General features: G+C 43.8%; 1 protein-coding gene, 1 long non-coding RNA gene and 3 other non-coding genes across 7 annotated transcripts; 3 read left to right on the forward strand and 2 right to left on the reverse strand.

Moving 5' to 3' along the window:
- Positions 1-38,148: 38,148 nt before the first annotated feature.
- pin1 (peptidylprolyl cis/trans isomerase, NIMA-interacting 1) lies at positions 38,149-49,633 on the reverse strand. 3 transcript variants are annotated; one of them, XM_031897865.1, is made up of 4 exons: positions 49,489-49,633; positions 43,158-43,358; positions 40,789-40,899; positions 38,149-39,930 (listed from the first exon to the last, which is right to left on the reverse strand). In XM_031897865.1, the coding sequence occupies exons 2-4, from the start codon at positions 43,333-43,335 to the stop codon at positions 39,821-39,823; spliced, it is 399 nt and encodes a 132-aa protein (XP_031753725.1). In that variant the 5' UTR covers positions 43,336-43,358; positions 49,489-49,633; the 3' UTR covers positions 38,149-39,820. The 3 variants fall into 3 exon arrangements, with proteins under 3 accessions (XP_031753725.1, XP_012808455.1, NP_001008110.1); XM_012953001.3 differs by lacking the exon at positions 49,489-49,633 and adding an exon at positions 46,178-46,280; NM_001008109.1 differs by lacking the exon at positions 49,489-49,633 and adding an exon at positions 46,214-46,320 and having other exon boundaries at positions 38,615-39,930.
- Positions 47,286-47,357, forward strand: trnae-cuc. The gene has a single exon. It is a non-coding gene; the product is annotated as a tRNA-Glu (tRNA).
- Positions 47,626-47,698, forward strand: trnak-cuu. The gene has a single exon. It is a non-coding gene; the product is annotated as a tRNA-Lys (tRNA).
- On the reverse strand, positions 49,356-49,427 carry trnah-gug. Its single transcript has one exon. It is a non-coding gene; the product is annotated as a tRNA-His (tRNA).
- A 78-nt stretch (positions 49,634-49,711) lies between the features above and the next one.
- Positions 49,712-54,474, forward strand: LOC116409815. The gene is made up of 3 exons (XR_004222089.1): positions 49,712-49,930; positions 50,290-50,373; positions 50,468-54,474. It is a non-coding gene; the product is annotated as an uncharacterized LOC116409815 (long non-coding RNA).
- The last annotated feature ends 4,273 nt before the right edge of the window (positions 54,475-58,747 follow it).

The raw sequence follows: 58,747 nt of genomic DNA on the forward strand, positions 1-58,747 counted from the left end.
TCGCAGTATGTATTTTTTCTTTTATAACACATTCAGGGTAGGGATTCGGCTTCTACTAATGAGCATATAAACAAAGCAGCTACGGCAGTTAGTAAAGGCTGTCAGGACAAATGTGCCAGATGCAATTGACCAGGGACATTATTGCTGTGGGTGTCAGATGGTACGACAAAAGCTTATGGCAAACATACTAATTGTTTGTCGGATACCAGGTCCCAGTTAGTTAAAGAATTAGGGGAATACCTGCCGGGTCCTACGTATAAATAGCAAATGCCACTGCGACTGTGCTGAATTTACATGGGCGCATATATGGAACACGCAAGGCAAACTGTGGGGTTTTTTTTAAATGTCATTATTCATTCTCATTCAATCCTCGGGGATCATTCTGCTCAGTAGCTTTGTTTTCACTCTACCCCACGGTGCCCTGATTTTTTACCCTACCCTTTCCCTACAGAGCCAAGGCTGCCATCAGAAATGATGGGGTCCCAACTACTTAGTTATCAAGGCCCTCCACCCTAGGAGTTATAACCCGCTGCTGATCTGGTGGTCCCTGGTGTTCAACAGGATAGTAGTGAACATCTGAAATTCTAGTGGATTCCTATTATACCTTATTGCAGGGATACCCAGCCTTTTTTTACCCACAAGTCACATTCAAATAAGAAAAGGTGGGAAAGCAACACAAGCATGCAAAATATTCTTGGGGTTGCCAGATTTGGGTTTGAGTTGGTTATTTGATAGCCAGTTTTCTGGATAAGGGATCTTTCCGTAATTTGGATCTCCATAACTTAAGTCTACTAAAAATCATTTCAATATTGAATAAACCCAATAGGGCTGTTCTGCCCCCAATAAGGGGTAATTATATCTTAGTTGGGATCAAGTACAGGTACTGTTTTATTATTACAGAGAAAAGGGAATCATTTAACCATGAAATAAACCCAATAGGGCTGTTCTGCCCCCAATAAGGGGTAATTATATCTTAGTTGGGATCAAGTACAGGTACTGTTTTATTATTACAGAGAAAAGGGAATCATTTAACCATTAAATAAACCCAATAGGACTGTTCTGCCCCCAATAAGGGGTAATTATATCTTAGTTGGGATCAAGTACAGGTAAAGTTTTATTATTACAGAGAAAAGGGAATCATTTAATCATTAAATAAACCCAATAGGGCTGTTCTGCCCCCAATAAGGGGTAATTATATCTTAGTTGGGATCAAGTACAGGTACTGTTTTATTATTACAGAGAAAAGGGAATCATTTAACCATTAAATAAACCCAATAGGGCTGTTCTGCCCCCAATAAGGGGTAATTATATCTAAGTTGGGATCAAGTACAGGTAAAGTTTTATTATTACAGAGAAAAGGGAATCATTTAACCATTAAATAAACCCAATAGGACTGTTCTGCCCCCAATAAGGGGTAATTATATCTTAGTTGGGATCAAGTACAGGTAATGTTTTATTATTACAGAGAAAAAGGAATCATTTAACCATGAAATAAACCCAATAGGGCTGTTCTGCCCCCAATAAGGGGTAATTATATCTTAGTTGGGATCAAGTACAGGTACTGTTTTATTATTACAGAGAAAAATAAAATTATTTTTAAAAATTAGAATTTTTTGCTTATAATGGAGTCTATGGGAGATGGCCTTTCCGGAATTTGGAACTTTCTGGATAACGGGTTTCCAGATAAGGCATCCCATACCTGTATTAAGTCTGGTTTTCCAGTTCTGGAGTGATGGTTGGCTTACACATGTATGAACATTGACAACGCTCAAATGTCGGTCTTAGCTATACTGATATGTTGAAATGTACGAGTATCATGGAATTGTGAGTTTGAGTCATCCCCCAGCGAATGAGCGCAGGGTTCCTCGTTCCTTTGTAAACACAAAAGCAAACACTGTTTCGCAGAAGGAATGACCTCAGTGTTCCAAAAGCTTCATAGGCTGCCATTAAAGGTTCCATTTGTATGCCACTTGTGGTACTGCTAAGTAGCTCATTCATCCATCCATATGACAAGCGGGTGACCTCTTTCAGAAAACCCTTTAATCTTTCACAAAGCCAATCAGAATCAGCTATATTAGAGAGCCTGCGGCAGGGCTGAAAGTATCGTACGCGGCTATTTTTATGAACGCCTTCAGACTGCTCATTCACGGTCAGATTTATGAGCTGCCAAATGCCCAGTCCGCACATTGATGGATTTTACACTTATTCCCATAGGAAGAGGTAACTAACGGCACACATAAATGTAAGTGCTTATGATGCCAGGATGAAAAAATGGTGTACTATGATTCGGGATGAACCCTTCATTGGGTCAGTTACAAATGATGCAACGAGTCCTATTACATATAAATAATTCTCAAGGTTGGTTATGTGGTCGATTCCTGGTGAAGACATGAATCAAAACTTTTTTGAGGCTTTTGCTTTTTGTTGTTTTGGGATGAATACCTTCCTGATGTGGCTTTCGCTTTCGCGTAAACACGAGGAAATGAATGTTTCACAGCAGGGACCAGCCTAATATTCTGTTTCACAGCTGTCTTTGTAGGGACCCATAGCGTTAATATGCCCCTATGGCTTTAAACCCTACAACTTCCTTAGTTTATGCTGTTACTGGGCAAAGACCCATGAATCAGTTTATAGTTTGCCTTATGCCTTATTGATTATTTGGGTTGACCACACCTCTTGCACTTTCATATAGTGTTTAGCAGGTAGGGGGGGTCTTCCTCTTTGGCTGCCTCTGTGTCTCAGGTAAAGTTCCACTGATCTTGGGATCAACAGGGACCCAGTAAAGCCATAATTTACCCTAGAGTCACCATCTACTCTAGTGAAGTTGGGGACAGGGACCCCGTGAATGAGAACCAGTTAGATAGTTACTATTGTGGAGCACTTTCTAGGAAAGTGAGATAGAGAGGGAAGGAAGCAAGAGCAGTTTCGGCTCCACCAAGGAAAGTAGCTGGAAGTATCCCTTCCATACAGGCACTGTTGGCTCAGCATAGGGCCACGGTTAAGACATAGGAGACAGGCAGAACCTAAACCCTGATCCACAGTCGGCTCTAGGACTCTTAAAGCTAGAGGTATTCAACTTGAGGTATCTATCCTGACTGCTTCCATAGGGGTGCCAAGTTGACCAGGTGCATTTACCCTGCCCAGTGACCTAAAAAGGTGGGATAAACCGGTGTGCATCCTCTCTTGTTGTTCTCAGAGTTTACTATCATTTTACATCTGTACTGTGAGTATATTGAGCTAACCCTGCATCTTTATTTGTCTCTGACAATAAACCCAGTTCTATTGTTTAACTGCAAGAACCTTCTGGCTTCCATTATTGCTAAATTGCACTGCACACAGCTACAGTGAGTTGAACACCCCTGGTTCCACTGGTTTTACAGCCAAATAGGGGTTACATCTTTATTACCAGTCTTCCTCTGTGGGGGTCAAAAAGGTTCTTTGGGAGTAGATATAGCACCGCCAAGATGGGGAAGGGCTGAAAGCTGGGCTGAAGTACTTTTTGAGCCTGGGTGACTACTGTATGCCTGTCCAATGTGTTCTGACAAGAGGGTAAAAAATGTTAATGGGTAACCTTGAACACCTCCTCTGTATTCCTACAGTACCATGCAACAAAAAGCAAAAGCACTCAGGGCTACAAGGGAAAAACCCTTTAAAAAATTTATTGCGGAGGTGCAAAGTTTCGGAGCAAACCTAGCCCCTTTATCAAGCATAGGGGCTAGGTTTGCTCCGAAACGTTGCACCTCCGCAATAAATTTTTTAAAGGGTTTTTCCCTTGTAGCCCTGAGTGCTTTTGCTTTTTGTTGCTTTGCAGTTTTGGGAGGGTGCCGATCCCTCTAGCAGTGTGCACCGGGCGTTCAATTTTGGAGAGCCAGGGTGTGCGGAAACGGTCTCTGTTGTGCTTTCCTACAGTACCATGCCAGATTCCAAACTGCATTCCAGGTCCAGTCTCAGTGCTAGCACAGCAGTCCATGAATAAAGGAACATTCTGCCCTCCATAGCGAGACCATGGGCTCTATAGTTATGCCACTGATTTCACCCAAATATGTTCCTTTGTGGCTTTCAGGCTGTACCCCCAGTCAAGGCTCTGAGACCCCTGAGGGGCCAGTCCCACAGTTTATTGACCTAAAGACTTAACATTTCTCACGCTCCCCAAATGACCCTTCGTCTTTTCCACCAAAGAAACGGGATCACATTCACGGACTCCTTACTCTCAGAGATTAATGCGTGGTGCACTTATCTTTACTCAAAGGTGTTGGGTGCCAGCGATCCTTAAATAAACAATGACTTTTTATTGATCAGTTTCCAAAGTAGAAGCAAGTGCCAATGAATATTTCAGTATTCAGTACCAGTGTAACTTATCTCTCTTTTTGAGGCAGTCGCTTCAGACTCCAACACTTCTCTCACACATTTTTGGAGAAATGTACTTTTTATTTCCCAAAATAGCCAATCCAAACTAGTCAACCCAACAATGCCTAACCAGCACCTTCTCTAATAAACCTGACCTGCTTTGCCTGTACATGGAATTTACTTGTAAATATGTGCACCAAACTATGCGTGTTTCTTAACATTGGGGGAAACAAGGTGGGAAATAATTCCGGCATTGCTACGTGCGCCATATGCCATAGGGGCAATCCTATTGGATCTGCTGAGCTGAATATTAAATTAGCCATGGCACATATGGGTTATGAATGGCTGCTTATTATCAGATTGACAGGGGGAACCATCCTTGACAAGGGGTCTCTTCAATTGACCCTTCGCCTTGAGGCACCCCACTGAACCCCCTTGTTACATACCTTAATGAAACACCAGGAGACAGAGGTGGAGAAAATAGCCACCGCATTTATTCACATTTTATCAAATAAATAGGACTTTGCCAGCCTAACCCAAGGCAATATTCTAAAGCCATAATGCCATAAGAGGTCGCTACTATACTCTGCCGTTCCTCGCTGAAGACTTGAATGAGTATTAGACTGCCTCTACCTACCGAGAGGATGGCCCCAAACTCTGCTACCAGCAGGAGCTGCATTACCAACCATGAGAGAAGTTCAGCAGCCCTGCTGCCGGTCCTGGATCTGCAGTGCCTCGATGATAGGAAATCCAAGCAGGCTGTCACTTAGCACAAGCAGTAGTAGCGTCTGTATCAATCAACCCACCGTGCAGTCACAGGAGAGAACCTCCTTTCTCCCTCTGCTAAAATGGCCTGTGCAGTACTCTGGCAAGGTCCTACTGCTGCTGTGACAAATAAAACTTAAAATACATTACCATATATCCAATGTTTTGATCCAGAGGAAGGCAAAAAACCCAACCTGAAGCCTGTGCCAATTATGCCTCAAGAGGGAAAAAATTCCTTCCTCACCCCCATTCCCTGGATCAAGCAATCGTAGTTAACATGAATTAAGTACAATACTGACTCTCAAGTTTATACCGTATAAAGATACAGAAAGCACAATATAACAATGCATTCAGGAAAACATCCACATTCAGTTATTAATAGATAATATGAGAACAAAAAGAAGAGAAACTCCTGACATTTTGCAAAATATGCAAAAGGGGGAGGGTGGGTGGGATGTTTCTACCTGCTCAGACAGCCCAAGGCCGCCCCCCCATTCACCCCATCCCCCCTCCCCCGCAGGCGAATGCGCAAACAAACATCTCTCCCTCCCCTGCGCCGCCACAAGGGCATTAAAACTCCCATACGGAGCAGTGGGGAGAAGTCCCCCTAAATTTGTGCCGCCCTAGGCCTCACCACAAATCCGGGCCTATGCTCAGAAGATAAGGAAGTGAGTGCTTCTTTTCCTGACATCACATCCCTCTCTTTCTCTGCCCCTCAGGCCAGCTTTCTCCTGCCTTAAAGGAACAGTAACACCAAAAAATGAAAATATATCAAAGAAATTAAACTATAGTGTACTTTTGCCCTGCACTGGTAAAAGTTGTGTGTTTGTTTCAGAAACACTACTACAATTTAGGGCTCTGGCACACGGGGAGATTAGTCGCCCGCGACAAATCTCCCTGTTCGCGGGCGACTAATCTCCCTGAATTGCCATCCCACCGGCGACAATGTAAGTCGGCGGTGGGATGGCATACGCTGCGCAGGCGATTTCGGCAAATCGCCTAAGTTGCCTCGCGAGGCATTTTCGGCGATTTGACGAAATCGCGCCGCCACGTTGGTGGGATGGCAACTGATGGCAACTCGGGGAGATTAGTCGCCCACGAACAGGGAGATTTGTCGCGGGCGACTAATCTCCCCATGTGCCAGAGCCCTTATAGAAATACTCTGGTGTGTAGCCATGGGGGCGGCCATTCAAAAGGAGAAAAGGCACAGGTTGTATAGCATATAACAGATAAACTCTGTAGAATACAATGGTGTCTTATCTGTTATCTGCTATGTAACCTGTGCCTTTTCTTCTTTTTCCAGCTTGAATGGCTGCCCCCATGGCTACACAGCAGCTTATTTATATAAAATTTAGTAATGTTCCTGGAGCAAACACCCCAGTTTTACCAGTGCAGGGCAACAGTAAATTATACTTGAATTACTTTAAAACACTTTCATTTTGTGGTGTTACTGTTCCTTTAACTCTTTCCTTCTCACCTAATCCCAGTTGCACCTGGTTCTGCCAATCTCTAAACATAAACCAGTGTAATCTGGCTGCTGGTTATTCGGATCCCTAGTCATGCAGCCCCTGCGCTTATATCTCCAGGGCTTTCCTTTCTGTAAGTGTCAGGGAGAAACTTAAACAAGGGGAATTCATGTTTTGAAATAATTAGCAACTCCAGTCATGCTTGGATTCAGAATTCTAGTAAGCAAATTAATCATTTTTTATCATATAAAGACTTATTGCAGCTTCCCACACCAGCAGACTAATTACAAGAAGGAAACATTAAATCAGCACTCGTAACAACTCATTTACAAAGTTTTAAAATTCATTAAATTACAAATAAAATAATATGCTGTTATGTTTCAGCTTTGCTTACATTTAACTAACAGTGCTGGGGGGAGATTCCAGGCTGACTTATTCCCATTTAACTTGCACAAAGTTACCAAAGCATTGCACAGTGGCACTTTTTTAATTGTGAAGATCACACAAAATGATTTCGGTTTATAAGACAAATAATATGAGGCAAAAGGAGCAGCACATGGTGTCCTCCATACAGTTACAACTAAGGTTGCAAAGTAACCCCTGCAGCTGTATGTATAGACTTAAGGGGATATGGAGGCTGCATTGGGGGCACCTGCAAGGGTTGTGGGGGCCACTTGGGGGGTGCGGGGGACCCAGGAGTGGCACTGACCAGCCCTATTTGTATGGCCCAAACCATGACTACTGTATCTATTACCTAATATTCCACCAGGTACCAAATAATATAACAAAAAACTTCAGCAATCTGGCTTTCCACTTTAAAGGGAAACTCTGGCTTTCCAACCAAGATTTGTTATAGAGCCCCACACAACACAGAATCCTCTAATACACCAATCACTGTAATCTGCCCCCCTTTAAAAGTCATGATCTAAAAATGGATAAAGACGCAAGTGAAAAAAATATATATAAAGAAATAATAGGGATGATAGGTGTATATTGTGCTGCACTCCCACTCTGGCAGCCAATGGCAGCAAGGTGCAGCCAGTACATTAACCGCTAAGTACACTGACAGAGCCACAATCATAATTCTCTCCTAGTTAATGGAAGTAGTCACTTTTGCACGTAAGCGGATAATTTAATTAACCTAACAAACCCAATGCCTTGGAGTTATCTTTCATTCCAATCTATTATTCACACCTCACACCAGTGTCCTCACTTAGTTATTTTACGGTATATTACGGGAAGACATTCATGTCTCATTATCTATTAATTTTCTAAACTCCAAAAATAATGATGCGCTCACTAATCCTCTCTTGTCTCTCCGGCCCTGACACCCCTTCCTCGCCCTGGGATAATGGATCCATCCCACACTCAGCTGCCTTTCCAATGTCTAACAGAGGCTTCTTGGCAAAGCAAAAATCTTTCACTTCCGATTTGCCAATGAGACCAAATGGTGTCAGAAATGTGAATTATACAAAATGCGACTTGGGGCAAAAAATGCACCGCTCTTGCACCACAAAGTTCACAAAACAATGTAGGGACCGCTCCTCCACTTGCTCCTCCACTACTCCTCTGGGTTGTATTAAGAACCTTGTACCTCAGGCTATCTTCTGCACATTTTGAGAAAGTGGGGCCATTCATTAAAAAACCACTATCATTATGTGACTTCTGTTGCATGGAACATATTTGTTTGCTCAAAGAGCAACATCATTTACCCCAACCAATTAAGTGCAAATGCTAAACAGTAACATTTTACTTCTAGTTGCTTTGAATAAGAACATGACAGTCCAACTGAAGGCTGGAGATTTGCAAGGGATTTGTATGGCCCCCAGAATGCACAAAATCTCCATAGACCCCTTCTACCCTGAAAACAACCTCCAACTTATCTTTAGTATGAAATCAGAGTCAAACTGGTCCTCCCAGTACCCACCAGAGAACCTAACATCTAGCTCCCCCATTCACAAGATATAAAATATACTGGTATATTAAAAACACAGCTTTATGGCAAAAACAAAAGTGATCCAGGGACAGACCAGTCCGACCCTGAATACAAGTGGGGAGAACAGACACAAACAAATGGCATAATACATCCACATCCAACTATAGATGAACCCAACATTCATTAGAGCAGTGATTCCCAACCAGTGACTCAGGAGTAACATGTTACTTACGAACCCCTTGGATGTTGCCCCAGTCGCCTCAAAGTAGGTGATTATTTTTGAATTTTTGTCTTGGGATCAAGTTTTGGTTTTTTAAAAAAACCAAACACAGCCTTCTGTAGGCTGCCAGTCCATATAGAGGCTACCATATAGCCAATCACAGCCCTTATTTGACACTTTTTTCATGCTTGTGTTGCTCTGCCCTGCATTAGAGAGTTGGACTCCATTGTGGCGCATCAGTAGAGTCGTTTGGATAGGAAAGTGCTAAACAGGGGTTAACATTTTTGCACACAGTTTTTCTTCTAACTAAGCCTGCCCACAAGATATCTAGCCTAGCAGATTTAGCATTTTTTACCAATTAATGCTCAGCCTGTGCCTTGAAATGTAAAGCAAAGTAACATAAGTTTTATCAGTGTATACAGTATATGTAAAGAATATGATTCACGTTCATATAGATTTTCAGAGGGCTCCCCATCATGCAGCTGGTTATAACTAAGCTGTACAGATCACTTGGGGTCCATTTCATATAAGTCTCTCTATTTCACACACTTCAAAGCTTTCTCCAGTCTTAAGGAAGATAGGAGGCGGTTTCCATGACAACCCCATTAGGATCACATCTTTTCCCTTTTCAAGGACCTGTTTCCTTTTTCACAGCTGAGTGAGGAGAAGAGCAATAGGGCTGTTTAAACATACAAAGACCTTTTCCACCGCCCCCCCCAAGCCACTTTGGAAAAGGGTCCGACAGAAAGGGGCCCTCACCATTAACACTTGAGCTGTTTTTGTATGGGGATTTAAGGTGGCCTGAAAAATGTCTCCATTTACCCTCAAGGGGAGATGGATTTCAGTTCCAACTCAGATCTGACATTTGAGACCCAGGGCACGCTCGGGCCTGAGGGGACTCATGGAAATTTCTGCCTGCGATTGAAGAGGTGGAGAACAAAGCAATGTCTCTGGGTCAGGCCTAAGGTGCTAAACTGCAAAGCATCAGTCAAGATAAAAATAACAAGGTCTTTAGTGGACAGGGAAGCCTGTTTATCAGTGGCACTGTATTCTGAAAATATTTAATTCTTGCTATTGAGCGATATTGCTTCTTGTAATGTACAGAGGTCTTAAAGTGAGAGCTATTTGCCATAGTGGCATCTACATTCATACAGATAAAGATAATCCACAACAATGATCCAAAATCTACCATGATTCATACAACGGTTAATGTGATGTCCCCTAAACTTATGGTGAGTTTTGTGAGTATAGTACTTTAGTAGTATAGCGATGTCCTATCTGCTTTCATGTGATGCCTCCCTGTGATCCATTAAATGCCCTTCCATAGGTTCCAGCAACTTCAAATCCTGACTGACACCAGCTGCTTTCTTTCCTTTCTTCCTGGGATGTAGCTTACAAAAAGGCTGACCTGCCAGAAGATTTGAGAAATTACTTTACAATTATCCCTGAATGTGGGGTAAGCGCAGGGATTGCGATTTGGACCACCCACATCTAAAACTCTTGAAAGGCCATCTGACAGCCCTATGAGGAAGTCAAGGAATGGAATCCAAGGTGTATCCACTGCCAATGGAATACCCTGAATACTACACAGGTGTCAGGGATTGTGAGCTCTTGCATGTCTTTCAGGTGGCCTCAATATCTCCATAATGCCCACCACCAGCTAACAGCCCTATGAGGAAGTCAAGGAATAGAATGGGAGGTGTATCCACTGCCAAAGGAATACCATGAATACTACACAGGTGTCAGGGATTGTGAGCTGGACCACCCATGTCTAATACTCTTGAGTGTCTTTCAGTTGGCCTCAACATCTCCATAATGCCTACCACCATCTGACAGCTCTATAAGGAAGTCAAGGAATGGAATGTGAGGTGTATCCACTGCCAAAGGAATACCCTGAATTTTACAAGGTGTCAGGGATTGTGAGCTGGACCACCCATGTCTAATACTCTTGAGTGTCCTTCAGTTGGCCTCAACATCTACATAATGCCCACAACCATCTGAAAGCCCCATGTGAAAGTCAAGGAATGGAATCCAAGGTGTATCCACTGCCAAAGGAATACCCTGAATACTATACAGGTGTCAGGGATTGTGAGCTGGACCACCCATGTCTAATACTTTTGAGGTTGGCCTCAACATCTACATAATGCCCACCACCATCTGACAGCCCTATGAGAAAGTCAAGGAATGGAATCCAAGGTGTATCCACTGCCAAAGGAATACCTTGAATACTACACAGGTGTCAGGGATTGTGAGCTCTTGCATGTCTTTCAGGTGGCCTCAATATCTCCATAATGCCCACCACCATCTAACAGCCCTATGAGGAAGTCAAGGAATAGAATGGGAGGTGTATCCACTGCCAAAGGAATACCCTGAATTTTACAAGGTGTCAGGGATTGTGAGCTGGACCACCCATGTCTAATACTCTTGAATGTCCTTCAGTTGCACTCAACATCTACATAATGCCCACCACCATCTGACAGCCCTATGAGAAAGTCAAGGAATGGAATCCAAGGTGTATTCACTGCCAAAGGAATACCTTGAATACTACACAGGTGTCAGGGATTGTGAGCTCTTGCATGTCTTTCAGGTGGCCTCAATATCTCCATAATGCCCACCACCATCTAACAGCCCTATGAGGAAGTCAAGGAATAGAATGGGAGGTGTATCCACTGCCAAAGGAATACCCTGAATTTTACAAGGTGTCAGGGATTGTGAGCTGGACCACCCATGTCTAATACTCTTGAATGTCCTTCAGTTGCACTCAACATCTACATAATGCCCACCACCATCTGACAGCCCTATGAGAAAGTCAAGGAATGGAATCCAAGGTGTATTCACTGCCAAAGGAATACCTTGAATACTACACAGGTGTCAGGGATTGTGAGCTCTTGCATGTCTTTCAGGTGGCCTCAATATCTCCATAATGCCCACCACCATCTAACAGCCCTATGAGGAAGTCAAGGAATAGAATGGGAGGTGTATCCACTGCCAAAGGAATACCATGAATACTACACAGGTGTCAGGGATTGTGAGCTTGACCACCCAGGTCTAATACTCTTGAGTGTCTTTCAGTTGGCCTCAAAATCTACATAATGCCCACCACCAGCTGACAGCTCTATAAGGAAGTCAAGGAATGGAATGTGAGGTGTATCCACTGCCAAAGGAATACCCTGAATTTTACAAGGTGTCAGGGATTGTGTGCTGGACCACCCATGTCTAATACTCTTGAAAGTCCTTCAGTTGCACTCAACATCTACATAATGCCCACCACCGTCTGACAGCCCTATAAGGAAGTCAAGGAATGGAATCCAAGGTGTATTCACTGCCAAAGGAATACCTTGAATACTACACAGGTGTCAGGGATTGTGAGCTGGACCACCCATGTCTAATACTCTTGAGTGTCCTTCAGTTGGCCTCAACATCTACATAATGCCCACAACCATCTGAAAGCCCCATGTGAAAGTCAAGGAATGGAATCCAAGGTGTATCCACTGCCAAAGGAATACCTTGAATACTACACAGGTGTCAGGGATTGTGAGCTGGACCACCCATGTCTAATACTCTTGAGTGTCCTTCAGTTGGCCTCAACATCTACATAATGCCCACAACCATCTGAAAGCCCCATGTGAAAGTCAAGGAATGGAATCCAAGGTGTATCCACTGCCAAAGGAATACCCTGAATACTATACAGGTGTCAGGGATTGTGAGCTGGACCACCCATGTCTAATACTTTTGAGGTTGGCCTCAACATCTACATAATGCCCACCACCATCTGACAGCCCTATGAGAAAGTCAAGGAATGGAATCCAAGGTGTATCCACTGCCAAAGGAATACCTTGAATACTACACAGGTGTCAGGGATTGTGAGCTGGACCACCCATGTCTAATACTCTTGAGTGTCCTTCAGTTGGCCTCAACATCTACATAATGCCCACCACCAGTAGAAAGTCCCTATGTGAAAGTCAAGGACTGGAACCCAGATTTTAAAAGTAATCTTATCCAAATAAGATATTATACATACATGTATACAATATGTTCCTGTGCATGGCCAGCTTTCGTTTGTGTCCAGTGAGATGGCTGAAAGCTCATTCCTTTTTTTAAAATGGGAAAGGCTACCAAGTAAGTAAGATTACCTGTTGAGTAGAAATGCGTAATAAAGAGTCATTTTGCAATCAGTGCGGCTGCCTTCTGTGCAGTGGATTAGACAGCGAGCTGCTAATGAATAATGGACAGCGTGAGATTATAATTTACACTGCTGGTATGAAAGAAAAATGTATTGACTGAACTGTAGGGCATCACTATACTTCACAAATGCATCACTGTAATGAGCCTGACAGCCTTCTCAATAAAAATAAATGACCTTAGTACTCTCAGCGGGGGAATTGTTTTACAGTTCTACATTTGTACTAGGCAAGTGTCTGAAACACCATATGTCGCTTAAAGTTTTTAGAATGGGGTGTTGACAGAAGGCGCCAAGGGAGCCGCAAGAAGGGAAGACCTGGTGCGAATGCCAGAGACGCAACTAAGCCAGTCCCATAGACAAAGAATCCTGGATACAGGTTCAGATCTCATCACACTGCAACCGTTTGTCAGTCTCGGGACTAATATAATTGTCTCCTCTCACATCTGGCATTGGCACTGATAAAAGAGAAGGAAAAGAGGGAATGAAAGGAACACAGAGTAGAAATAAGGACAGGGGGACAAAAAGGAGAGGAGTAATAAGAGAGAATTATTGGAGGGAGACATACAAACTAACTTTCAGTATGATGTAGACATTGATATTCTGAGACATCTGGTTATCTGAGATATCTGGTTGCTAGGGTCTTTTTTACCTAAGCAACTAGGCAGTGTTTTGAATGAGAGACTGGAATATGAATAAGAGAGACCTAAGTAGAAAGATGAGGAATAATCATAATATTGTAAGCTTACAGAGCAATAGTGACCCCTATTAGAAAGCTGGAAAGATGTAGAACTGGAAGGCAAATAATTTAAAAACAATAAGTAAAATAATGAAGACCAATTTCATAGCTGCTAGGAATAGGACATTCTATAACATACTAACAGTTAACTTAAAGGTGAACCTCCCTTTTATGAAGTTAAATAAGGGAACAGAGAGAGAATGAGTCTATGTACCCAGGGATGCACTGAATGGTACGTGCCAAGGTATAGGCTACTGGGCACAACTGCACAGAACTACATTCATGTAGCTATTATAACAAACAATAGCTAAGGAAAATTGATTTAGACCAGTTTCTTCTGCATTTTTTCCTGACCAACCTAGTTAATAGTTTTGGGTTGGTCATTTATGGGATAAGGTGCAATAATTTTAGTTGTTGGGAACAAGCCTATTGGCAAATATATATCCCACTGTTCAGGAGGTCTTCATCTCTTCCTCCACCACCATTGTTTACATATTCCCTTAAGGCAACCACACACGAGCCAGTCTTGTACACTCTCTAACCTAATGGCCCATGGACCAAATGGACAGAGAGCTTACAAGGTGACACGCAATATGGCTGCCTTTCTATTTTTTTAATTGTTGCAAAGTGCAAAGTGCATGGTGGATTGAACCAATGAACTGTGACCCACCATAGACCTACCGAAAATCATACAAAACGATCGATCGATCCTTTGGATGTTGCTCCCAGTGGCCTTCAAGCAGGCACTTATTTTTAAATTTCTGGCTTGGAGGCAAGTTTTGGTTGTATGAAAACCAGGTGTACTGCCAAACAGAGCCTCCCGTAGGCTGCCAGTCCATAGAGGGGCTACCAAATAGCCAATCACGGCCCTTATTTGTCACACCTAGGTGCTTGTGTTGCTCCCCAAATCTTTTTACACTGAATGTTGCTCATGGGAAAGAAAGATTGGGGACTCCTGGTTTTTATACTGCATTCCACATCAAGTCAGCCATCTAGTTTTGATGTTTTTACACTAATTTGAATTTGGCTAAATTTGGTGGCATTTTGCCTAATTACCGATAAGAGGCTCTAAAGGAATCCATGCCCCTTGACTATGCATCTTTTACATGTAGCACTCCAGATAAACACGTATATAGGCGTTAGCATCCCTTTAATAGTTTTTTGCCATGGTCGAGGTACCATGGTGAATTGTTTTTAATCTATGAAGTGCTTTTTGAATCCCCGGTCTATTTACAAGCTGACATTGAAGCCAATCCACTCAAAAGGTCACAGCTGTAGCCTTTCAGTTAACAGATTATCTCCCCTCCCCGAGTGACTTATTATCATTAGGACCAAGATCAAGAAACTCTAATTTCACTCTTTAAAGTGCAATAAAGCCCACAAATAGCAAAATATTGCAAGGTGCTTTTTGCCTTAGTGTGCTGGAATCAAGCACTCCCTGTGTTTGAACCCCCTGGATGTGATGATGTTACTAATGGACTGTGATCATGCACACATTAATAAATATGAAACTAAACACACAGATAAGGGGATTCTCTATGATATTATTAATATGGCAAGCTTTTTTGTTTTAATAATATTCTTGCAATTCCCCTTGTTGTTCCTTATAATCTACTGCCAACAAGGGTAAAGACTGGGATGCTCTTTTGATAGAACCTTTCAGAATAATACACATACTCCTATAGCTAATAAAAGGCACCAAGCCCAGGAGAAGTAATCCATAGCAACCAGTAAGATGTTTGCTTTTAAACAGGTGACCAGGAAATGCGTGCTGCTGATTGGTTCCTATGGTTTACTGCTTCTGGGAAAACTTAGTGCCTTTTATTACATAACCCCATAAGTCTTTAGAGTGCCTGAAGCCTGAAGAAGACCTTGTTCTCTAATGCTCTATAAGCAAAGGTATATGGAGGTCCAGGCTGGCATAACCCAATAGACAATATATGGTAGAACTGTGGGCCCCAAGGGTGGTATGGAGCAGTGGCTTCAGCCTGAAACCTGAATGTCATTTAGGATGAGATTAAGGAAAATGACAGTTTTCTCTTCTAGATACTCCTGGTTGACCAGTTTGAAAAACACTAAGGATGAGACATGGGGTGATCACTTACTTTCTTTTCTAGACATCCTTGCAACTGGCTGGATAGGTGATCCAGCATTTTTTATATATCTCTAACTTTGTTAAGAGCTAAAAGGGACCCTCAGTTAGTGAGGGAGTCAAAAGAGGCTTGAGTCAAAAATGAACAGATGTTTCAGCATATGTCACAGATACATAAGGAAATCCTAAACACAAGTGGAGAAGTTTACTTACAGAAAATGTAGAATGTTTTGAAAATGTTGTATAGAATTGTTGCCCCATGCGCACCATTTTGCCCTCCTGTGCTATCCTTCACTTACATTGGTTTCTCCTGCCCAGACTTTCCTTGGCCTTGGCTTTTAAATCCAGCTATGGCCTAATATGGGTCACCTATTGGATCTATATTGGAAATCCTACAAGGACCTTTTCTCCCCGGTGTTCTCTTACATATTTCCCCCAAGTCCTTCTCCTCTACATAATTATGTACCTTGTTTTTTCACTTTAGGGTTCTTTCTCTCTTTCCTTTCTTCTCCCTTCCCCACCTCTTAATTTTACCCACAGTCTTTTGACCAAAGGAGCAGAATGTGCATCCATTCTGTTTCTGGCTGTTTAGCTTCATGTTAACTTTAAGTATGTTATAGCATGGCCATTGCTAAGCAACTTTTCAATTGGTTACTATTTTTTTTTATAGTTTTTAAATTATTTTCTTCTTCTTCTGACTCTTCCCAACTTTCAGATGGTGTCACTGACCCCAGAAGACCATAAAGTATTGCTCTGTGAGGCTACAAGTGTTGTTATTATCATTGTTTATTGCTTATCATTCTAACATTCTATTGTATTCATAGTCTAGTCTCTCATTCAAACCAATGTCTGGTTACTAGGGCAATCTGAACCCTAGCAACCAGATAGCTTATGAAATTTCAAACTGGGGAGTTCTGAACAAAAAGTAAAATAAATCAGAAATAATATGGCAATCAATTGCAAAAAAAAATTGCTAGTCTACATGATAGTAAAAGTTAATTCAAAGTTGAACAGCCCCTTTTAAACTCTAAACCTTAAACAACCAGAGAGAAATACTGATCTTCAGTTCCAAACTCCATCTATAATTGCCATAGAAGGCACATTGACTACACGGGGATGTGTTCTATACAGTCACACCACCTCAGTGTATGTATGGATCATTTCCCTTAAGTGTCTGGGGTTGCACACTTAATAAAAACATCAGGTTTGTTGCACGTCTTCTTCTCACACTGAGTGCCAAATGCTATTAAGAATGGAGCCTCGGGTGGGAAGCTGCTGTGTAAATTACACAGTGTTTGAAGCTGGCTACTAGGATCACTGCAGGTGACAGCAGCATATTATTTGTGTCCTGAAATTGTCAGCTGAAAATATCAGATCAAGTCGCTTCTGGGAAGCACTGATTAAGACTGCCACATAGCAGTGTGCGAGGAAAGTGCAATGAATTCAAAGTACCCGCAACATTACGGCTTCCATATGGTTTCCCGGCTTTTTTTAACAAGCAATTGTCATCTGGTCATTTCAATTCTGCAAGTGACTGACCGGCCATTTAACCAATTAGACATGTTCCTATTGATTCTCTATAAACTAGGCACAGTCATCTTTTTTTTTTTTTTCTTTTATCCATTAAGCCATCAGTCTAGTTAGGCTATTGTTGAGGGAAGTTTTATTTGATTGATTTGCAAAGGAACAATCAGTCTTAGTTTCTTGATACACCTCATTAATGGAACAAAGAGGGAACAATTTCAGCTTTGAAAGTGGCCAGAATCATGTTTCAGACTCCTGGAGACTGGGCCAGCCAAATTAAATTGTTACACAGTAGATGAGGTTAAAAAAATATATATTTATTATAGGGATGCACCAAACCCAGTTTTTTGGATTTGGTTGAACCCCTGAATCCATTATAAGGGATTTGTCCAAATACCGAACCAAATCCAAATCTGAATTAGTATATGCTATTTCGGATTTGGAAGGCGCACGTGTCGAAAAGTGTTCCACTTCCGTGTTTATGCGCCGACATTTAACCCTTCCAAATTCGGTTTGTCCAGGACCGTGGATTCGGCCAAATCCAAACCCTGCTGAAAAAGGCCAAATCCTGGCCGAATACCGAACCGAAACCTGGATTTGGTGCATGCCTAATTTACTATTAAGGTCATCCTTTTACAGAAGTAAATGCTGCCTAATTTGTAGCTGAAGCTCTCTCTAATTGTCACAGATGAGGAGGATCGGCTGTATACAGGCCCAGATTTGTGGCAAGGCCAGAAAGGCCTAGGATGGCACAAACTAAGGGATGGCTAGCTGCCCAGCTGCACCTGAAATTTGCTCACACCAGAGCATTGTGGCCTAGGCACTGCATGTCCTGTCCCCTGTGCTCCAGGTGTAGGATCAAAGGATGCAATGCTAGGGGAGCGTGGTGGGAGGTGGAGGATGCCAGCCCCTGGGCAACCAGAAGAGAAATCCGGACCTATTCGTAGATAATGAACCACAAGCAGCCCACACTGACGCCAAGTTATACTGAAATGGATACAAACTGGTGGAGTGGAGCCAGACCGGTGAGGTCTAAATGTAGTACCAGGGATTAGGCAAAGGGAGGTCAGACAGGCTGAAGGTCAGAGCAACTGGATCGGGTGGAGGCTACATAAAGGGAACTAATTTGAAAGCAAACAAGGGATGAAATGCTTGGAACCCTTAAATAAACCCTTAAATAGGCCAAATTTCAGGTGTTCGGTGTCTTGTCCCACATTGCATTATAATGCACGCCATATTGCCATGACACATGTTTGTCTGTGACAGAGGGACAGCTGGAACTCTGAGGAAACCGAGCATGGGCCACCAGGTAAGTCTTCTTACACTGATTTGCCTCAAAAGGTGAAAAAAATCCTTACTGACTGCAAAAGGTGAATAGGACCAGTCCTTGTATCCACATTGTAAACAAACTATTGCTATTGCGAACGGCAACACTTTCTCAAACTCTTAGTATCTCCATTACAAACACTTTAGAGAGATATCACAGTTGGGCTGACCTGATAGGGAACTGAAGCCTGTCTTTGCTTGTTGACTGCAGGGTTGTGATTGGCTACCCCCCTTCTATTGTGCTTTTGGCAGGGAACGTTAGGACATGCCCACCTCTCATTTGAAACAGGGATCTCAGAGGATCTATAGGGAGCTCCAACCAAGGGGTACTTTTTACAGATAATATTAATTTTCAGACCAAGGTGGAAACCAGCACCAGATATTATTCATAACTGCCTACACAATTAGAGTTTTGTTTGTTTAGCCTATATGTCCTCTTTATAATAATTGGGTGATTGGTCTTTGCAAGTTAAGATATTTGTTCCTTATGACTGACTGAATAATTTACAACACTACTAAACCTATAGTGGTGTTAATACACACATACTTAAATTTGTTTTTAGCAGAAAAAAAATATTAACTCAAACTAGGTGACAGTAGGAAGTCCATAATAACTGGGGCTCTGTAAAACCGCATTGAGCAAAGGTGTATGCCACCTCAGAGGTTTGTGCATGCCATTATCCTTATAGTATCCCCTTTATAAGTGATATAATCAGCAACGTTATTTCATAGTGAAACAGTATGTTCCATATTGAATTCCACCATAGAAGAAACAATTCCAGAACATAAGGATAAGCAATGCGTATTGCAGCTGTGTTAGGTTCTATTCTACATTAAAAAGACAATGGAATAGAGAGAAGATGAGATTGCTTATTGTAAGCACAGATAGGAGACTGATTATTCACACCCGGCGTCTCCAATTTCCCAATAAAGTTAAGTCTCTTGCTGCGCATTTTTCTGCCCTCATTTTTTCTGCTCCTAGGTATCTATTAGATCGCACAGGCTGTTTATCAGATATTCTGTGCTCCATTAGTTACTCATCCGTGACCTCTATCTCTTTTTTCATTCCTGCCACACGCTTTCTGACTTCAGCTGCTTCTCATATTTAAATTCTCTTATCGGAGTTATACCAGCGGCACTCATTACAAGCACTCCTAATTTGCTGCTTCCAATAGTTTTCCCCAGGGATCGAGACATCCTTGGATTAGATTATGTCTCGGTCTGATAGGGATGGGAAATTTGTTTTGTCTGTGGGAGCTCATTCGCCACAGAGACAGGTAGATGTGCTGATGTATCATGGAGACAGGTAGATTTACTAATAAACCACAGAGAAAGGGGAATGTACCACATAGACTAGAACAGTGATCCCCAACCAGTGGCTCAGGGGCAACATATTGCTCCCCAACCCCTTGGATGTTGCTCTCAGTGCCCCCAAACCAGGGAGTTATTTTTGAATTCCTGACTTGGGGGCAAGTTTTGGTTGAATAAAAACAAGATTTCCTACCAAATAAAGCCCCTGTAAGCTGATAGTGTGCATATACTACCTAATAGCCAATCACAGCCCTTATTTGGCACATACATGAACTTTTATTATGCCTGTGTTGCTCTCCGAGTCTTTTTACATTTGACTCTGGCTCACGAGTAAAGGTGGCCATACACGGGCCGATTCTAGCTGCCGATATCGGTCCATTAGACCTCGCCAAGCGAGCAGATATTAACGTGTTTGGCCACCTTAAGAAAGGTTGGGGACCCCTGGACTAGAAGATATGTTGATGGACCATGCAGAAAGGAAGATTTTCTAATGGACCATGGAGACAGGAAGATTTGATGATAGACTATAGATACAAGGTAGATTTGCTTATGAGCCAAGGAGTAAGAGCAATGTAGTTGGGGACCCCTGGACTAGAAGATATGCTGATGGACCATGGAGACAGGAAGATTTGATGATAGACTATGGAGACAAGGTAGATTTGATGATAGACTATGGAGACAAGGTAGTTTTGCTGATGAGCCAAGGAGTTAGAGGAATGTAGTTGGGGACCCCTGGACTAGAAGATATGCTGATGGACCATGGAGACAGGAAGATTTGCTAATGGACCATGGAGACAGGAAGATTTGCTAATGGACCATGGAGACAGGAAGATTTGATGATAGACTATGGAGACAAGGTAGATTTGATGATAGACTATGGAGACAAGGTAGATTTGCTGATGAGCCAAGGAGTTAGAGGAATGTAGTTGGGGACCCCTGGACTAGAAGATATGCTGATGGACCATGGAGACAGGAAGATTTGCTAATGGACCATGGAGACAGGAAGATTTGCTAATGGACCATGGAGACAGGAAGATTTGCTAATGGACCATGGAGACAGGAAGATTTGATGATAGACTATGGAGACAAGGTAGATTTGATGATAGACTATGGAGACAAGGTAGATTTGCTGATGAGCCAAGGAGTTAGAGGAATGTAGTTGGGGACCCCTGGACTAGAAGATATGCTGATGGACCATGGAGACAGGAAGATTTGATGACAGACTATGGAGACAAGGTAGATTTGATGACAGACTATGGAGACAAGGTAGATTTGATGACAAACTATGGAGACAAGGTAGATTTGATGATAGACTATGGAGACAAGGTAGATTTGATGATAGACTGGAGACAAGGTAGATTTGATGATAGACTGGAGACAAGGTAGATTTGATGATAGACTATGGAGACAAGGTAGATTTGCTGATGAGCCAAGGAGTAAGAGGAATGTTTAGAAGTACCACAAACGTGTGTAGCTATGCTGATGTACCCCAGAGAAAAGTAGATTTGCTGATGTACCACAGACACATGTTGATCTGCTGATTAACGACGGAAAGAGGGGGGGGGTGTAAAGGCACCACAGAGACATGTAGATATGCAGATGTACCATGGATGCATGTACATATATTGATTTACCATAGATACATGTAGACTTGCTGATATACCATATATAAGTATAGATGTGCTTATGTACCACAAATACATGTAGCTATGCTGATTTACTAGAGATACATGTAGATTTGCTGATGTACAATAGCTACATATACAGAAGATATGCTGATGTACCATAGATAAATATAGATAAGCTGATGTACCATAGATACATGTAGATAGGTGGACTGGGCAGATGTCCATCATTTTGTGTCGCGGTGATGAGCAAACCCAAGTGTGGATGGAAACCTATATCTTGAGTAAGACCTTATCTAGACCACAGCCTGGGCCAGGTCACTTCAGACCTTGCACAGTAGTTGATCATTTGTTTAAATACAGAGTTGAACTATTTAGTGGCTGTGCCCCTACTTTGAAATGATATTTAGCTGTTCTCATGTGAGATTCCACAAAGCTCCTCTTTTTTAGGTTCCAGCAGGAGTAGTCTTGCTTGGGTACAGCTGTTTCTCTTTCAGCCTGCTCTGCGGAGCATCAAAATCCAGAGATTCTTCAGAGATTCACTGGCCCCAATGGTCAGTCGAGCTCTGGGTCTGCGTGATATCAGTTCCATCAACCAGCAGCAGGTAAAAACTACAACTGTTAACAGTAGTGGATTCTGGGTAATTATATAGTGATAGAAAAAAGAACATTTCCCTAAGTGTGCTGTTACCCAGAATTCCGTTCTGCAAACCTCTTGCTGCCTGCCATATAATTATGTGATTAGACATGGTTGTGCATCTGACTGAGATGATTTTCATCACTGTTCGGTATACTTGGATTTTTTAATCATTGTTAACAGTCGGAACGAAACATTTCCTTTTAAGCTTGATTATATTTTGCTTACAGTAATCTACTTTCACGCTGTTTAACCATTCTTGGGCAAACATAACAATAAAATGCATGGGTTAGAGATCCACTTTAATCAAGCATTTTAGGGTGAATAAGTATGAATGCCCTGTATTACTTGTGGGTGCTGGAGGGTCAATTCCAAACGACCAGGTCTACATGAGATGTACTTTTCTGTTATGGCTCTTTGAGCTCCTGTTTTAAGTAAGATCAATTAGCCAATTGGAAAACACCTTGTTGAATGATACAATGGCACAGTCACTGCTACTATAGGCACTGCTACTATAGGCACTGCTACTATAGGCACTGCTACTATAGGCACCATCTCTCCCTACTATACCTGCTATCCCACAGCCCCAGTCCCTTCCCAGAGGCTATTATCCCCCCACTGCTACTATAGGCACCATCTCTCCCTACTATACCTGCTATCCCACAGCCCCAGTCCCTTCCCAGAGGCTATTATCCCCCCACTGCTACTATAGGCACCATCTCTCCCTACTATACCTGCTATCCCACAGCCCCAGTCCCTTCCCAGAGGCTATTATCCCCCCACTGCTACTATAGGCACCATCTCTCCCTACTATAACCTGCTATCCCACAGCCCCAGTCCCTTCCCAGAGGCTATTATCCCCCCACTGCTACTATAGGCACCATCTCTCCCTACTATACCTGCTATCCCACAGCCCCAGTCCCTTCCCAGAGGCTATTATCCCCCCACTGCTACTATAGGCACCATCTCTCCCTACTATACCTGCTATCCCACAGCCCCAGTCCCTTCCCAGAGGCTATTATCCCCCCACTGCTACTATAGGCACCATCTCTCCCTACTATACCTGCTATCCCACAGCCCCAGCCCCTTCCCAGAGGCTATTATCCCACTGCTACTATAGTCACCATCTCTCCCTACTATACCTGCTATCCCACAGCCCCAGTCCCTTCCCAGAGGCTATTATCCCCCCACTGCTACTATAGGCACCATCTCTCCCTACTATACCTGCTATCCCACAGCCCCAGTCCCTTCCCAGAGGCTATTATCCCCCCACTGCTACTATAGGCACCATCTCTCCCTACTATACCTGCTATCCCACAGCCACAGTCCTTTCCCAGAGGCTATTATCCCACTGCTACTATAGGCACCATCTCTCCCTACTATACCTGCTATCCTACAACCCCAGTCCCTTCCCAGAGGCTATTATCCCCCCACTGCTACTATAGGCACCATCTCTCCCTACTATACCTGCTATCCCACAGCCCCAGTCCCTTCCCAGAGGCTATTATCCTCCCACTGCTACTATAGGCACCATCTCTCCCTACTATACCTGCTATCCCACAGCCCCAGTCCCTTCCCAGAGGCTATTATCCCCCCACTGCTACTATAGGCACCATCTCTCCCTACTATACCTGCTATCCCACAGCCCCAGTCCCTTCCCAGGGGCTATTATCCCCCCACTGCTACTATAGGCACCATCTCTCCCTACTATACCTGCTATCCCACAGCCCCAGTCCCTTCCCAGAGGCTATTATCCCCCCACTGCTACTATAGGCGCCATCTCTCCCTACTATACCTGCTATCCCACAGCCCCAGTCCCTTCCCAGAGGCTACTATCCCCCCACTGCTACTATAGGCGCCATCTCTCCCTACTATACCTGTTATCCCACAGCCCCAGTCCCTTCCCAGAGGCTATTATCCCCCACTGCTACTATAGGCACCATCTCTCCCTACTATACCTGCTATCCCACAGCCCCAGTCCCTTCCCAGAGGCTATTATCCCCCCCACTGCTACTATAGGCACCATCTCTCCCTACTATACCTGCTATCCCACAGCCACAGTCCTTTCCCAGAGGCTATTATCCCACTGCTACTACAGGCACCATCTCTCCCTACTATACCTGCTATCCCACAGCCCCAGTCCCTTCCCAGAGGCTATTATCCCCACTGCTACTACAGGCACCATCTCTCCCTACTATACCTGCTATCCCACAGCCACAGTCCCTTCCCAGAGGCTATTATCCCCCCACTGCTACTATAGGCACCATCTCTCCCTACTATACCTGCTATCCCACAGCCCCAGTCCCTTCCCAGAGGCTATTATTATTATTGATGCTCTCTAATGCCTACACAGTCATAATTAGAGTTGCCATCCTGCCAAGAGGCTATATATATATATATATATATTAAAATACCAGTCAGGGCAAGAGTCAGTATTATAAATTTACGGCTTGCCTCTGATTCACAGCTCCAACCCCCTTCTCCCAGTGAGTATGGTGGGCTAGAAGGGCCTACTCACTATGTTCCCCTGGATGTGTCCCATGTTGTAATACCTCTGCCCCAATTTGCATCACAGCTCCACCCGTGACATCATAGAGCTCCCCCATCACTGCCCGCCCTGCCGAGTCTGGTAAGAAAAGAGCCAAAAGCCTAGTCATGATATACATTTGTAATCCCTAACAAAGCCTTCAGTCTCTCTTCCTACCTACTATTGGTGCCCTGTAGGTCCCCTTATGTGCAGGGCCCAGGGCAGTTGCCTCCTCTTGGACCCAATTCTCCTAAGACACTGCATTATTCCTGCTACACAAACAGCAAATACAAATGCACCCGGAGGCAGTAAATTCTGCTGAAATACAGCTTGCTCCCCTACCCCCTCCCCCTGTGCCAGCCAGTAAGAGAAGGATCAGAACCAAACAAATAATTTTCACGTCTAGAAAGCTATGATTCCAAGGAAATATGAACTGTGCTTGGGAGATATATTTGAAAAAGCGAGTTATTTATCAAGAAGGAAAAAGAAGCAAATGTTTGCGAGGATGATGGAGGGGAATAGAAAACAGAAAAAACAAGGCATTAGTGCTATGGGTTAGATTACATTTCCCATTCTCAGAATGGCTCAGGGGGGCTTTTATGGAGCGGAGTGCAGAATGGTGGAGAAATGATACGGAGGAGATGGATTGGAGCAGATATATTGTACATAAAGTTATAAGGAATTTTTATATGGAACAGAAGAAACATCAGAAAACTTGAGTTAATCTCTTCTAGCTTATACTATGTCTAAACCTAACAATAGGTAGTGATGTAAAAACCTTACATGGAGGATGACAAATCCAGGAGGATAAGAATATAGTAATAAGTATAATGCAGAAGTCAATGATCAGATCATGTAGAAGAAGAAAGGCAGAAGGTGGCATGGGTTCAGTGGGGCCTTTTTAAGAACAAGCGTGACACAGGCATGTTTAAGAGAAGAAAAGAAAATAGCAAAATAACTTAATCTATTTGAAAAGGCATGGCATAAGGACAGGAGCACCGTGTTTAATTTAATTAACTAGAGGGCACAGGATCAAGGAAGCAAGAATCAAGAAATCCAACATATCAACAGTGGCATTCCTAGTCCAAGCCTGGCTCCCCTGCAAAAAAATCTTTGGAGGGACCCGGCATGCAACGCATGTACCACTCACCCCTCCCGTTTTGCACCCCTCATGTCCCAACTTCCCACCCGCTAGCTAGATAGGAGAGCACTGGGGAGTGGAGTTCACTAAAGCTATAGAGAAAGCCACTGCATATCAACACTGCCAACTTTTTGGGGGAGTAAATTGGATTCAGCAGACCCTCTTCTTGGTAGGAGCCAAATCTGTCTTCATAGTAACATAGTAACATAATACGTTAGGTTAAAAAAAATCACATATCCATCAAGTTCAACCTTTTATGTCTATATGGAACCTGCCTAACTGCTAGCTGATCCAAAGGCAGGCAAAAAAAACCCTTTCTGAAGCCTCTCTAATTTTTTGTAAAGGGCAAAAAAGTCCTTCCTGACTCTAAGATGGCCATCAAACCAGTCCCTGAAGGGGGAAAAAGTCCTTCCTGACTCCAAGATGGCCATCAAACCAGTCCCTGAAGGGGGAAAAAGTCCTTCCTGACTCCAAGATGGCCATCAAACCAGTCCCTGAAGGGGGAAAAAGTCCTTCCTGACTCCAAGATGGCCATCAAACCAGTCCCTGAAGGGGGAAAAAGTCCTTCCTGACTCCAAGATGGCCATCAAACCAGTCCCTGAAGGGGGAAAAAGTCCTTCCTGACTCCAAGATGACCATCAAACCAGTCCCTGAAGGGGGAAAAAGTCCTTCCTGACTCCAAGATGGCCATCAAACCAGTCCCTGAAGGGGGAAAAAGTCCTTCCTGACTCCAAGATGGCCATCAAACCAGTCCCTGAAGGGGGAAAAAGTCCTTCCTGACTCCAAGATGGCCATCAAACCAGTCCCTGAAGGGGAAAAGGGGGGGAAAAGTCCTTCCTGACTCCAAGATGGCCATCAAACTCCTGGATTAACTTGTACTAAGAGCTATCGACCATAACCCTGTATTCCCTTACTCGCTAAAAAGTCAAACAACCCTTTCCTGAAGCTATCATGAAGGGGGAATTCACTGGGATTAGGGGTGTCAAGAGACTTGGATCGGACATTACTGGATGCCAAGAGCCTGAAAGGGTGTTTATCTGAGTTGACATCTCTGAAAAAGTAGGCTTAGGATACAATATCTGTAGGGATGGGGATTTTTTTGATGGATAGAAAAAGTCAGGCAAGTTCTGAGGACAGGAAGGTGGTGTGAATCTGTTGGTGTGGGTTGTACAATCGAAAAGGGCACATTTGAGGCATGACAGGAGAAACTGCAGTGGAGAATATCTGAGGATTGCAGACTTGCTTCAACTAGCCATGCCGCCAAGCCCTCTGCAGTACTACTGGCCACATTTAGGCCGGAAAAGCAGTAGCTGCTCTTTGTCCCTGGTGATGTGGTTTGGGGGGGTGTGGAGGCCTCTGCAGGGGCCTAGGGTTATCAGCAGGGGAGTACATTCTGGTTTTTGTATCTATAGACAGAAGGCTAAATAGAATATATGGACAATTATGTCCTTGCCTTTATGGCAGATTCCTAGGACAGCACAGGTGAAAACCTGAATTGTGAAATTTAGTTTCTTTTTTTATTTTATATCCAAAGAGCTTGGTTTTCTTTCAAAATAAAATCTTAGCACCAAAAGCAAATCTGTTGGATTTATAGGGAGATTTGTTTCTGGAGGCTGGAGACGTGATCTGATGGCCTAAGGAAACTAGGCGCCCTTCAATAATCGACATTACATTGCCATCTATGGGGCATCGGTAATATTGCACCTTGGCGGGTACAGTGACAGAAATGAATCCCCTCGTTCTCGTCTTCAAGGAACTCTCTGTCATGCCTGCCTTTTATGGATAGACCTGACTAAATGCAAGTACTCCAGTCAAAATAAGTGCCAAGGCAGGTATAATTGAAAAGTGCGGTGGAAGGGAAACCAAGCATAAAATGGAAATAGATTGTGTGCTTGAAGCAGGCGCATAAAACTCCTTCCCCCCCAGTCATTGATGGAGAGTGGAACATAACAAGCTGGCAATAAGTGTGTAAGCAGTAATATTGCAATGTCTTCATTCACACAGAGCGCACTTGTTCTTCCTCAACAGCAGAGGCGCTGAGAGTCTATTATATCTATTGGATCTTATATCTCATTACTGCCTTGTGCAAATACTCTAATGCCGGCCTTTCTAGTAATTGCCCGAAGAGCCCCCATAAGAGAAGGCTTATAAATAAAGAATTTTAAGATTTCTGTACGAACGAGACTGATGAACACAGTAGCTTTCTCTAATCTTTAGGCGATGGCCCACAATAGGAGCTACAATAGGAGCTACCGGTGGAAAGGCCTACAGATCGATTCAACTTCACGCAATTTCGGAAAGCTGAAGTGATCTGTAGGCCTTTCCACTGGTGACCCTATTGTTGCTGGTGGAAAGGCATTTCAGAGCAGTTAGTTACCCGCTGTAGCAGATAGCTATCGCGGGCGACTAACTCGCACTCTAGGCCATAAGCCTTAGAGCAAAGTTCTTTAGCCTATTTTTAAATCTGGCCCTACTTAGCTCATAATGATATTACAGATTTATGAAAACTCTTAACAGCCACTCTCCAATAGCTGCAATAATAAAAAACACCCTCAAATTCCAATCTAATAGTCCTATATGCCCCCCCTTCCAATGGATTGAGCCCCCTAAGGCAGGGGGCACAGATATTCCTCTGTACATAGCCACCTATAACTACTTATACCGGAAACCTTTACTTAGCCTTAAAAATTAATATGGCTAAAATGCCATATTTTATATCCTGAACTGACTGCACCAGCTGAAACCAAGTTTCAGCATCTCAATAGCAGCAATGATCCAGGTCTTTACATTTGTCACAGGAGCTCCCCATCTTGGAAAGTGTCTGTGACACTGCACATGCTCAGTGGTTCTGACCCCTAAGCTGAGCTTAGGGGTTGTTGCAAATTATAAAGCAGAAAATGAGGTTGGCGTTATTAAAGCTGATGCTACAGGGCTGATTATTCAATTCTGATGCTAATTGCACTGGTTTCTGAGCTTCCATGTAGTTGTATCTGTATTCAGGGCCGGATTTTTCTCTGAGGCGCCCCGAGGCCGCCCCTGTGGGTGTCCCCCTCTGCGCATGCGCAAACGCGCCCCCCAGTGCGCATGCGCAAACGCTCCTTTAAACTCCCATACAGAGCAGTGGGGAGAGGTCCCGACTGCTCCGTATGGGAGCCAAATTTAAAAATTCTCTTGCGGCGGGGCGGCATGCCGCCCCTAAACTTCTGCCGCCCTAGGCCCAGGCCTTTGTGGCCTCTCCACAAATCCGGGCCTGTCGGTATTAGTTACTAATCAGCTTTATATTGTGCCATTTATATTCTATATATACAGTATATTGTGAGTAGGCCCCTAAGCTCAGGTTATATTATGCCATTTATATTCTGTATATACAGTATAGTGTGAGCGGGCCCCTAAGCTCAGGTTATATTGTGCCATTTATATTCTGTATCTACAGTATAGTGTGAGTGGGCCCCTAAGCTCAGGTTATATTGTGCCATTTATATTCTGTATATACAGTATAGTGTGAGCGGGCCCCTAAGCTCAGGTTATATTGTGCCATTTATATTCTATATATACAGTATAGTGTGAGCGGGTCCCTAAGCTCAGGTTATATTGTGCCATTTATATTCTGTATATACAGTATATTGTGAGTAGGCCCCTAAGCTCAGGTTATATTATGCCATTTATATTCTGTATATACAGTATAGTGTGAGCGGGCCCCTAAGCTCAGGTTATATTGTGCCATTTATATCCTGTATATACAGTATAGTGTGAGTGGGCCCCTAAGCTCAGGTTATATTGTGCCATTTATATTCTGTATATACAGTATAGTGTGAGCGGGCCCCTAAGCTCAGGTTATATTGTGCCATTTATATTCTGTATATACAGTATAGTGTGAGCGGGCCCCTAAGCTCAGGTTATATTGTGCCATTTATATTCTGTATATACAGTATAGTGTGAGTGGGCCCCTAAGCTCAGGTTATATTGTGCCATTTATATTCTGTATATACAGTATAGTGTGAGCGGGCCCCTAAGCTCAGGTTATATTGTGCCATTTATATTCTGTATATACAGTATAGTGTGAGCGGGCCCCTAAGCTCAGGTTATATTGTGCCATTTATATTCTGTATATACAGTATAGTGTGAGTGGGCCCCTAAGCTCAGGTTATATTGTGCCATTTATATTCTGTATATACAGTATAGTGTGAGCGGGTCCCTAAGCTCAGGTTATATTGTGCCATTTATATTCTGTATATACAGTATAGTGTGAGTGGGCCCCTAAGCTTAGGTTATATCGTGCCATTTATATTCTGTATATACAGTATAGTGTGAGCGGATCCCTAAGCTCAGGTTATACTGTGCCATTTATATTCTGTATATACAGTATAGTGTGAGCGGGTCCCTAAGCTCAGGTTATACTGTGCCATTTATATTCTGTATATACAGTATAGTGTGAGCGGGCCCCTAAGCTCAGGTTATATTGTGCCATTTATATTCTGTATATACAGTATAGTGTGAGCGGGTCCCTAAGATCAGGTTATATTGTGCCATTTATATTCTGTATATACAGTATAGTGTGAGCGGGTCCCTAAGATCAGGTTATATTGTGCCATTTATATTCTGTATATACAGTATAGTGTGAGCGGGTCCCTAAGCTCAGGTTATATTGTGCCATTTATATTCTGTATATACAGTATAGTGTGAGCGGGTCCCTAAGCTCAGGTTATACTGTGCCATTTATATTCTGTATATACAGTATAGTGTGAGCAGGTCCCTAAGCTCAGGTTATACTGTGCCATTTATATTCTGTATATACAGTATAGTGTGAGCGGGTCCCTAAGCTCAGGTTATACTGTGCCATTTATATTCTGTATATACAGTATAGTGTGAGCGGGTCCCTAAGCTCAGGTTATATTGTGCCATTTATATTCTGTATATACAGTATAGTGTGAGCGGGCCCCTAAGCTCAGGTTATATTGTGCCATTTATATTCTGTATCTACAGTATAGTGTGAGCGGGTCCCTAAGCTCAGGTTATATTGTGCCATTTATATTCTGTATATACAGTATAGTGTGAGTGGGCCCCTAAGCTTAGGTTATATCGTGCCATTTATATTCTGTATATACAGTATAGTGTGAGCGGATCCCTAAGCTCAGGTTATACTGTGCCATTTATATTCTGTATATACAGTATAGTGTGAGTGGGTCCCTAAGCTCAGGTTATACTGTGCCATTTATATTCTGTATATACAGTATAGTGTGAGCGGGCCCCTAAGCTCAGGTTATATTGTGCCATTATATTCTGTATATACAGTATAGTGTGAGCGGGTCCCTAAGATCAGGTTATATTGTGCCATTTATATTCTGTATATACAGTATAGTGTGAGCGGGCCCCTAAGCTCAGGTTATATTGTGCCATTTATATTCTGTATATACAGTATAGTGTGAGCGGGTCCCTAAGCTCAGGTTATATTGTGCCATTTATATTCTGTATATACAGTATAGTGTGAGCGGGTCCCTAAGCTCAGGTTATACTGTGCCATTTATATTCTGTATATACAGTATAGTGTGAGCGGGTCCCTAAGCTCAGGTTATACTGTGCCATTTATATTCTGTATATACAGTATAGTGTGAGCGGGTCCCTAAGCTCAGGTTATACTGTGCCATTTATATTCTGTATATACAGTATAGTGTGAGCGGGTCCCTAAGCTCAGGTTATATTGTGCCATTTATATTCTGTATATACAGTATAGTGTGAGTAGACCCCTAAGCTCAGGTTATATTGTGCCATTTATATTCTGTATATACAGTATAGTGTGAGCGGGCCCCTAAGCTCAGGTTATATTGTGCCATTTATATTCTGTATATACAGTATAGTGTGAGCGGGCCCCTAAGCTCAGGTTATATTGTGCCATTTATATTCTGTATATACAGTATAGTGTGAGCGGGCCCCTAAGCTCAGGTTATATTGTGCCATTTATATTCTGTATATACAGTATAGTGTGAGCGGGTCCCTAAGCTCAGGTTATATTGTGCCATTTATATTCTGTATATACAGTATAGTGTGAGCGGGTCCCTAAGCTCAGGTTATACTGTGCCATTTATATTCTGTATATACAGTATAGTGTGAGCGGGTCCCTAAGCTCAGGTTATACTGTGCCATTTATATTCTGTATATACAGTATAGTGTGAGCGGGTCCCTAAGCTCAGGTTATACTGTGCCATTTATATTCTGTATATACAGTATAGTGTGAGCGGGTCCCTAAGCTCAGGTTATATTGTGCCATTTATATTCTGTATATACAGTATAGTGTGAGTAGACCCCTGAGCTCAGGTTATATTGTGCCATTTATATTCTGTATATACAGTATAGTGTGAGCGGGCCCCTAAGCTCAGGTTATATTGTGCCATTTATATTCTGTATATACAGTATAGTGTGAGCGGGCCCCTAAGCTCAGGTTATATTGTGCCATTTATATTCTGTATATACAGTATAGTGTGAGCGGGTCCCTAAGCTCAGGTTATATTGTGCCATTTATATTCTGTATATACAGTATAGTGTGAGCGGGTCCCTAAGCTCAGGTTATATTGTGCCATTTATATTCTGTATATACAGTATAGTGTGAGCGGGTCCCTAAGCTCAGGTTATATTGTGCCATTTATATTCTGTATATACAGTATAGTGTGAGCGGGTCCCTAAGCTCAGGTTATATTGTGCCATTTATATTCTGTATATACAGTATAGTGTGAGCGGGCCCCTAAGCTCAGGTAAGTGACAGCAGCACAGAGTATGTGCAAGGAATCAGCAGAAAAGAAGATGGGGGGCTACTGGGGCATCTTTGTGGGCACGGATCTTCTCTGCTAAAGGGCTGTTGTTGCCTTGTCTGGTACAGAAGCCAAAACATCATTTCAAGCCTTCTTTAGCTAAGCTTTAGTTCTCTTTAAGAAATCATTTTTTTTGTTGGGAAGGTTAAGTAACCTAATTGATTTTTGCACACTAAAACTGGTGTGGGTTTACCGAATAGATATTCTTCATGCTTTCCTTCTTAAATCTAAAGATTAATACAGTATGTCTAGCTAAGTGATCTGGGAGACCCAGGGGCAGTTGAAAAGGAAGGGAAGGGTTTTCCATGATACCCAAGCTGAAGGGAGGAACAGCCTGGAGTTCCAAGACCAACTGTAGAGATGGATCAGAAATAGCTGCCGGGATGCCTGTGGTTCTGAGATTGAGGTGTAGCCTCCCTCCCCAGCACTTCTTGCCAAGTTTCATTTAGATGGTTTGTGAAGGGTGGGCGGTCATGGTACAGGTTAGGAATAACTGTGTTTGCTGAGACCTCCTTAGTTATACAACTGCCAAAATCACATAACCTATGAGTTGGGTCCCAAACATGAGTCCCCATGTTGTCGATGGTAGGCCTCCATGATACCTCTAAATAAAGTAATCATTTCAAAACCACCTGTCCAGGGTTTTTGAGGCCTATCACCGGACACACCACTGCCTGATTGACTGACAAATTACACTGCATGCCCTGTCATTACCTTGCCTCCATGTCATTGGCCTGGCTCACAATGTCATCAACTCCATCCCTGATGACACCCTGCCTGGCCAACGTCTGGATCGTCGCTAGGGTTGCCACCTGGCCTGTATTTACCTGGCCTAGTCAGGAAATCACCAGCTAGGGACGGCACCGGTATTACATATTTATTGGCAATGTACTTGGGGGTAAATTTGTAATGCCCTCCCTTCCCTGACCCTCTCTCCTGCCAACCACGCTTTATAACAACGGACCACCCTCTGCCCCGCCTATAACCCCGCCCATTTCCTGGCCCTATCCCCCTACCCAGCCTGCCAATTTCCCCGTTCAGCACATTTCCCCACTCTTTTATGTCACAACCTGCCCTCTGCCCGAAGGTCTGTATTATTGACAGAAAAAGGTGGCAACCCTAACCCTTTCTAAGCAAAAGGTGGTTACCCTACAGCAGGGGGCTTAAACTCAATTTACCTGGGGGCCGCAGGAGGCAAAGTCAGGATGAGGCTGGGCCGCATAAGGGATTTCACAAAAAATTGGCTTTCAAGGGATAATGCAAGGCACGGTGGGTTATTATGGGAAGACGTTCTGTGTGCACAATTAGCTCCTTAGCAGCTAATTGTGCACACAGAACATCTTCCCATAATAACTGTTATGATGGCATAACGTCATTTCCGCAATCAGCAGCTCCCGCCCGCCATGCCTTGCATTATCCCTTGAATCGTAATAAAAATCTCGATCCCTTCATTGCTTTTGAGAAGGCGTTGGTGCGGGCCACAAAATACTTTATTTGTAATATACTAATCCTTCTTCCAGCTGAATCACTCTCCCTCTCTCTGTATATATTTACACTTAGATACATATATATAGCTTAATTGGTGCATAATGGTAGGATATAGTGCAAGTGTAATGGCTGCTGTAGCTGAATGTGTATCAGTAAGAAGAACAGGCTGTGCCACCCAGACTAAGCAATGTAAGCGCACACACTGAGTTATTAATGCCTCTCTATTGCAGAGCAATTAAAATAAAACGTCTTTCTCTATGCAGCCAGCTTTCTCTCTGTGTCTAATTGTTTAAAAAAAATAACCGGGCTGAGTCTGGCCTTATCAGATCTCCATGCAATTTTGCCAGCTACGATGAATATTGCAGGGCAGAGTTTATCCTGATTGATCCGCTGTGGGTGCCGTGTCTGTGTCGCCAGCACCAGTAATAGAGATAAATTGGATAATTTCAGTGCACTTTTAGCTGGGTGCTTCATTATCTCGCTACGCTGGGCAGTCTGCGGCACAACAAATGCTTCCATCGCACTTTTTTGCTAAAAGCCTCCGCTCTGTGCATGGATATGATAAAAAAAAGCTATGTTTACTGGATATAAAAGACGCTCAATAGATGCAGGAAAGGGCAGAAAAGTTGGAGATAAATAAGCTTTTAGATATTATATATTCAGAAATGATATCCCCCTATGCAACACGGCTGCATCCGTATGTGGGGAAGCCAAATGTGACATTTTGTAGAATTAAAGCACATTTGTTTTTAAGCAACTTTTCAACCAACGTTCTTTTAAAACATTCATGTGCTATTGAATCAATGTAGCTATAGTCAGCTCTCCTCTAGCCCAGACTCCACTTCCCACAATGCCATGTTCTGTTATTCTCATTTACAGGCCTTCTATTCACAGAACATGCTGGGCATTGTGGGAAGTGGAGTCTGGCTGGAGGAGAGCTCATTAGTGACACGGTTTCAATGGAGGAGCATTCCAGAGAATTGCAAGGGGCAGACAAATGCTGCTTTCAGTAGCAATTATATTTATAAAATTGTTTTAATGAATCATGTCATTACCTCCGATCCACCCAGTTACTCCTCTGATCCAACCCAATCCCAGCCAACTGGGATTGGGTTGGATTAGTAATATTTAAGGGCAAAGTGCAATTTTGGACACAGTTCAGGATGTTTTTTACCCATTTAATGGTGTTCCCTCAACTCCAGCTTCATTGGTGCCCCAAGGGAAAGTTGTTTCTGACACAATTGTGCCCCATGTGTTCAAATGTGCACTGAAAATGTTTAGTCGGGATTGTGCCAAACAACCCTGTATGTTATTCTGAGTCACCTTTCTTAGAGGAATATAAATACAGATGCCATTTTAACTGAATGAGACTAATGCAGGACGAAGTGTAGAACAACAAAAGGGGGTAGGAAGTGAGCTAATTGCCAGTCAGAATCAGCAATATGCCACCCTGATCCTAACCCATAGAATAGTGCCACTATGGGCTCTGCACCCACATCTCTCTGCTCTGAAAGCTACTTCTGTGCCTGCCTCTGGTTCCAAGAAAGGGAATTTTGGGAGCAGAGGCGTGTAAACCCCAGTCTGACCCCCAACCCAAACCTACAATTGTTGCCCAAATTTCAACCCTCACCTGCAGGTAAACTTGCGTCCTGGGTCAGCTCGCACATCACTAATATCAATATCAATCAATCTTGTATTTCTACAGACTATATGACTATGGGGAGTTACATGTCTTTCTTTTCTGGGTTCTCCTTTTCGTTTAATTAAGGCATAGATGGTTAAACTAACATGGAAAGCCTATCCAAAACGGCATGTGGATATGTTCAATGGCTTATTCATTTAGTGATAATGACCCCCCCTCCTTATAAACCAGTCTAATACCTTGCTCTACCTCCAGCACTCTCATGGACTGGGGTACTGGCATTAAGCAGCAGCATAAGGACCCCAAACCCATGGGGTAGGGGTACAGAAAGCAAGAGATTCAGATGCTTAAGACCGCTGTAGGAGTTTAAGTGCTACTGGCACCCTCTGGTAAAGGAAAAACCTACTGGGAAGTGTAGCAATTAAAGCATCATATGCTGCAGAATCTATGGCACAACTCATTTTATAAATCCTCAGAAACAACTGCTCGCTCTGTGTGCCCCCAAAATCCATTCATTGCTGGCAGCGGCATCGTGATCAATTCCCAAGTAATTCCGCAGCCCACTCGGACCTTAAGAATGGAATCGGCAGAACGTTACCTACTTAATTGGAATGACTGTGTATCGGATATTCATTAGCATTCAGCACTTGCTGTTCTTTTGTAAACAGTGCCATCTGCTGGTAACATCCCATATCAGTCATAGAGAAAACACTAAATTCTGTTACATCCATAGGTTCAAATTCTTGTATCTTATTTTTTCATAGGGAGGAATCCATACACTTTCCTAGGTGCCTATCATCTGATTGTCCGGTAAAATCTAGTGGAAGATATTCTATTGTACCACACTCAATTCAGCAGGAACAGCCCTCTAAAATTGCTCACAGCCTTTGCAGAGCAGGAAAATGCAAGGGAAACTAGTATTCCACACAAAACCTGCAGATACTAATAGTAATGGTAGCAGAAGCCCGTGTGGGGACTGGTGTGGCAGAGCAGTGGTTGGGGTATTTGGGACTGCCAGCTGCAATTATTAAGGCCAATGAAGGGAAGGCCAATCAATACACAGTAGCAGTAGTCAATATGGGGCATGATGAGAATGAATTAGAATTCTGATGGCATATTGTGTGATGTGCAGTTGTATTTTGAATTATTCCTTAGGTAAGAGTGACGGGATTTAATTATTGATTTGGATATGAGAAGTGAAGGAGAGGGCAGAAACAGACAGCCTAGGGCATCTGGGGAGGTAAGAGGAGCATTTCTATCTTAACAGAAGTTTAATTTGAGTTTTCATTAAGACACCCAAGTAGAAATGGCTGACATAGTCATTGTATGGTAACTGATGGAGTAATATTAAGACATTTTAGCATTAAACTTCTCTCCTTTAAAATGGTGTCCAGGGTTTGCCAACACTGAGATAACATCCAGAGGCTGCCGACATCCAGTGATTATTAGCCTTATTAAGTCTGATCTCACTAAACAGACTCCCCACACTGTACATACTTAAAAGAGCACTAAACAAGAATGGGTAGAAATTCAGTTTTGTTTCTTTATACTGAACTTAATGTAGCAGCCCTATAAATGTAATTATCCAGGCCTTCAAAATGTCCCCAACTGCTCCCCATCTTGGATCTTGTTAGGCCAAATTTTGTGTATCAGTGGCACTGCACATGCTCAGTGGGCTCTGGGCTGCTGTTGGGAAGCAAAGCTTAGGGGTCATTGGGAATCAATCACATTAGCAGAAAGTGAGGTTCCATCTGTCATAGAAGCTGATTATTACTCCGTTCTGATGAATAATACATTTGGTCTTCTAGTATTAACTGTATGTATATTGTATTGATCCCTAAAGCTCAGGTTACTGTCAGCAGCTAACAGCATGTAAAACAAAAGGGGAAAAAAATGGAGTTACTTGGGGTCACTTTTGAATACAAAGATCTACACTGCTAAAAGCATTGTGGGGGCCCACCTCTGAACACAAGGTGACTGCAGGCAGGGTCAGACTGGGGTGTCCGGGGCCCACCCCACCCCAGTTGCGACGTCAAATCCCCCATGTGTACAAAACTTCCTTCTTCCGAAGACAATGAGGAGGGAGATGCGGCAGTGCCTGCAGTTGGCAGAGGGAGCAGACTGGGTCGGTAGGGGCCCATGGGCCTAGTCTAGCCCTAACAATAGTAGACATGTCTGCCACCTATGCCACACAGAGCGCCAGCTCACATTTATGAGAACTATGAGAGCCCGATAATGGGAGGTGCTTCTAGTTCAGAGGAGGAGCATATAATAGACAACAGCACTAAATATTTATTTTACACATGCAAGCTGATATAGCACTAGCAAAGTCTGAATGGCACTTGCAAGGGTTTTCTGTAAACATATAAATAAAAAAGGTATAATTCACAACACAAAATATTGTTTTATTTTTCAGAATCTAGGATGGAGTTAGCTGAGCCTTTAGTTGCAATTTCATCTTTACATGCTTAAGCTACTGCAAGGGTTTTCAGCCCCTCTTCGTGGTCCAATATTTGGTCAGTGCCCCCACCCCACAGCTCATAAGGTTACAGATATATGAAAAAAACACAGTTTGTAACAGTCACCATGTGCAGTTGTAGGGATAGTAAAGCATTAAACTAGGGGTGTAAGAGAGGAAGACAATGATGCGACTGCAGAAGGCTCAGGGACTGCAGATTAAATACATTATAAAAATGTTCAATTCTTTACGTTTGCACGGCATTAAACAAATGCATTTGCCCCATGCCGGGCCCCCCCAAGCCACTACACTGGCTCTGACACAAAACATGTAATAACTGCATAATATCACCAACCCCCTAAAGAAAAGGCCAAATAACATGGCAATTTTTTTTTTTTTTTTTAGGCTCAAAAATACTATAATGCAAGCAAATATCCCACTGTCAGTCATAGAAATGTGAATCAAGATATTAAATTAATCTTCATTTAGAGAACAGATGCAGCATAACAAGATAAAATACAGTTGCCCTAAGCAGCTGGTCATGTACAAAAAGCACTTGCCAAATATTGTTGACACCGTGACTTCCTTTGCTTGGATGGAGAAAGAGGTTTAACAGCCAAAAACAGCAGAATTATTCCAATAGCACTGAGCAGAAATGATGCCTACAACATAAGATGAGGTATAAGCATTACGTGGGGAAAGGAATCTGGTCTGTGCCAGCTGAGGTGGGTGCAGGCAGCAAATTCAGCTTGGGTGCTCCCACTGGTAAATGATTGCCGAGATGTACCTCTCCGCAGTGTCACAGCCTCTGTCCTATTGACTGAAGGGACATGCTCGCTCATTACAATGAAAGCAGATGAAGCTGTTTTGTTCTGTCGCGTAAGATGAGCTATTAATATGCTAAATTAAATAGGTAACCCCCATATAAAACCCTTACTATACAGCCACAACCTAGCTATGGGCAAATGTACACCTATGTTCTATATGAGCCTAGTGTATGTATTTACTTTTACATGAGGTCATTTTATAAGGAAAGAGAGGTCCCTGTGGGTAAATAATAATATCCATTCTTGCACTGGGAGGGAAAGAGACTGAGTTATTAGTCCTTCCCAGGGAGAGACTACATAGACTATAGGGAAAGGGCTCACATAAACAAAAGCATATACTGCCTCTTGGCCACTGCGCCTAACTGAGCAAGTTCATTAGTACAGGATAGTGTGGCCTTCAGATTCTCATGCTATTCCATTCACATGACTACAGGAGCTAGAAACAGAATGCAGATGGATCAGAAATGTTCCGAGGCAAGATCTAATTGTATAGCTAATACTCTGATGTGGGAATTAGAGGAAATGAGAGAAATAGCCCCAAGCCCTTCATGCACATCCCCTGCTAACAATGCGCAAACTTCCATAAATGATGATGCTTAAACAGCCAATAACTGATTGAACCCACTGAGCAGAACTGGGCCAATTTCTGTATTTTTCTGGACTACCCTAACCCTTACCTAGCCCCCCACATCTATTCCCTTGGCTCACTGGGAAACCCTTTCGTCCCTCCCTGAAAGCAGCAAGAGTTCCCATTATAAAAGTGGATTCACTCAGTGCGGAGGATAATGTGAATGCCGGAGTCTGTGAAGACGGGGCCACTCATCTCCCCAGGCCTCAGAGCGAAAGATGCATCTTCAAAGGGCTTCTGCATTGCACCTAAAGAGCACATGAAAGGAAGTTACCCCTCTGGAATCTGCCAGAAGAATCACAACATGCAATGTACTGAGCAGATGTTATAGGTGTGGAAGCAAGTCCCTTCTTTATTATTAACACGCCAACATATTCTACAGTAAACAAACACATTACATATGAGTAATACAGAAAGTACAGAGGGTCCTAATCAACTGAGCTTACAGTCAGGGCCAGACTGGGCCGTTGGGGCACAACCCCCCACCCAAGGGCACAGACCTGATCCCTGCCAGAGCACCCCGGGCTGCACCCATGGGACGGCAGCACCAGTGGGTCCTGAACCCCCCCCCCCCCCCATTCAGAACCTGCTTACATTCTACTCTGACAGAGAGAAGCTAGTATTGGGGCAAGCATGTACATGGGTATATCACAGCTGCACCAAAAGGTCTATGGCATCGCTGAAAAGTTTCAAACATTTGTACCCCCTCTGTATATCAACAGTGTGTACTGTATGCAACACAACATATACAATCAGTATGCAAGCTGTTAGACATTTACAGAGCACCTGCTGGTAATAATGTTGCTGCCCCCACTAGAGGTATGCCTAACAAAGCCAGCTCTGCAGATGGGAAAACAGCAGTATTTTTTAAAGCAAAGCCCCCCCTGCCAAGTGCTGTGCCCTCCTCACCAGGAGCCCACTTCCCAGAGTGGGTGGCCATGTAGCACATAATGGGCCAGTGTCCCATTTGCTCTATAAGCCCATGTTTATCACATGATTTCTGGCCCTATTGACGCGCATATTGCAAAGACGTAAGTCATCCAAATCTACGTTACTATATAAAAATAATACATATTTCATAGCAGTGCTTCTTTATCTAAACTTACCTCTCCCAAAGCTGCCCAGATCCCCTCCAGCCTTAGCTGAGCTGCAGTCACTGAACCGAGAAGCAAGAGATTCAAAATCCTCATCCCCCGATTTTATCTTCTGGATGTAGCCTGGAAAACATGAATAACACTAAAACCACTGAAGATGTCTAATATAATGTATATTGGCTACGTGCGTAGAACTGCATTTTCTGTTTGCTGGATCTCCTTAAGTGGCAAATGTTTAATATGACACTGTGCCTCTGGCTTTGAATTACATAAATGCTGGAGGAAACATATTGAGGAAAGTTGCCACTCTGTACTGACCGCAGCCTCTTTTCACTTCATATCTACGAAGGGGTTGCGTTTGGCTTGGTGCAAACAGACCTGCAGCATGGCCAATGGATCCAATGCCGACTGCTTTAGTCAGAGTAGGATTCAAGAGAGGTGGGTGGGGAGGCACGCAGGAGCCCCCACACCCTACCTGCCCTTACTGTGCACATCATTCACATGCGTAAGTTAGGACAAGGCTAAGGAAGAGTAATAGGAGACAAATTATAGAACAGTAAATAATAAAAGTAACAGTAGTATTGTGGCCTCACAGAGCAGTGATCCTATCTGAATGCTGGAAATAATTCAAAATCTATAACAAAATATATCATTGCTGGGCAGAGACCACAGGCTCTGTTTGCTCTGGGCAAAGTAGAGATATTCTGTGCAATGGGCATTCCCACACCCTGGAGCAGTGCTGTCCAACTGGCGGCCCGCGACCCCCCTCTGTGTGGCCCCCCACCTGTCTGGCTGCTTTGATGGCTTACTCTTGTGTAAGCTTTAAATGGTATCAGTACTGAGATTAAATGGCCCCCTGCATGGTTCTCACCTCAGATTCAGGCTGTAATCCCTCTGTATTGTTTAAATATGTAATTCCCTGTATTGTTCACACCTTTTAATCTCTGCATTGTTCACCCCCTGCAGTGTTCACACCTCAGGCTCAGGCTGTAATCACCCATATTGTTCCCCTGTTCACACCTCCGGAGCAGTAGAAACCCACAAATAATCCCTGCACACTACAAAAAGAACATATACTGAGGTGGTACTGCAATTAAAAAGTTTTTTAATATATAGTTATTGTGCAGACTGTAGGAGCAGTGCCAGCATTGTGTCACTGTAGGCTGCCTGTGTGTGCCATACACACAGGCATCATAGGGCAAGCAGAGTATGGCACACACAGGCAGGGTAGGGAAGGCAGAGTATGGCACACACAGGCAGGGTAGGGAAGGCAGAGTATGGCACACACAGGCCAAGTATGGCACAAACCAGCCAAGAATGGCAAACACAGTGAAAGTATGGCACACACAGGCAGGGTAGGGCAGGCAGAGTATGGCACACACAGGCCAAGTATGGCACAAACCAGCCAAGTATGGCACACAGGCAGGGTAGGGAAGGCAGAGTATGGCGCACACACAGGCAGGGTAGGGAAGGCAGAGTATGGCACACACAGGCAGGGTAGGGAAGGCAGAGTATGGCACACACAGGCAGGGTAGGACAGGCAGAGTATGGCAGGTTTTTGCTGTACTACAACCATTAATATGGGTATGGTCATGTGATAACGTGGGTGTGGTTTCAAGTGGGTGCGGTTTCAAAAAGGGGAGTGGTCAAACTGGCTTCCATTATCGGCCCTCCACCGCGTAGGTCGGAAAAATTCCAGCCCTCGGTACAACAGAAGTTGGACAGCACTGCCCTGGAGAGAAGAGGTAAACTGCAATCACTGGTGTTATACCTACCTGGCACTAATTTTAGCTTGACTTATCCTTTAATTTACCATGTTACCCCTGAGCAGGCTTGGCGCGGCCTTATGCTCAGTACACTAGGGCTAGTGTGCCCAATCTCACAGAAGGAATTCCTGGGCAGGGCACTCACCAACCAAGTACCCAGGCCAGTATGGTTTTTTTTTTAAATTAAAGACAAAAGTAGCATATGCCTAACAAACTGGCACCCAAGGTTTTCTTTTTTTCTTTTAATATGAAATACTTTCAGGGCCCATGCCCTTCCTCCATAATGAACACCTGTACCCAAATGAACTATAACTCATCCTCCCTTGGATTAACGCCTTGAAATTCCCATGGTTTCTTGATTTAGCGTATGCAGACCAAATGCAGGAATTCAGGAACTACAGGGCGGGGAGTGCCAGAGTAACATAAAGCCACATTTATATAAAGGCAATATCCAGCTACCCTGTACAAAGTGTAGAGGAGAGAGTGGGACAGAATCACTCCAGTACAGTGGCCCAAGATGGTAAATACCATCTGCTGCTCTCCCTAAAGACTTACAAGCCCTAATTATGACATAGAGCACAGTCACACTAATACAGAAGCCCCTTCCTTACCCACCATTAATGTGCTCCAGTGCCTCGTCCTTGGTGCGAGTGATCCTGTCCTGCCTCCATGATGAAGGACGCCTTGACTGATTGTGCTTCACGAGTAGGTGAGAGCATCTCACTTTTCCTGGCTCCCCCTGGCCATTTTTCCCACCAGTAGTGGGCCTTTCCCATTGGCTGGCATTGGTCATGTGATTGAAATAATATACACGCCCTGTTTAAACCAAGACAAAGCACAAGAGAGATGTAAGGGCAAAGCCTCGTGCAACCTGTGCAAACAAGCAGTGATACTCACAGAGCTGCCAACATCCTAATGTTTTAACCAAGAGGGTAGCTGTGCCTGTACCACAAATATAACTTAATAGCGCTAGTGGGGGACAGCTATATTGATTATAAAGTACAGCAAGAGTATCTAGTACACAGGCAGTAAAGTAAAGCCAAAGTTTGCTATGTCAAAAGAACATTTATTCCCTGCTTACGTCTATACTCACAAGCAGCCATAACTGGGTATAAAAAAAAAAGCAGGAGAATTCATAGCATAGCGTTACTCATACATTAACATATCTGCTCATTTGATCTGAGCCAGATCGGATTGTTCAGATTGACTGGCTTCTGGGCCAATAAAAAGCAGATTCTAAAATGGCCCTATGCAGACCCATTAGTCAAGGACAACATAAACGCACTAATTCAGTTCTCGTCACCATACATGCATTTATGTATAATTTTTTTGTAAATAGTGCTACTTATGAATGCAGCACTGTACATGGGCCAATAAGCTGCAAACGATCTCTCCCTACTATTATCCCCCCACCGCTACTATAGGCACCATCTCTCCCTACTATACCTGCTATCCCACAGCCCCAGTCCCTTCCCAGAGGCTATTATCCCCCCACTGCTACTATAGGCACCATCTCTCCCTACTATACCTGCTATCCCACAGCCCCAGTCCCTTCCCAGAGGCTATTATCCCCCCACTGCTACTATAGGCACCATCTCTCCCTACTATACCTGCTATCCCACAGCCCCAGTCCCTTCCCAGAGGCTATTATCCCCCCCCCCCACTGCTACTATAGGCACCATCTCTCCCTACTATACCTGCTATCCCACAGCCCCTTCCCAGAGGCTATTATCCCCCCACTGCTACTATAGGCACCATCTCTCCCTACTATACCTGCTATCCCACAGCCACAGTCCCTTCCCAGAGGCTATTATCCCCCCACTGCTACTATAAGCACCATCTCTCCCTACTATTCCTGCTATCCCACAGCCCCAGTCCCTTCCCAGAGGCTATTATCCCACTGCTACTATAGGCACCATCTCTCCCTACTATACCTGCTATCCCACAGCCCCAGTCCCTTCCCAGAGGCTCTCTCTCCCTACTATATCTGCTATCCCACAGCCCCAGTCCCTTCCCAGAGGCTATTATCCCCCACTGCTACTATAGGCACCATCTCTCCCTACTATACCTGCTATCCCACAGCCACAGTCCCTTCCCAGAGGCTATTATCCCCCCACTGCTACTATAAGCACCATCTCTCCCTACTATTCCTGCTATCCCACAGCCCCAGTCCCTTCCCAGAGGCTATTATCCCACTGCTACTATAGGCACCATCTCTCCCTACTATACCTGCTATCCCACAGCCACAGTCCCTTCCCAGAGGCTATTATCCCCCCACTGCTACTATAAGCACCATCTCTCCCTACTATTCCTGCTATCCCACAGCCCCAGTCCCTTCCCAGAGGCTATTATCCCACTGCTACTATAGGCACCGTCTCTCCCTACTATACCTGCTATCCCACAGCCCCAGTCCCTTCCCAGAGGCTCTCTCTCCCTACTATACCTGCTATCCCACAGCCCCAGTCCCTTTCCAGAGGCTATTATCCCCCCACTGCTACTATAGGCACCATCTCTCCCTACTATACCTGCTATCCCACAGCCCCAGTCCCTTCCCAGAGGCTCTCTCTCCCTACTATACCTGCTATCCCACAGCCCCAGTCCCTTCCCAGAGGCTCTCTCTCCCTACTATACCTGCTATCCCACAGCCCCAGTCCCTTCCCAGAGGCTATTACCCCCCCCACTGCTACTATAGGCACCATCTCTCCCTACTATACCTGCTATCCCACAGCCCCAGTCCCTTCCCAGAGGCTATTACCCCCCCACTGCTACTATAGGCACCATCTCTCCCTACTATACCTGCTATCCCACAGCCCCAGTCCCTTCCCAGAGGCTATTACCCCCCCACTGCTACTATAGGCACCATCTCTCCCTACTATACCTGCTATCCCACAGCCCCAGTCCCTTCCCAGAGTCTATTATCCCCCCCACTGCTACTATAGGCACCATCTCTCCCTACTATACCTGCTATCCCACAGCCCCAGTCCCTTCCCAGAGGCTATTATCGCCCCACTGCTACTATAGGCACCATCTCTCCCTACTATACCTGCTATCCCACAGCCCCAGTCCCTTCCCAGAGGCTATTACCCCCCACTGCTACTATAGGCACCATCTCTCCCTACTATACCTGCTATCCCACAGCCCCAGTCCCTTCCCAGAGGCTATTATCCCCCCACTGCTACTATAGGCACCATCTCTCCCTACTATACCACGGCCCTTTCCCAGGGGCCACTGTACTAATTTAGGCCCCACTAAGGATCTCTGAAGGGCCTTGCCTGCTTGGCTCCTGACTGAAGACCATTCCCGAGCAGGATACATACAATACATAGCCACAAGGCACCATGTTAATCACAGACACATCAGCATCTAAGCAGGAACAGATCGAACTCTGACACAAATGACACTGAACAGATAGGTGCAGATACTAGGGCACCAGTCATGGCCCCATACAGTAGCAGAAGCAGTCAATGCTTAGCATTTCTTAGTCTGTTTACAGGCGACTAAATACTATAATGCGCAATGCAAAGTGGGAATTGTAGTTCTGCAGCTTTGCAACAGCACCTTTATCAGGACGCTATGCACAGTGCAAGACACAATAAAATAGGAACAGCTACAAAGCAAACCAGCGCTGCACTAACTCTATATAACAACTGTGCCCGCTACACTCCATATACCCGAGCTTCGACTCATGCGCTTCTCCCACCCGGGCGGTAGCTTCTCCTCGTCCGCCATCTTTCCCTCCTGCGTCAGGCCAAGCCCCGCCTACACAAACCACTCCGTCAGCTCGGCGCTTCTCATTGGTTAAGTCCCTGCTAAGCTTTTAGCCATTAAGCTAACTAATCTGCCGACGACGTAGTCAGCCTGAAAACCGAAAGCAAGGGCGGGAAATGATATGCGCCCACTATTGGCTGTAACGGAATAAACGGAGTAATTAATAAAACAAGGGGCGGGGCTGAGAGGTTGTACGCATTGGCAGCAGTATGACGCATGCGCAGAAATGTGTTCGCGTCTCTCTCTATTCTTACGCATTAAAATTGCTCTCACAAGCATGGGTGGCAGGTTAGCGGTTTTTCTGCCAAATTGGGCTACTAATTTAAAGCCCTGGTTTGTTTTTAAATTACAAACCCGCCAAAGTACCGTTTTGGACTAGTTTTTGGAGCCTTGGCGGGTTTGTAGTTTGGAACCTAGCCAGTTTTTTCCCCTAGTGTGCTTGTTCCACTGCATGCTGGGTAATGTAGTTTGTAGCTAACAATTAGCCTACAACTAGGAGTAATATAAAACTACAATACCCAGCTTGCAATTGGGCAGTTTAGCCAGAGGCTCCGTTTTCTATTCCTTTTTGCTCTTTCAGGCTCAACCTGTATGTTCTGCTCCCTGCTCTATAGGGTATGTGATGTGGGGGCAGGTCTGTAGTTATCTTGGGGCTGCTGAGAGTTGTAGTTGAACGCACCCATATTTATAAGTCTGGGGTTAATGCAAGATTCTGAATCTATTTCTGTAGCGACTTCCCAGCTGGACTGGGCACAGAGGGCAGGGAATTATCAGCCATTCCAGTAACTGGGTAGTGATTATATGCTTTAAAAAGGCAGGTTTTCCCATATGTACTTTTATTTTTGTAGAATTTTTTTCATTGCACATTGGGCTATTTTTGGGTTACTTTCAAAGTGGGTTTGGACTAGTATTTCACTGGTTTTAGAACTGACTGGCGATTTGGAAAAATAAATCTGGCAATTTCACATACAACCTTCCCTGGTGGTCTAGTGGTTAGGATTCGGCGCTCTCACCGCCGCGGCCCGGGTTCGATTCCCGGTCAGGGAAAGTGTGTTTTGCTTAATTGTAACAACAGCCCTTTATTTTATTGCTCAATCGTTTTTATAACAGCAGCCATTATTAAAAAAAAGCTTGCCAGCTTTATATATAATATAGAATAAAATAAAGATGATAGTTAGTGATATTTTATTGTGTGACGAGATCATGTATGGCAGCTTTGCATGCTCACTGAAACTGTAGGCGGATTTTTACAAGAGAACTGGGATGATAGTACATTACAGAGGGGCTGTAGTGGTAAATGGAAAGTTTCACAAGTGCCCGGCTAGCTCAGTCGGTAGAGCATGAGACTCTTAATCTCAGGGTCGTGGGTTCGAGCCCCACGTTGGGCGCAACTCTTTTCTTGCTGATCTACTTGGTGGGTATTATTTTACCTACAATTATCAGTTTGTTATAGCACCAAAGTTTAATATTCACAACAGAGCATAACTAAATGTTTAAGTGATAAATTTGTTAAAGACCTACACCCGGACATTCTACTATTGAACTTTAAGCAAATTCAAACTATATTCCAGGTCAAACCTACAGCGCAATTCAGATACCTGCAGTTCGCCAACCCACAACTCAAAATCGCTGCCACAGCCCCAGAAGTTGGATTACAACTCCAGGAGGTTCCCAAACTGCTCTCGACTATCTACCAAATGTTAAAGGAGACATATCGGATAAATGGGAAAACCCTAATTTTGTAGGCAATTATGAATAATATCCGGTGCTGGTTTCCCTTTGGGCTAAACATTAACCCTATCTGTAACAATGGCCCCTTTATTGGAGCTCCCTATAGATCCTCTCACTTCTCTGTCAGAGTTTGAAATGAGGGGTGTCCTTACGGTCCCTGCCAGAAGCACAGTAGGAGGGGGAGAGACAATCACAGCCCTGCACTCACACAAGCACAGACAGGCTTCAGTTCCCTATCAGGTCAGCCTAGCTGGTTCTTATCCTACAGTGCAGTGTACGGAGGGCCGCCGGCTCCCCAGCTCATCCAGAGAATTCAGCCAGCAGGAAGTGGAACAGATGGGCGGGGCTAGTGGGGTTTTGGGGGAATTTCTCAATAAATCAGTCAGAAACACAACTTTTTTTTAAGCACAATCCTTCTATATCTAGAGGAGTATAATTCCCTGGTACATTCATCATTTTTATAGGATATATCTCCTTTAAAGGAGAAGGAAAGGCTAAGTCACTTGGGGGTGCCAAAATGTTAGGCACCCCCAAGTGACTTAGATCGCTCACCTCATACCCCACCTCATACGGAGACCAGCACCAGCCCGGGGTAGCAGCGAGCGCTTCCTCCTTCCTGTAGCGCCGCGCGCGCATGCGCAGTAGAGTGAAAAGCCGAACTTAAAAAACAAAGTCGGCTTTTTACTCTACTGCGCATGCGCCGGCCGACGGATTTCGCCCGGAGAAGAGAGAGGAAGGAGGAAGCGCTTCCTACAGGTACCCTGGGCTGGTGCTTTTTTCTCCTAACAGGGGCACTAGCCCAGGGTACAAGGTAAGCGATCGAAGTCACTTGGGGGTGCTTTACATTTTGGCACCCCCAAGTGCCTTAGCCTTTCCTTCTCCTTTAATGAACACAGGGAAGAAACAAATGCTAAATTGCTACCAAAAATGGGTTCAGGACAGAGGAGACCTGGAACAATGGAAAGATGTTCCTAGACACCTACTACCGTCCACTATATCATCCAGGTCAAATTCCTCCATCGCTCCTACTTGACCCCACAACATGTGAATGCTATGGGTGCTTTACTCAGAAACCAATAGCCCTCACCTCTTTTAAACTGTACTGACCATGTAATATGGACCACAAACCCCCCATCCCCTCCCTCTCTACCCCACTTTTCTTGACTTTACCTCTCCTATCCCCTATACTAAATTACCTTGATTTGTTTCTCTTGTTTAAAAAAATCAATAAAAGTACCTTTTTAAAAAAAAAATGTTTAACTGCGCTTTGGGCAGTGTTGGTCATGTTAAATCAATTTATATCTAAAAAAAAACTGCCGTGACCCGGATTCGAACCGGGGTTGCTGCGGCCACAACGCAGAGTACTAACCACTATACGATCACGGCGAGCCAAGTGTGCGGACGGGGATTGCTCCTCACATACACTATGTAACTGTTAGAGACCGACCTGTTCCTTGTCAGCTGTGTATACCCGGCTCTGGAACGAGGGAAAAAGTAACATTACATATTAGACACCCAGTCTGTGGAAGAACATCGTGGCGAATCTTATAGTAACGCTGCTCAGTCCAACGTAGCCTCACACTAATAAGCAACGGCGCATCCTACTACTAACGACATAAACGGACAACCGTATCCCCCCAACCCTCATCATTTTAAACAGCGGCCCCGAAGCTTAACACAATAGGAGTCATTTATAGCCAATTAATCAATCCACAAAACGTTAAACTTATGACGGCTGTTTCAATAAAAATGATTGGCTGTCACTTGACACGTGTCTCTTCCTATCCTACTGCCTTCTGGGAGTTGTGGTTCGTTGCTGACGGAACTAAAATACCCAGAATTCCCGAGTCGGGCTCCAATGCCGCCAGTTCTGCTTGTGCAGCTCACAGGTCAGTGCTTGTGTTGCCTGCTTGTGTGCATGTAACTTCCACAGCTCCTCAGTAAGGGTAAAGATTTGGAGGTTTTGTTATTAAACATGGTGGTAAGTTGCACTTTATTAAAAAAATATTGATTACTGTTTTTATATCATCAGAGCAAGGGTTTCCCTGCTGTATAATCAGTGGCCCATTTTTGCCCCAGGTGCAGTTATGATCTGGTTAGCTTCCCCTTTATAAGGTTGTTTGTAGATAGAGGTGCACAGAATCCATTATTTCTGGGTTCAGCCTAACCCGGAATCCTTTGTGAAAGATTTGGTCGAAAGAAAAATGTTTTAATTTTGTTTTTACTTCTGTGTTTATGTAACCAAAAGTCACATGATTCAGTCCAGCCAGATGATTGGTTTCAGCCGAATCCTGTTGAAAGAGGCCAAATACCAAACCAAATCCTGGATTGGGTGCGTCCCTATTTGTTGATAATAAGTAAAGCGTAAGTAAAGAAATATTAAGTTATATTAAATACTATTATTATTATTATTATTATTATTAAAGCCCAGGCTGCTTGTGAGATGATGGAGGGAGAAAGACAAAGCCTTAAGAAGGGCAAAAAGGCATCCAAAGAGAAATCGGCCGATACGCATCACCAGAAATCACAATTCCGGGAAGCACAGAGTTCAGACATGGAGCGAGAAAATCAATACTGGGAATCCCGGAAATCTCATGTCAGAAGGAAAGGGTTTGTCTGCAAGGAATGCTGGAAAGTGTTTTCTCACGGGTCGCACTTTGTGCAACATCAAAAAACCCATACGGGACAGTCAACGTTTGCGTGCCACGAGTGCGGGAAGCGATTCAACAAAAAGTCTAACTTGGACCGTCACGAGAAGACTCACAATAAGCAGGTCAAGGCTACGGTGAGGTCGAGACCAGTCAAGAGCAAGAAGAAAACGCAACCACCTTAAGCTTTTTTTATATATGTTCCTCTATGGACACGTAAAATGGCTTGTGTTTACCTGAATGGAAGTAACGTTAATGTTGATGACTGTAGAGAAGGAAGCCTGCTGGAAATGCCAGTGCTATGTACAAAGATTAGAAATGGTCAAGAAAACTTGTTTTTATTTTTTAGCTCCAGGGTTTATGTTCACCATGTGTGCCACAGGCCACAATAGGTTCCAAAGTACACATTTTAATAACTGTATCCAGAACTCTATGCTATCTGGGTCTGTTATTGGATCTTCACACCCAAAATTTGTAAACTAAAAATGATTTTAAAAACATCTAAAGAGTCACTAGCTTGTATCGGTCATACTAACGGTTTAAGGTGACAATCTTGCACTGTTTATTACTGATTGGCCTGTGGGCCAAATGAAAGGGCAATACAGTGTATGGCCACCTTTCTGTTGTTTCACTTGTTCTGAACAATCAGAATAGCAAGATGTGAAAAGGGTCAGGATTATAAGGAAGCCATACATGTACTTATTTTATCAGTGTGGGCTTTAATGTAGTGATCTGTAGATTGTCTTGTAAAACACCATTCTCTCTGTTTGGCCCTCTGTGTACTTGAAATGCCAGGGCCTATTTTGAATCCCAGTCCGGGCCTGGCTGTAAGTTTGTATGTCTGCTGAATGTATATATAGCAGCCCTATACAAAGTTCTGCCCCTTAGTGAAGTGGTTGTTAAAAATGTTCAGTTAAAGCCCTACTTAATTGTCCCCTTTACGAAATGTACCAGTGCATTATACTCCTCTAAATATAGGATTGTGCTTAAAAAGTAGTGTTTCGGGCTGATTTATGGAGAAATTCCCCCAAAACCCAACTAGTCCCACCCATCTGTTCCACTTCCTGCTGCCTTCTTTCCCAGCCCGGGCAGAGGGGCCAGCAGCACTCCGCACACTGTACTCTTGGATAGCAACCAATCAGCAGCTAGGTTGACCCGATAGGGAACTGAAGCCTGTCTTTGCTAGTGTGACTGCAAGGCTGTGATTGGCTATCCCCCTCCTTTTGACAGGGACCTTTACAACACGCCAACCCCTCATTTGAAACACGGCAGGGACCTAAGTGGATCTATAGGGAGCTCCAATAATGGGGCCATTTTTTACAGATAGGATTACTTTTTAGCCCAAAGTAAAACCAGCACCATAATAATTGCCTACAAGATTAGGTTTTGTTTTTAATTTATCCAATATGTGTCCTTTAAAGATCCCCCCTTTGGTCAATGCAGTCTTTAGCTCATGAAACGGAAACTCCAGTTGTAGGAAAATATTGTTATATCGGTATATCAGTCATTCAGCTAAGTTGCAAGCAAATACAAATTCACCCAAATCTTCCCCTCAATGACCTTCGAGCTGAGCTTTTAAGATGATGCCCCATGGAGTGATTAGTCACCGGTCGTTAACTCTCTGCTACTGTGGGCGACTAATCTCACCTCCGGTGGAAAGGCCTACGTGTTGCTTCAATTTTCTGAAGCCGCGCAAAGTTTCCTCCTGCAGGCAACCGGCGATTCACTTTATTGCCAGTGGATAGGCATTTCGGGGAGATTAATTGCACGCAGCAGAGATTCAGCCACGGGTGACAAATCTCCCTGTCGGACAAAATTGCCATTCTTCCCAATTATCACCCTAACTGGCCCGCAGGTCCCTCTGCTACTTCAAGCCCCCCAGTCTGGGAACCACTATTTTAGAGAAATAGTCTACAGGCTTTTTCAGTATACATGATTAAAGGTCTCAATATAGTGGTGACAGGTGCCCTATAAGCAACAGGATGATTAAATTCATCCTATTTGGTAATTCCCACTTTCAGCTTCTTTTATTGGGGTCACAGGCACTGCGCAACTCCGAAAATGTATCTGAGCAGTTGATACACACTGAAAGGGGAACTCTGGCTTCCAAACCAACATTTGTTAAAGAGCCCCACACAACACAGAAACCCCATAAATAAATAAATCCCATTTTTATATGCTGAAATCCAACTGCAAAACAGTTCTTCTCTTTCTGCATCATTTGAAATCCTGGTAGGGGAGTAGGTACTAAAACACGGATGTTACAAATTGTAACAACTTCTCCACAGCTTACAGACAGCATGCAGGAACTACATAACCCACAATGCATTGCACTGTGATGTTCCTTTCCTTATTGACATCACGTGCAGAGGATTGTGGGATTGGGAGGATGCAGGCTGAGGGGAGGCGACTACTGTTACATTTTATTCGAGTCTCAAAGTAGTCAGCCTAAGCGGGGCTTAGGTAACTGTTCCAAACCATATTATTACATTAAAAACCATGGCTGTATATTTTTTAATCAAGGTATACTTTTCAAAAAGCTTAAGTCGTGTTGGAGTTCACCTTTACATTACAGCTTACTTCTGACTGAGTCTTGCCTAAACAGTTTCCTCTGAATATGTCATGTAGCGGAGCTAGGTGGATCTGCAGGCACTGAATGGGGACATTAAATGCAGAAATATGACTGCCGAATGGTCTGCACAAATAGCTAATGGTTGTTGTTGGTACCTGATGGCTTCAATCAGCACAGCTGCCCAACACAAAAGGTATGCTGACATAGAGAGGAAGGAGAAAATAAATAATACAGTCTAATTATAGCTATATTTAATTTCCGATTATGTGTAATTTACAAATCTACATTAAATGTTAGCTTTTCCCTAGCCCACACAAACATATATATATATTTACATTTTCCACTGTGTGACCATGAAAGAGATATTCTGGTTGCTGATCAAGTACAGTATATGCTGTACATCTCGTGCATGTTCCAGTTCAAATACTTTCCATTCTAGATAGAGCTGGTTATTTTCAACCTTCATGGATTTAGTATCTTGTTGCATCCTTTCAACCCTTGGAAATCCCCGTTAGAACTAAACACAAAGTAGCATGTTTTCAACAAAATGCTTTTTATGGTATCTATAAGTTCACAACATACTGGCCAAAGAGACATTAGTTATGTGTTGCCCCAAAATTGGACGACATCCTGACTGGAATCTGTTTTGACCTGAATATATTTTTAATTAATAGGCTGGAGAATCACAGATGCACTGTTCTTTCCAGATCTTTAGATTGGCATTAGTGGCAGGCCCAGACTGGGATTTAGGACGAAGACACATGGGGCGATTAATTGCCGGGACTTTTGGAAAGGTGCGGGCCGACTAATCCGCGGGATGAAATTGTCTGCGTGTTTTGTGATGGCAATACAATTGTGCTCTATTAGTCGCCGCAACTGAAGTTAAAAGTCGCAACGACTAATTGCCCAGCCTGATCGAGATGTGGCCAATTTTGGGCCAGATGCTGGTCGGGGAGGCCTCTTGGTGGTGCCCATACATGGACAGATAAGATGCCGAATCAGTCTAAAGGACCAATATCGGCAGCTGAAATCGCCCCGTGTATGGCCACCTTAAGAGAATACTTACTTTGATCTTGAATCCCATATCCATCTTTGCTTTCTGAAGATTTGCTACAATTCTGACTTGGACCAATTTTCGCACCACCTTCTTGCACAATTTGACGGCTCCCTGTAAAATAATGAAATGAAAATTAAAGTATAATGTGTATTGCACCACTGCAGTGTTGTCTGACTCTTTCTGTAACAATCCATAACCACTGTGTCCGACTGGAGAGAATGAATTTGCCCGGGTCTGTTGAACCTGTTTGTAAATTAAGGGACTTCCGCCATGCCACAGCCCTATCACATGTGTAGCGAATAGTGAAATCATTAAATATCGGGATTTTACATGCGCAACTGGCGAGTCACTGCTAATGAAATTCACCCTATTGGCTAATTAGTACTTGTCAGTTTCTGTAATTGGGGTCAGTCCGTAACCACTATATCCCACTGGAATGAATTTGCATATAGCAATGTAAGGCTGATGCCACACGTGGCGTAGGGCTGATTTTTTCGGCAAGTGGAAAAACGCTTGCCGAAAATTCAGCCCTACGCCTGCTACTTGTGCCTGCACCCGAATAAATGGAATACGCTCGGGTGCAGGCACATGTAGCCGATATATGCATGAAAACGCGAGACTTTGCATTCTCTCGCGTTTTCATGCGTATATCGGCTACATGTGCCTGCACCCGAGCGTATTCCATTCATTTGGGTGCAGGCACAAGTAGCAGGCGTAGGGCTGAATTTTCGGCAATCGTTTTTCCGCTTGCCGAAAAAATCAGCCCTACGCCACGTGTGGCATCAGCCTAAGGGACTCCATGCTTTGTCACCACCCCATTTCATGTGTAGTGGATAGTGGAATCATATAAAAAAAATGGAGGCCCCCTCAGAACCTATTTTAAGCTAGAATAGTAATGAGGTAGGATAGAAAGCCATGTTAAAAACATTGGGGCCAAAGTCATTCTGCTCCAGTTGAACAGGAGAATTCTGTGATTGTTTCTGAAATGGACTGTCCTGAAGGCAATCACAGAGAAGCATTATAAGTTTTCTCTTAGGGCGACACCATAAGCGGCAAGAGCAATGGCTTCTCTTCAGTTGTGAGTCTGGCCTCATGTTTCTTTGGAAAAGAACGCCAAGACACTCCCGAGTAAATTTACGCTTCCTTTTCCTTTAATGCGTGCACACAGAATGAATGCATATATTAATGCGCACAGTGTGTTGTGTGATCCCTCTTCTACAAAATAATGATCAACACTGGGCTCCATGAATGTGATGGTACATACCATAATTAATACTATGACCATGGAATCTGTTCAATATTTCAACCAGCTTCTCCCTAGTGAAGATATATCCTTTTGTTGTGAGTGTAAGAAGAGCAAGAATTAATATTGCCTTCATGGCCACGATTGTGCCAAAATGTTCAGCGTCTGCGATAAGTCACAGTTACACTTTTATCTGTAAACACAGAATAACATAGGATTGTTTAATGGCTTATATTACTTTATTAACTCTGTGACTACATAAACAAGACCCACTGTAGCCCAAGTTTTGCAGTCTAATTCTATAATGATGTTTCTCGAGCTGCATGTTCTGGGACTTCCCTTAGTCCTCAATGATCAGTCAAATGATTTGCATAGGAGGTAGCTATGGAATGTAAAGTTGGGCAGCATTCATCTGGGGGTGCTTCTGTGGTAGCATTTAAAATAGATCAGAACCTTCATCTTACTATTAAAGTCATGTGTAGAAGTCAGTATGAATCTGGTGCACCTGCAGCTTTCACTACCGAGTATCTTTGGTGATTTTGTCTAAACAAAGGCTGCTGTACCAATCATGTTAGGCCCATGCAAGTGCAAAAAAAAGTCCCACTTCTGGTGCTGCGATTTGCCATCTTATTGGCGATTTACTTTCTAGCCGGTGGGATGGCATTGCGGGGAGATTAGTCGCCTGTGACAATGGAGATTTGTCGCGGCGCGACTAATCTCCCCGTGTACCCCTGCCCTAATGGGGTTACAATGTACTTGAGCTCCTCTTTGGGCTGTGACAGCCTCTTAAGGTCCCCATACACGGGATGATTCTAGCAGCTTAGACCGATTCGGCAGCTAATCGGCCAGTGTATGGGCACTACCGACAGCCTGGCCAGCTATCGATCGGGCAGGTTTAAAAATCTAGGCGGATCGGGGACCGCATCAACGAGCCGACTTTGCCTACACCCGTTATTATAATTCGATCATTTGGCCCCTGGGCGAATCGAATTAGCCCGATATCGCCCACCCGTAGGTGGGGGATATTGGGAAAAGTTCCGCTCGCTTGGCAACATCGCCAAGCAAGTGGATCTGAAGGTGTATGGGCACCTCTAGGGCTGTGACACTACAATTAATCCCCTCTAGAGGTGGCAACTAATCTCGAATGCTTTCCAACCAGCGAGAATGGAAATCACCAATAGGAAAATAGATGTGTCGCTTCTGCTTTCTGGAGTTGGCGAGGAAAGTTCGGGCGACTTCGGGAAGCAAGACATGATTTCCCACCAGCGATTTACATTTTTGCGACTCTCCTCGTCTGTCATCGGCCTTAAATTTGTGGTATAGAAAAGATAAAAGGAGACTGAGAAAGACAAGGCTAGAATATTCAATCTAAAATCACTGATTTGTTGAACAACAATAATGGTGATCAAGAAAACTTTACACTAGCAGTGCTTTCTAGATACTTTCAGAGCTCAAGGGGACCACTCCAGGGGACTTCACACTGCCCCTGCTCTTGATGCACACGTCCCCTCCCTAACATAACCTGGAGAATGCTTCATTTCAAGCTCTGCGCACATATTGTCCCTCCACATTGAGTGGAAGCCAGAGAAGTAGCTCATCTCCTACCCAAACTTTGTATACCTTTGGTGGGGGGGTCAGGTGACTATTCAATACTAATTTGACTTCATTTCTCTTTTAGGGCTGGTCCTAGACACCCAGACTGTACAAGGATCCTATTCAGCCTACCAAGGCTTTCTGTTAAGTTCTAGCCCAAAACGTATGGGGGAATATGAGGAAGGTGCATCTTACCACCTCCCTACAAAAGTGCTCTCTAAAATATCTTCAAGCTGGCCATACACAAAACGATATAATTGTACAAAACATTGTCCAAAATGATCTTTTTGACACTTTTCATACAATCGCGATCGGAAAATTTTGGTCGGATAGCGAAAATATCTGTGCATCTGTGCATGGATTGTGACGATACCCTATAACTTTTGTACAATTGTTGTCTGCCAATTATTAATGGTCAGAACATTGCCCAATTTGTTATTTTTAGGTCTTTAATCCTTCAGTTTCCAACTGAATGTAAGTTTTAGATCATTGTATTTAAACATATCGATCGAAACCCAAACATTCGTCGTAAGATGTATATATATATATACATAAATATAAACATACGTACTTACTATTCCCCAAGCTCCTGCTGTTGTGAACCATTTAGAAGTCAGCAATCTGTCTTGTGACTTTTTGTTTACTAACTGAGTCATAGGACTGATTCTTGGGTTGGGAAAGTCACACACATGGCGCTAGCAAACTCTGGCACCATATACGTTAAGATATATATAAATGTGTATCCTTTGGCTGTTGAGGGATGCTGGGGCTTAAGTTCAACAATAATATAACAATCCATTTGAGGTAACATCATGAGAATTGCTCTGTTTCATTACGTCCATGAGGAATGGACCCATTTTGTTACACTGTAATTCCGAAAAGAGGAAATGCATTATGTACTGTGATTATTTCAGTCTAACCCTACAGCCTTATTGCAGAGACAAAACCCTCCCGAAGGTGATTTCCTGGGATGACTGACCGTGCCCACAGCTCCACCCAGCCCAGCGTTATAATTTAGTAGGGTCCCAGGAATATCTAGTTCAGTGCTGTCCAACTTCTTTGGTACCGAGGGCTGGAATTTTTCTGGCCTACACGGTGGAGGGCCGATAATGGAAGCCAGTTTTGAACACTTCCCTTTTTTAAACTGCATCCATTTTAAACCACCCCCAAGTTATCACAAGAGTTTATAAGACCATACCCACATAAATGGTGGTAGTGCAGCAAAAACCCAAATGGTTAGTGCTTACAGCAGGGATATCACCCTTCATTCCTATGTGAAAGAAGCTTATTATGTCATATTAAGACATACCCATAAATCCATATTCCTCCTCCTCCTCTGTGGGTAGCAAAGCAACCCCCAGCATATAATTACACACCTTAGGGACCATATATTGACTATTTCCAAATACTAACAAACTCCCAGAACTAACCCCTGCCAGGTTCACTTCCCTCAGGTAGAATAGAGCAGGCAGAGTTTGGCACACACAGCCAGCATAGGGCAGGCAGAATTTGGCACACACAGGCAGCATAGGGCAAGCATAGTATGGCACACACAGGTAGCATAGGGCAGGCAGAGTATGGCACACACAGGTA

Source organism: Xenopus tropicalis, chromosome 3 (assembly GCF_000004195.4).
Source record: "Xenopus tropicalis strain Nigerian chromosome 3, UCB_Xtro_10.0, whole genome shotgun sequence".
Classification (NCBI taxonomy): domain Eukaryota; kingdom Metazoa; phylum Chordata; class Amphibia; order Anura; family Pipidae; genus Xenopus; species Xenopus tropicalis.

What these genes read in the sequence shown, in the direction of transcription:
- pin1 (NM_001008109.1), bottom strand. Translation starts at nt 46,271, where the DNA reads ATGGCGGACGAGGAGAAGCTACCGCCCGGGTGGGAGAAGCGCATGAGT. An exon ending in GCGCATGAGTCGAAGCTCGG is followed by an intron (nt 43,359 to 46,213) that starts GTATATGGAGTG and finishes TGGTTTAAACAG; the next exon opens with GGCGTGTATATTATTTCAAT. An exon ending in TCTGGGCAGCTTTGGGAGAG is followed by an intron (nt 39,931 to 40,788) that starts GTAAGTTTAGAT and finishes TGTGCTCTTTAG; the next exon opens with GTGCAATGCAGAAGCCCTTT.